The sequence below is a fragment of the Chiloscyllium punctatum genome, chromosome 7 (genome assembly GCF_047496795.1).
Source record: "Chiloscyllium punctatum isolate Juve2018m chromosome 7, sChiPun1.3, whole genome shotgun sequence".
NCBI classification, from domain to species: domain Eukaryota; kingdom Metazoa; phylum Chordata; class Chondrichthyes; order Orectolobiformes; family Hemiscylliidae; genus Chiloscyllium; species Chiloscyllium punctatum.
In genome coordinates, this window is record NC_092745.1 from 31395657 (window position 1) to 31467745 (window position 72089).

Genomic DNA, 72089 nt, shown 5'->3' on the forward strand with positions numbered 1-72089 from the left:
GAGTATAGATAGAGAAACAACACACTGAACTGTGAGTACAGACACAGAAACAACAGAAATGAACTGAGAGTACAGACAGAGAAACAACACACTGAACGGAGAGTAACGATCAAGGAACAATGCACTGAACTGAGAGTACAGACAGAGAAACAACACACTGAATTGCGAGTACAGATAGAGAAACAAGAAACTGAACTGACAGAAATGAGAGAGAACTAACACATTGAACTGTGAGTACAGATAGAGAAACAACACACTGAACTTTGATTACAGATAGAGAAACAAAACATTGAATTGAGAGTACAACTCGAGAAAGACAACACCAACCTGTGTGAACAGATACAGAAACAACACACTGAACTGCGAGTACAGACACAGAAACAACACACTTAACTGAGAGTACAGATAGAGAAACAACACACTGAACTGAGAGTACAGATAGAGAAACAACACACTGAATTGTGATTACAGATAGAGAAACAAAACATTGAACTGAGAGTAAGTACAGAGACACAACACACTGAACTGGGAGTACAGATGCTGAAGCAAAACACTGAACTAAGTAAACAGATAGACTGAGAGATCTGATAGAAAAAACAATACACTGAATTGAGATTACAGATCGAGAAACACCTCACTGAATTGTGAGGATAGAGAATCAACACACTGAACTGTGAGTAGGGATAGACAAACAAAACACCGAACTGCGAGTGCAGCTCGAGAAAGAACACACCCAACTGTGAGAACAGATACAGGAACAACAGACTGAACTGGGAGTACAGATGCAGAAGCAACACACTGAACTGTGATTACGGATAGAGAAACAACACACTGAACTGTGATTACAGATAGAGAAACAAAACACTGAACCTAGAGTACTGATACAGAAACGAAACACACTGATTTACGAGTATAGATAGAGAAACAACACACTGAACTGTGATTACAGATTGAGAAACAAGACACTGAACCTGGAGTCCTGATACAGAAACAACACACTGAATTGAGAGTACAGATAGAGAAACAACACACTGAACTGTGAGTACAGACACAGAAACACCACACTGAACTGAGAGTACAGACAGAGAAACAACACATTGAACTGAGAGTAACGATCAAGAAACAATGCACTGAACAGTGAGTACAGAGAGAGAAACAACACACTGAACTGCGAGTACAGACTGAGAAACAACACACTGAACTGTGTGTACAGACAGAGAAACAACACACTGAACTGCGAGTACAGACTGAGAAACAACACACTGAACTGTGTGTACAGACAGAGAAACAACACACTTTACTGTGAGTACAGACACAGAAACAACACACTGAACTGAGAGTACAGACAGAGAAACAACACATTGAACAGAGAGTAACGATCAAGAAACAATGCACTGAACTGTGAGTACAGATAGAGAAACAACACACTGAACTGCGAGTACAGACTGAGAAACAACACACTGAACTGTGTGTACAGACAGAGAAACAACTCACTGAACTGAGAGTACAGACAGAGAAACAACACACTGAATTGCGAGTACAGATAGAGAAACAACAAAGTGAACAGTCAGTAATGAGAGAGAACTAACACATTGGACTGTGAGTACAGATAGAGAAACAACACACTGAAGTTTGATTACAGAGAGAGAAACAAAACATTGAATTGAGAGTACAGCTCGAGAAAGACAACACCAACCTGTGTGATCAGATACAGAAACAACACACTGAACTGCGAGTACAGACACAGAAACAACACACTGAACTGAGAGTACAGATAGAGAAACAACACACTGAATTGTGTTAACAGATAGAGAAACAAAACATTGAACTGTGAGTATGTACAGAGAAACAACACACTGAACTGGGAGTACAGATGCTGAAGCAAAACACTGAACTGAGTAAACAGATAGACTGAGAGATCTGATAGAAAAACAGCACACTGAATTGAGATTACAGATCGAAAAACACCTCACTGAATTGTGAGGATAGAGAAACAACACACTGAACTGTGAGTAGAGATAGACAAACAAAACACCGAACTGCGAGTACAGCTAGAGAAAGAACACACCCAACTGTGAGAACAGATACAGGAACAACAGACTGAACTGGGAGTACAGATGCAGAAGCAACACACTGAAGTGTGATTGCGGATAGAGAAACAACACACTGAACTGTGATTACAGATAGAGAAACAAAACACTGAACCTTGAGTACTGATACAGAAACAACACACTGAATTGCGAGTATAGATAGAGAAACAACACACTAAACTGTGAGTACAGACACAGAAACAAGACACTGAACTGAGAGTACAGATCGAGAAACACCTCACTGAATTGCAAACACAGGTAGAGAAACAAAACACTGTACTGCGAGTACAGATAGAGAAACAACACACTGAACTGTGAGGAGGGATAGACAAACAGAACACCGAACTGCGAGTACAGATAGAGAAAGAACATACCCAACTGTGAGAACAGATACAGGAACAACAGACTGAACTGGAATACAGATGCAGAAGCAACACACTGAACTGTGATTGCGGATAGAGAAACAACACACTGAACTGTGATTACAGATAGAGAAACAAAACACTGAACCTAGATTACTGATACAGAAACGAAATATACTGATATACGAGTATAGATAGTGAAACAACACACTGAACTCTGATTACAGATTGAGAAACAAAACACTGAACCTAGAGTCCTGATACAGAAACAACACACTGAATTGAGAGTATAGATGGAGAAACAACACACTGAACTGTGAGTACAGACACAGAAACAAAACACTGAACTGATAGTACAGACAGAGAAACAACACATTGAACTGAGAGTAACAATGCACTGAACTGTGAGTACAGATAGAGAAACAACACACTGAACTGCGAGTACAGACTGAGAAGCAACACACTGAACTGTGTGTACAGTCAGAGAAACAACACACTGAACTGAGAGTAACGATGAAGAAACAATGCACTGAACTGTGAGTACAGATAGAGAAACAACACACTGAACTGCGAGTACAGACTGAGAAACAACACACTGAACTGTGTGTACAGACAGAGAAACAACACACTGAACTGAGAGTACAGACAGAGAAACAACACACTGAATTGCGAGTACAGATAGAGAAACAGCAAACGGAACTGACAGTAATGAGAGAGAACTAACACATTGAACTGTGAGTGCAGATAGAGAAACAACACACTGAACTTGGATTACAGATTGGGAAACAAAACATTGAATTGAGAGTACAGCTCGAGAGAGAAAACACCAACCTGTGTGAACAGATACAGAAACAACACACTGAACTGTGAGTACAGACACAGAAACAACACACTGAACTGAGAATACAGATAGAGAAACAACACACTGAACTGAGAGTACAGAGGGAGAAACAACACACTGAATTGTGATTACAGATAGAGAAACAAAACATTGAACTGAGAGTAAGGACAGAGAAACAACACACTGAACTGGGAGTACAGATGCTGAAGCAAAACACTGAACTGAGTAAACAGATAGACTGTGAGATCTGATAGAAAAACAACACACTGAATTGAGATTAAAGATCAAGAAACACCTCACTGAATTGTGAGGATAGAGAAACAACACACTGAAGTGTGAGTAGAGATAGACAAACAAATCACGGAACCGCGAGTACAGCTAGAGAAAGAACACACCCAACTGTGAGAAGAGATACAGGAACAACAGACTGAACTGGGAGTACAGATGCAGAAGCAACACACTGAACTGTGATTACGGATAGAGAAACAACACACTAAACTGTGATTACAGATAGAGAAACAAAACACTGAACCTAGAGTACTGATACACAAACAACACACTGAATTGCGAGTATAGATAGAGAAACAACACACTGAACTGTGAGTACAGACACAGAAACAAGACACTGAACTGAGAGTACAGACAGAGATACAACACACTGAATTGCAAAAACAGGTAGAGAAACAAAACACCGAAATGCGAGTACAGCTAGATAAAGAACACACCCAACAGTGAGAACAGATACAGGAACAACAGACTGAACTGGGAGTACTGATGCAGAAGCAACACACTGAACTGTGATTACAGATAGAGAAACAAAACACTGAACCTAGAGTACTGATACGGAAACGAAACACACTGATTTACGAGTATAGATAGAGAAACAACACACTGAACTGTGATTACAGATTGAGAAACAAAACACTGAACCTAGAGTCCTGATACAAAAACAACACACTGAACTGAGAGTACAGACAGAGAAACAACACACTGAATTGCGAGTACAGATAGAGAAACAACAAACTGAACAGACAGTAATGAGAGAGAACTAACACATTGAACTGTGAGTACAGATAGAGAAACAAGACACTGAACTTTGATTGCAGATAGAGAAACAAAACATTGAATTGAGAGTACAGCTCGAGAAAGACAACACCATACTGTGTGATCAGATACAGAAACAACACACTGAACTGCGAGTACAGACACAGAAACAACACACTGAACTGAGAGTACAGATAGAGAAACAACACACTGAATTGGGATTACAGATAGAGAAACAAAACATTGAACTGTGAGTATGTACAGACAAACAACACACTGAACTGGGAGTACAGATGCTGAAGCAAAACACTGAACTGAGTAAACAGATAGACTGAGAGATCTGATAGAAAAACAACACACTGAATTGAGATTACAGATCGAGAAACACCTCACTGAATTGTGAGGATAGAGAAACAATACACTGAACTGTGAGTAGAGATAGACAAACAAAACACCGAACTGCGAGTACAGCGAGAGAAAGAACACACCCAACTGTGAGAAGAGATACAGGAACAACAGACTGAACTGGGAGTACAGATGCAGAAGCAACACACTGAACTGCGATTACAGATAGAGAAACAAAACACTGATCCTAGAGTACTGATACAGAAACAACACACTGAATTGCGAGTATCGATAGAGAAACAACACACTGAACTGTGATTACGGATAGAGAAACAACACACTGAACTGTGATTACAGATAGAGAAACAAAACACTGAACCTAGAGTACTGATACAGAAACGAAACACACTGATTTACGAGTATAGATAGAGAAACAACACACTGAACTGTGATTACAGATTGAGAAACAAGACACTGAACCTGGAGTCCTGATACAGAAACAACACACTGAATTGAGAGTACAGATAGAGAAACAACACACTGAACTGTGAGTACAGACACAGAAACAACACACTGAACTGAGAGTACAGACAGAGAAACAACACATTGAACTGAGAGTAACGATCAAGAAACAATGCACTGAACAGTGAGTACAGAGAGAGAAACAACACACTGAACTGCGAGTACAGACTGAGAAACAACACACTGAACTGTGTGTACAGACAGAGAAACAACACACTGAACTGCGAGTACAGACTGAGAAACAACACACTGAACTGTGTGTACAGACAGAGAAACAACACACTTTACTGTGAGTACAGACACAGAAACAACACACTGAACTGAGAGTACAGACAGAGAAACAACACATTGAACAGAGAGTAACGATCAAGAAACAATGCACTGAACTGTGAGTACAGATAGAGAAACAACACACTGAACTGCGAGTACAGACTGAGAAACAACACACTGAACTGTGTGTACAGACAGAGAAACAACTCACTGAACTGAGAGTACAGACAGAGAAACAACACACTGAATTGCGAGTACAGATAGAGAAACAACAAAGTGAACAGTCAGTAATGAGAGAGAACTAACACATTGGACTGTGAGTACAGATAGAGAAACAACACACTGAAGTTTGATTACAGAGAGAGAAACAAAACATTGAATTGAGAGTACAGCTCGAGAAAGACAACACCAACCTGTGTGATCAGATACAGAAACAACACACTGAACTGCGAGTACAGACACAGAAACAACACACTGAACTGAGAGTACAGATAGAGAAACAACACACTGAATTGTGTTAACAGATAGAGAAACAAAACATTGAACTGTGAGTATGTACAGAGAAACAACACACTGAACTGGGAGTACAGATGCTGAAGCAAAACACTGAACTGAGTAAACAGATAGACTGAGAGATCTGATAGAAAAACAGCACACTGAATTGAGATTACAGATCGAAAAACACCTCACTGAATTGTGAGGATAGAGAAACAACACACTGAACTGTGAGTAGAGATAGACAAACAAAACACCGAACTGCGAGTACAGCTAGAGAAAGAACACACCCAACTGTGAGAACAGATACAGGAACAACAGACTGAACTGGGAGTACAGATGCAGAAGCAACACACTGAAGTGTGATTGCGGATAGAGAAACAACACACTGAACTGTGATTACAGATAGAGAAACAAAACACTGAACCTTGAGTACTGATACAGAAACAACACACTGAATTGCGAGTATAGATAGAGAAACAACACACTAAACTGTGAGTACAGACACAGAAACAAGACACTGAACTGAGAGTACAGATCGAGAAACACCTCACTGAATTGCAAACACAGGTAGAGAAACAAAACACTGTACTGCGAGTACAGATAGAGAAACAACACACTGAACTGTGAGGAGGGATAGACAAACAGAACACCGAACTGCGAGTACAGATAGAGAAAGAACATACCCAACTGTGAGAACAGATACAGGAACAACAGACTGAACTGGAATACAGATGCAGAAGCAACACACTGAACTGTGATTGCGGATAGAGAAACAACACACTGAACTGTGATTACAGATAGAGAAACAAAACACTGAACCTAGATTACTGATACAGAAACGAAATATACTGATATACGAGTATAGATAGTGAAACAACACACTGAACTCTGATTACAGATTGAGAAACAAAACACTGAACCTAGAGTCCTGATACAGAAACAACACACTGAATTGAGAGTATAGATGGAGAAACAACACACTGAACTGTGAGTACAGACACAGAAACAAAACACTGAACTGATAGTACAGACAGAGAAACAACACATTGAACTGAGAGTAACAATGCACTGAACTGTGAGTACAGATAGAGAAACAACACACTGAACTGCGAGTACAGACTGAGAAGCAACACACTGAACTGTGTGTACAGTCAGAGAAACAACACACTGAACTGAGAGTAACGATGAAGAAACAATGCACTGAACTGTGAGTACAGATAGAGAAACAACACACTGAACTGCGAGTACAGACTGAGAAACAACACACTGAACTGTGTGTACAGACAGAGAAACAACACACTGAACTGAGAGTACAGACAGAGAAACAACACACTGAATTGCGAGTACAGATAGAGAAACAGCAAACGGAACTGACAGTAATGAGAGAGAACTAACACATTGAACTGTGAGTGCAGATAGAGAAACAACACACTGAACTTGGATTACAGATTGGGAAACAAAACATTGAATTGAGAGTACAGCTCGAGAGAGAAAACACCAACCTGTGTGAACAGATACAGAAACAACACACTGAACTGTGAGTACAGACACAGAAACAACACACTGAACTGAGAATACAGATAGAGAAACAACACACTGAACTGAGAGTACAGAGGGAGAAACAACACACTGAATTGTGATTACAGATAGAGAAACAAAACATTGAACTGAGAGTAAGGACAGAGAAACAACACACTGAACTGGGAGTACAGATGCTGAAGCAAAACACTGAACTGAGTAAACAGATAGACTGTGAGATCTGATAGAAAAACAACACACTGAATTGAGATTAAAGATCAAGAAACACCTCACTGAATTGTGAGGATAGAGAAACAACACACTGAAGTGTGAGTAGAGATAGACAAACAAATCACGGAACCGCGAGTACAGCTAGAGAAAGAACACACCCAACTGTGAGAAGAGATACAGGAACAACAGACTGAACTGGGAGTACAGATGCAGAAGCAACACACTGAACTGTGATTACGGATAGAGAAACAACACACTAAACTGTGATTACAGATAGAGAAACAAAACACTGAACCTAGAGTACTGATACACAAACAACACACTGAATTGCGAGTATAGATAGAGAAACAACACACTGAACTGTGAGTACAGACACAGAAACAAGACACTGAACTGAGAGTACAGACAGAGATACAACACACTGAATTGCAAAAACAGGTAGAGAAACAAAACACCGAAATGCGAGTACAGCTAGATAAAGAACACACCCAACAGTGAGAACAGATACAGGAACAACAGACTGAACTGGGAGTACTGATGCAGAAGCAACACACTGAACTGTGATTACAGATAGAGAAACAAAACACTGAACCTAGAGTACTGATACGGAAACGAAACACACTGATTTACGAGTATAGATAGAGAAACAACACACTGAACTGTGATTACAGATTGAGAAACAAAACACTGAACCTAGAGTCCTGATACAAAAACAACACACTGAACTGAGAGTACAGACAGAGAAACAACACACTGAATTGCGAGTACAGATAGAGAAACAACAAACTGAACAGACAGTAATGAGAGAGAACTAACACATTGAACTGTGAGTACAGATAGAGAAACAAGACACTGAACTTTGATTGCAGATAGAGAAACAAAACATTGAATTGAGAGTACAGCTCGAGAAAGACAACACCATACTGTGTGATCAGATACAGAAACAACACACTGAACTGCGAGTACAGACACAGAAACAACACACTGAACTGAGAGTACAGATAGAGAAACAACACACTGAATTGGGATTACAGATAGAGAAACAAAACATTGAACTGTGAGTATGTACAGACAAACAACACACTGAACTGGGAGTACAGATGCTGAAGCAAAACACTGAACTGAGTAAACAGATAGACTGAGAGATCTGATAGAAAAACAACACACTGAATTGAGATTACAGATCGAGAAACACCTCACTGAATTGTGAGGATAGAGAAACAATACACTGAACTGTGAGTAGAGATAGACAAACAAAACACCGAACTGCGAGTACAGCGAGAGAAAGAACACACCCAACTGTGAGAAGAGATACAGGAACAACAGACTGAACTGGGAGTACAGATGCAGAAGCAACACACTGAACTGCGATTACAGATAGAGAAACAAAACACTGATCCTAGAGTACTGATACAGAAACAACACACTGAATTGCGAGTATCGATAGAGAAACAACACACTGAACCGTGAGTACAGACACAGAAACAAGACACTGAACTGAGAGTACAGACAGAGAAACAACACACTGAATTGCAAACACAGGTAGAGAAACAAAACACTGTACTGCGAGTACAGATAGAGAAACAACACACTGAACTGTGAGTAGAGATAGACAAACAAAACACCGAAATGCGAGTACAGCTAGAGAAAGAACACACCCAACTGTGAGAACAGATACAGGAACAACAGACTGAACTGGGAGTACTGATGCAGAAGCAACACACTGAACTGTGATTACAGATAGAGAAACAAAACACTGAACCGAGAGTACTGATACAGAAACGAAACACACTGATTTACGAGTATAGATAGAGAAACAACACACTGAACTGTGATTACAGATTGAGAAACAAAACACTGAACCTAGAGTCCTGATACAGAAACAACACACTGAATTGAGAGTATAGATAGAGAAACAACACATTGAACAGAGAGTAACGATCAAGAAACAATGCACTGAACTGTGAGTACAGATAGAGAAACAACACACTGAACTGCGAGTACAGACTGAGAAACAACACACTGAACTGTGTGTACAGACAGAGAAACAACACACTGAACTGTGAGTACAGACACAGAAACAACACACTGAACTGAGAGTACAGACAGAGAAACAACACATTGAACAGAGAGTAACGATCAAGAAACAATGCACTGAACTGTGAGTACAGATAGAGAAACAACACACTGAACTGCGAGTACAGACTGAGAAACAACACACTGAACTGTGTGTACAGACAGAGAAACAACACACTGAACTGAGAGTACAGACAGAGAAACAACACACTGAATTGCGAGTACAGATAGAGAAACAACAAAGTGAACAGTCAGTAATGAGAGAGAACTAACACATTGAACTGTGAGTACAGATAGAGAAACAACACACTGAAGTTTGATTACAGAGAGAGAAACAAAACATTGAATTGAGAGTACAGCTCGAGAAAGACAACACCAACCTGTGTGATCAGATACAGAAACAACACACTGAACTGCGAGTACAGACACAGAAACAACACACTGAACTGAGAGTACAGATAGAGAAACAACACACTGAATTGTGTTAACAGATAGAGAAACAAAACATTGAACTGTGAGTATGTACAGAGAAACAACACACTGAACTGGGAGTACAGATGCTGAAGCAAAACACTGAACTGAGTAAACAGATAGACTGGGAGATCTGATAGAAAAACAACACACTGAATTGAGATTACAGATCGAGAAACACCTCACTGAATTGTGAGGATAGAGAAACAACACACTGAACTGTGAGTAGAGATAGACAAACAAAACACCGAACTGCGAGTACAGCTAGAGAAAGAACACACCCAACTGTGAGAACAGATACAGGAACAACAGACTGAACTGGGAGTACAGATGCAGAAGCAACACACTGAAGTGTGATTGCGGATAGAGAAACAACATACTGACCTGTGATTACAGATTGAGAAACAAAACACTGAACCTAGAGTCCTGAAACAGAAACAACACACTGAATTGAGAGTATAGATAGAGAAACAACACACTGAACTGTGAGTACAGACACAGAAACAACAGAAATGAACTGAGAGTACAGACAGAGAAACAACACACTGAACGGAGAGTAACGATCAAGGAACAATGCACTGAACTGAGAGTACAGACAGAGAAACAACACACTGAATTGCGAGTACAGATAGAGAAAGAAGAAACTGAACTGACAGTAATGAGAGAGAACTAACACATTGAACTGTGAGTACAGATAGAGAAACAACACACTGAACTTTGATTACAGATAGAGAAACAAAACATTGAATTGAGAGTACAACTCGTGAAAGACAACACCAACCTGTGTGAACAGATACAGAAACAACACACTGAACTGCGAGTACAGACACAGAAACAACACACTTAACTGAGAGTACAGATAGAGAAACAACACACTGAACAGAGAGTACAGATAGAGAAACAACACACTGAATTGTGATTACAGATAGAGAAACAAAACATTGAACTGAGAGTAAGTACAGAGACACAACACACTGAACTGGGAGTACAGATGCTGAAGCAAAACACTGAACTAAGTAAACAGATAGACTGAGAGATCTGATAGAAAAAACAATACACTGAATTGAGATTACAGATCGAGAAACACCTCACTGAATTGTGAGGATAGAGAATCAACACACTGAACTGTGAGTAGGGATAGACAAACAAAACACCGAACTGCGAGTGCAGCTCGAGAAAGAACACACCCAACTGTGAGAACAGATACAGGAACAACAGACTGAACTGGGAGTACAGATGCAGAAGCAACACACTGAACTGTGATTACGGATAGAGAAACAACACATTGAACTGTGATTACAGATAGAGAAACAAAACACTGAACCTAGAGTACTGATACAGAAACGAAACACACTGATTTACGAGTATAGATAGAGAAACAACACACTGAACTGTGATTACAGATTGAGAAACAAGACACTGAACCTGGAGTCCTGATACAGAAACAACACACTGAATTGAGAGTACAGATAGAGAAACAACACACTGAACTGTGAGTACAGACACAGAAACAACACACTGAACTGAGAGTACAGACAGAGAAACAACACATTGAACTGAGAGTAACGATCAAGAAACAATGCACTGAACAGTGAGTACAGAGAGAGAAACAACACACTGAACTGCGAGTACAGACTGAGAAACAACACACTGAACTGTGTGTACAGACAGAGAAACAACACACTGAACTGCGAGTACAGACTGAGAAACAACACACTGAACTGTGTGTACAGACAGAGAAACAACACACTTTACTGTGAGTACAGACACAGAAACAACACACTGAACTGAGAGTACAGACAGAGAAACAACACATTGAACAGAGAGTAACGATCAAGAAACAATGCACTGAACTGTGAGTACAGATAGAGAAACAACACACTGAACTGCGAGTACAGACTGAGAAACAACACACTGAACTGTGTGTACAGACAGAGAAACAACACACTGAACTGAGAGTACAGACAGAGAAACAACACACTGAATTGCGAGTACAGATAGAGAAACAACAAAGTGAACAGTCAGTAATGAGAGAGAACTAACACATTGGACTGTGAGTACAGATAGAGAAACAACACACTGAAGTTTGATTACAGAGAGAGAAACAAAACATTGAATTGAGAGTACAGCTCGAGAAAGACAACACCAACCTGTGTGATCAGATACAGAAACAACACACTGAACTGCGAGTACAGACACAGAAACAACACACTGAACTGAGAGTACAGATAGAGAAACAACACACTGAATTGTGTTAACAGATAGAGAAACAAAACATTGAACTGTGAGTATGTACAGAGAAACAACACACTGAACTGGGAGTACAGATGCTGAAGCAAAACACTGAACTGAGTAAACAGATAGACTGAGAGATCTGATAGAAAAACAGCACACTGAATTGAGATTACAGATCGAGAAACACCTCACTGAATTGTGAGGATAGAGAAACAACACACTGAACTGTGAGTAGAGATAGACAAACAAAACACCGAACTGCGAGTACAGCTAGAGAAAGAACACACCCAACTGTGAGAACAGATACAGGAACAACAGACTGAACTGGGAGTACAGATGCAGAAGCAACACACTGAAGTGTGATTGCGGATAGAGAAACAACACACTGAACTGTGATTACAGATAGAGAAACAAAACACTGAACCTTGAGTACTGATACAGAAACAACACACTGAATTGCGAGTATAGATAGAGAAACAACACACTAAACTGTGAGTACAGACACAGAAACAAGACACTGAACTGAGAGTACAGATCGAGAAACACCTCACTGAATTGCAAACACAGGTAGAGAAACAAAACACTGTACTGCGAGTACAGATAGAGAAACAACACACTGAACTGTGAGGAGGGATAGACAAACAGAACACCGAACTGCGAGTACAGATAGAGAAAGAACATACCCAACTGTGAGAACAGATACAGGAACAACAGACTGAACTGGAATACAGATGCAGAAGCAACACACTGAACTGTGATTGCGGATAGAGAAACAACACACTGAACTGTGATTACAGATAGAGAAACAAAACACTGAACCTAGATAACTGATACAGAACGAAATATACTGATTTACGAGTATAGATAGTGAAACAACACACTGAACTCTGATTACAGATTGAGAAACAAAACACTGAACCTAGAGTCCTGATACAGAAACAACACACTGAATTGAGAGTATAGATGGAGAAACAACACACTGAACTGTGAGTACAGACACAGAAACAAAACACTGAACTGAGAGTACAGACAGAGAAACAACACATTGAACTGAGAGTAACAATGCACTGAACTGTGAGTACAGATAGAGAAACAACACACTGAACTGCGAGTACAGACTGAGAAGCAACACACTGAACTGTGTGTACAGTCAGAGAAACAACACACTGAACTGAGAGGAACGATGAAGAAACAATGCACTGAACTGTGAGTACAGATAGAGAAACAACACACTGAACTGCGAGTACAGACTGAGAAACAACACACTGAACTGTGTGTACAGACAGAGAAACAACACACTGAACTGAGAGTACAGACAGAGAAACAACACACTGAATTGCGAGTACAGATAGAGAAACAACAAACGGAACTGACAGTAATGAGAGAGAACTAACACATTGAACTGTGAGTGCAGATAGAGAAACAACACACTGAACTTGGATTACAGATTGGGAAACAAAACATTGAATTGAGAGTACAGCTCGAGAGAGAAAACACCAACCTGTGTGAACAGATACAGAAACAACACACTGAACTGCGAGTGCAGACACAGAAACAACACACTGAACTGAGAATACAGATAGAGAAACAACACACTGAACTGAGAGTACAGAGGGAGAAACAACACACTGAATTGTGATTACAGATAGAGAAACAAAACATTGAACTGAGAGTAAGGACAGAGAAACAACACACTGAACTGGGAGTACAGATGCTGAAGCAATACACTGAACTGAGTAAACAGATAGACTGTGAGATCTGATAGAAAAACAACACACTGAATTGAGATTAAAGATCAAGAAACACCTCACTGAATTGTGAGGATAGAGAAACAACACACTGAAGTGTGAGTAGAGATAGACAAACAAATCACGGAACCGCGAGTACAGCTAGAGAAAGAACACACCCAACTGTGAGAAGAGATACAGGAACAACAGACTGAACTGGGAGTACAGATGCAGAAGCAACACACTGAACTGTGATTACGGATAGAGAAACAACACACTAAACTGTGATTACAGATAGAGAAACAAAACACTGAACCTAGAGTACTGATACACAAACAACACACTGAATTGCGAGTATAGATAGAGAAACAGCACACTGAACTGTGAGTACAGACACAGAAACAAGACACTGAACTGAGAGTACAGACAGAGATACAACACACTGAATTGCAAAAACAGGTAGAGAAACAAAACACCGAAATGCGAGTACAGCTAGAGAAAGAACACACCCAACTGTGAGAACAGATACAGGAACAACAGACTGAACTGGGAGTACTGATGCAGAAGCAACACACTGAACTGTGATTACAGATAGAGAAACAAAACACTGAACCTAGAGTACTGATACGGAAACGAAACACACTGATTTACGAGTATAGATAGAGAAACAACACACTGAACTGTGATTACAGATTGAGAAACAAAACACTGAACCTAGAGTCCTGATACAAAAACAACACACTGAACTGAGAGTACAGACAGAGAAACAACACACTGAATTGCGAGTACAGATAGAGAAACAACAAACTGAACAGACAGTAATGAGAGAGAACTAACACATTGAACTGTGAGTACAGATAGAGAAACAAGACACTGAACTTTGATTGCAGATAGAGAAACAAAACATTGAATTGAGAGTACAGCTCGAGAAAGACAACACCAACCTGTGTGATCAGATACAGAAACAACACACTGAACTGCGAGTACAGACACAGAAACAACACACTGAACTGAGAGTTCAGATAGAGAAACAACACACTGAATTGGGATTACAGATAGAGAAACAAAACATTGAACTGTGAGTATGTACAGACAAACAACACACTGAACTGGGAGTACAGATGCTGAAGCAAAAAACTGAACTGAGTAAACAGATAGACTGAGAGATCTGATAGAAAAACAACACACTGAATTTAGATTACAGATCGAGAAACACCTCACTGAATTGTGAGGATAGAGAAACAATACACTGAACTGTGAGTAGAGATAGACAAACAAATCACCGAACTGCGAGTACAGCGAGAGAAAGAACACACCCAACTGTGAGAAGAGATACAGGAACAACAGACTGAACTGGGAGTACAGATGCAGAAGCAACACACTGAACTGTGATTACGGATAGAGAAACAACACACTGAAATGTGATTACAGATAGAGAAACAAAACACTGAACCTAGAGTACTGATACACAAACAACACACTGAATTGCGAGTATAGATAGAGAAACAACACACTGAACTGTGAGTATAGACACAGAAACAAGACACTGAACTGAGAGTACAGACAGAGATACAACACACTGAATTGCAAAAACAGGTAGAGAAACAAAACACTGTACTGCGAGTACAGATTGAGAAACAACACACTGAACTGTGAGTAGAGATAGACAAACAAAACACCGAAATGCGAGTACAGCTAGAGAAAGAACACACCCAACTGTGAGAACAGATACAGGAACAACAGACTGAACTGGGAGTACTGATGCAGAAGCAACACACTGAACTGTGATTACAGATAGAGAAACAAAACACTGAACCTAGAGTACTGATACGGAAACGAAACACACTGATTTACGAGTATAGATAGAGAAACAACACACTGAACTGTGATTACAAATTGAGAAACAAAACACTGAACCTAGAGTCCTGATAAAGAAACAACACACTGAACTGAGAGTACAGACAGAGAAACAACACACTGAATTGCGAGTACAGATAGAGAAACAACAAACTGAACTGACAGTAATGAGAGAGAACTAACACATTGAACTGTGAGTACAGAGAGAGAAACAAGACACTGAACTTTGATTACAGATAGAGAAACAAAACATTGAATTGAGAGTACAGCTCGAGAAAGACAACACCAACCTGTGTGATCAGATACAGAAACAACACACTGAACTGCGAGTACAGACACAGAAACAACACACTGAATTGTGTTAACAGATAGAGAAACAAAACATTGAACTGTGAGTATGTACAGACAAACAACAAACTGAACTGGGAGTACAGATGCTGAAGCAAAACACTGAACTGAGTAAACAGATAGACTGAGAGATCTGATAGAAAAACAACACACTGAATTGAGATTACAGATCGAGAAACACCTCACAGAATTGTGAGGATACAGAAACAACACACTGAACTGTGAGTAGAGATAGACAAACAAAACACCGAACTGCGAGTACAGCTAGAGAAAGAACACACCCAACTGTGAGAAGAGATACAGGAACAACAGACTGAACTGGGAGTAAACAGATGCAGAAGCAACACACTGAACTGTGATTACGGATAGAGAAACAACACACTGAACTGTGATTACGGATAGAGAAAAAAAACACTGAACCTTGAGTACTGATACACAAACAACACACTGAAATGCGAGTATCGATAGAGAAACAACACACTGAACTGTGAGTACAGACACAGAAACAAGACACTGAACTGAGAGTACAGACAGAGAAACAACACACTGAATTGCAAACACAGGTAGAGAAACAAAACACTGTACTGCGACTACAGATAGAGAAACAACACACTGAACTGAGTAGAGATAGACAAACAAAACACCGAAATGCGAGTAGAGCCAGAGAAAGAACACACCCAACTGTGAGAACAGATACAGGAACAACAGACTGAACTGGGAGTACTGATGCAGAAGCAACACACTGAACTGTGATTACTGATAGAGAAACAAAACACTGAACCTAGAGTACTGATACGGAAACGAAACACACTGATTTACGAGTATAGATAGAGAAACAACACACTGAACTGCGATTACAGATTGAGAAACAAAACACTGAACCTAGAGTCCTGATACAGAAACAACACACTGAATTCAGAGTATAGATAGAGAAACAACACACTGAACTGTGACTGCAGACACAGAAACAACACACTGAACTGAGAGTACAGATAGAGAAACAACACACTGAACTGAGAGTACAGATAGAGAAACAACACACTGAATTGGGATTACAGATAGAGAAACAAAACATTGAACTGTGAGTATGTACAGAGAAACAACACACTGAACTGGGAGTACAGATCGAGAAACACCTCACTGAATTGTGAGGATAGAGAAACAACACACTGAACTGTGAGTAGAGATAGACACACAAAACACCGAACTGGGAGTACAGCTAGAGAAAGAACACACCCAACTGTGAGAACAGATACAGGAACAACAGACTGAACTGGGAGTACAGATGCAGAAGCAACACACTGAACTGTGATTGCGGATAGAGAAACAACACACTGAACTGTGATTACAGATAGAGAAACAAAACACTGAACCTAGAGTACTGATACAGAAACAACACACTGAACTGAGAGTACAGACAGAGAAACAACACACTGAATTGCGAGTACAGATAGAGAAACAACAAACTGAACAGACAGTAATGAGAGAGAACTAACACATTGAACTGTGAGTACAGATAGAGAAACAAGACACTGAACTTTGATTGCAGATAGAGAAACAAAACATTGAATTGAGAGTACAGCTCGAGAAAGACAACACCAACCTGTGTGATCAGATACAGAAACAACACACTGAACTGCGAGTACAGACACAGAAACAACACACTGAACTGAGAGTACAGATAGAGAAACAACACACTGAATTGGGATTACAGATAGAGAAACAAAACATTGAACTGTGAGTATGTACAGAGAAACAACACACTGAACTGGGAGTACAGATGCTGAAGCAAAACACTGAACTGAGTAAACAGATAGACTGAGAGATCTGATAGAAAAACAACACACTGAATTGAGATTACAGATCGAGAAACACCTCACTGAATTGTGAGGATAGAGAAACAATACACTGAACTGTGAGTAGAGATAGACAAACAAAACACCGAACTGCGAGTACAGCGAGAGAAAGAACACACCCAACTGTGAGAAGAGATACAGGAACAACAGACTGAACTGGGAGTACAGATGCAGAAGCAACACACTGAACTGTGATTACAGATAGAGAAACAAAACACTGATCCTAGAGTACTGATACAGAAACAACACACTGAATTGCGAGTATCGATAGAGAAACAACACACTGAACCGTGAGTACAGACACAGAAACAAGACACTGAACTGAGAGTACAGACAGAGAAACAACACACTGAATTGCAAACACAGGTAGAGAAACAAAACACTTTACTGCGAGTACAGATAGAGAAACAACACACTGAACTGTGAGTAGAGATAGACAAACAAAACACCGAAATGCGAGTACAGCTAGAGAAAGAACACACCCAACTGTGAGAACAGATACAGGAACAACAGACTGAACTGGGAGTACTGATGCAGAAGCAACACACTGAACTGTGATTACAGATAGAGAAACAAAACACTGAACCTAGAGTACTGACACAGAAACGAAACACACTGATTTACGAGTATAGATAGAGAAACAACACACTGAACTGTGATTACAGATTGAGAAACAAAACACTGAACTGTGATTACAGACAGAGATACAACACACTGAATTGCAAAAACAGGTAGAGAAACAAAACACTGTACTGCGAGTACAGATAGAGAAACAACACACTGAACTGTGAGTAGAGATAGACAAACAAAACACCGAAATGCGAGTACAGCTAGAAAAAGAACACACCCAACTGTGAGAAGAGATACAGGAACAACAGACTGAACTGGGAGTACAGATGCAGAAGCAACACACTGAACTGTGATTACGGATAGAGAAACAACACACTGAACTGTGATTACAGATAGAGAAACAAAACACTGAACCTAGAGTACTGATACAGAAACGAAACACACTGATTTACGAGTATAGATAGAGAAACAACACACTGAACTGTGATTACAGATTGAGAAACAAGACACTGAACCTGGAGTCCTGATACAGAAACAACACACTGAATTGAGAGTACAGATAGAGAAACAACACACTGAACTGTGAGTACAGACACAGAAACAACACACTGAACTGAGAGTACAGACAGAGAAACAACACATTGAACTGAGAGTAACGATCAAGAAACAATGCACTGAACAGTGAGTACAGAGAGAGAAACAACACACTGAACTGCGAGTACAGACTGAGAAACAACACACTGAACTGTGTGTACAGACAGAGAAACAACACACTGAACTGCGAGTACAGACTGAGAAACAACACACTGAACTGTGTGTACAGACAGAGAAACAACACACTTTACTGTGAGTACAGACACAGAAACAACACACTGAACTGAGAGTACAGACAGAGAAACAACACATTGAACAGAGAGTAACGATCAAGAAACAATGCACTGAACTGTGAGTACAGATAGAGAAACAACACACTGAACTGCGAGTACAGACTGAGAAACAACACACTGAACTGTGTGTACAGACAGAGAAACAACACACTGAACTGAGAGTACAGACAGAGAAACAACACACTGAATTGCGAGTACAGATAGAGAAACAACAAAGTGAACAGTCAGTAATGAGAGAGAACTAACACATTGGACTGTGAGTACAGATAGAGAAACAACACACTGAAGTTTGATTACAGAGAGAGAAACAAAACATTGAATTGAGAGTACAGCTCGAGAAAGACAACACCAACCTGTGTGATCAGATACAGAAACAACACACTGAACTGCGAGTACAGACACAGAAACAACACACTGAACTGAGAGTACAGATAGAGAAACAACACACTGAATTGTGTTAACAGATAGAGAAACAAAACATTGAACTGTGAGTATGTACAGAGAAACAACACACTGAACTGGGAGTACAGATGCTGAAGCAAAACACTGAACTGAGTAAACAGATAGACTGAGAGATCTGATAGAAAAACAGCACACTGAATTGAGATTACAGATCGAGAAACACCTCACTGAATTGTGAGGATAGAGAAACAACACACTGAACTGTGAGTAGAGATAGACAAACAAAACACCGAACTGCGAGTACAGCTAGAGAAAGAACACACCCAACTGTGAGAACAGATACAGGAACAACAGACTGAACTGGGAGTACAGATGCAGAAGCAACACACTGAAGTGTGATTGCGGATAGAGAAACAACACACTGAACTGTGATTACAGATAGAGAAACAAAACACTGAACCTTGAGTACTGATACAGAAACAACACACTGAATTGCGAGTATAGATAGAGAAACAACACACTAAACTGTGAGTACAGACACAGAAACAAGACACTGAACTGAGAGTACAGATCGAGAAACACCTCACTGAATTGCAAACACAGGTAGAGAAACAAAACACTGTACTGCGAGTACAGATAGAGAAACAACACACTGAACTGTGAGGAGGGATAGACAAACAGAACACCGAACTGCGAGTACAGATAGAGAAAGAACATACCCAACTGTGAGAACAGATACAGGAACAACAGACTGAACTGGAATACAGATGCAGAAGCAACACACTGAACTGTGATTGCGGATAGAGAAACAACACACTGAACTGTGATTACAGATAGAGAAACAAAACACTGAACCTAGATTACTGATACAGAAACGAAATATACTGATATACGAGTATAGATAGTGAAACAACACACTGAACTCTGATTACAGATTGAGAAACAAAACACTGAACCTAGAGTCCTGATACAGAAACAACACACTGAATTGAGAGTATAGATGGAGAAACAACACACTGAACTGTGAGTACAGACACAGAAACAAAACACTGAACTGATAGTACAGACAGAGAAACAACACATTGAACTGAGAGTAACAATGCACTGAACTGTGAGTACAGATAGAGAAACAACACACTGAACTGCGAGTACAGACTGAGAAGCAACACACTGAACTGTGTGTACAGTCAGAGAAACAACACACTGAACTGAGCGTAACGATGAAGAAACAATGCACTGAACTGTGAGTACAGATAGAGAAACAACACACTGAACTGCGAGTACAGACTGAGAAACAACACACTGAACTGTGTGTACAGACAGAGAAACAACACACTGAACTGAGAGTACAGACAGAGAAACAACACACTGAATTGCGAGTACAGATAGAGAAACAGCAAACGGAACTGACAGTAATGAGAGAGAACTAACACATTGAACTGTGAGTGCAGATAGAGAAACAACACACTGAACTTGGATTACAGATTGGGAAACAAAACATTGAATTGAGAGTACAGCTCGAGAGAGAAAACACCAACCTGTGTGAACAGATACAGAAACAACACACTGAACTGTGAGTACAGACACAGAAACAACACACTGAACTGAGAATACAGATAGAGAAACAACACACTGAACTGAGAGTACAGAGGGAGAAACAACACACTGAATTGTGATTACAGATAGAGAAACAAAACATTGAACTGAGAGTAAGGACAGAGAAACAACACACGGAACTGGGAGTACAGATGCTGAAGCAAAACACTGAACTGAGTAAACAGATAGACTGTGAGATCTGATAGAAAAACAACACACTGAATTGAGATTAAAGATCAAGAAACACCTCACTGAATTGTGAGGATAGAGAAACAACACACTGAAGTGTGAGTAGAGATAGACAAACAAATCACGGAACCGCGAGTACAGCTAGAGAAAGAACACACCCAACTGTGTGAAGAGATACAGGAACAACAGACTGAACTGGGAGTACAGATGCAGAAGCAACACACTGAACTGTGATTACGGATAGAGAAACAACACACTAAACTGTGATTACAGATAGAGAAACAAAACACTGAACCTAGAGTACTGATACACAAACAACACACTGAATTGCGAGTATAGATAGAGAAACAACACACTGAACTGTGAGTACAGACACAGAAACAAGACACTGAACTGAGAGTACAGACAGAGATACAAACACACTGAATTGCAAAAACAGGTAGAGAAACAAAACACCGAAATGCGAGTACAGCTAGAGAAAGAACACACCCAACTGTGAGAACAGATACAGGAACAACAGACTGAACTGGGAGTACTGATGCAGAAGCAACACATTGAACTGTGATTACAGATAGAGAAACAAAACACTGAACCTAGAGTACTGATACGGAAACGAAACACACTGATTTACGAGTATAGATAGAGAAACAACACACTGAACTGTGATTACAGATTGAGAAACAAAACACTGAACCTAGAGTCCTGATACAAAAACAACACACTGAACTGAGAGTACAGACAGAGAAACAACACACTGAATTGCGAGTACAGATAGAGAAACAACAAACTGAACAGACAGTAATGAGAGAGAACTAACACATTGAACTGTGAGTACAGATAGAGAAACAAGACACTGAACTTTGATTGCAGATAGAGAAACAAAACATTGAATTGAGAGTACAGCTCGAGAAAGACAACACCAACCTGTGTGATCAGATACAGAAACAACACACTGAACTGCGAGTACAGACACAGAAACAACACACTGAACTGAGAGTACAGATAGAGAAACAAAACATTGAACTGTGAGTATGTACAGACAAACAACACACTGAACTGGGAGTACAGATGCTGAAGCAAAACACTGAACTGAGTAAACAGATAGACTGAGAGATCTGATAGAAAAACAACACACTGAATTGAGATTACAGATCGAGAAACACCTCACTGAATTGTGAGGATAGAGAAACAATACACTGAACTGTGAGTAGAGATAGACAAACAAAACACCGAACTGCGAGTACAGCGAGAGAAAGAACACACCCAACTGTGAGAAGAGATACAGGAACAACAGACTGAACTGGGAGTACAGATGCAGAAGCAACACACTGAACTGTGATTACAGATAGAGAAACAAAACACTGATCCTAGAGTACTGATACAGAAACAACACACTGAATTGCGAGTATCGATAGAGAAACAACACACTGAACCGTGAGTACAGACACAGAAACAAGACACTGAACTGAGAGTACAGACAGAGAAACAACACACTGAATTGCAAACACAGGTAGAGAAACAAAACACTGTACTGCGAGTACAGATAGAGAAACAACACACTGAACTGTGAGTAGAGATAGACAAACAAAACACCGAAATGCGAGTACAGCTAGAGAAAGAACACACCCAACTGTGAGAACAGATACAGGAACAACAGACTGAACTGGGAGTACTGATGCAGAAGCAACACACTGAACTGTGATTACAGATAGAGAAACAAAACACTGAACCTAGAGTACTGATACAGAAACGAAACACACTGATTTACGAGTATAGATAGAGAAACAACACACTGAACTGTGATTACAGATTGAGAAACAAAACACTGAACCTAGAGTCCTGATACAGAAACAACACACTGAATTGAGAGTATAGATAGAGAAACAACACATTGAACAGAGAGTAACGATCAAGAAACAATGCACTGAACTGTGAGTACAGACTGAGAAACAACACACTGAACTGCGAGTACAGACACAGAAACAACACACTGAACTGAGAGTACAGACAGAGAAACAACACATTGAACAGAGAGTAACGATCAAGAAACAATGCACTGAACTGTGAGTACAGATAGAGAAACAACACACTGAACTGCGAGTACAGACTGAGAAACAACACACTGAACTGTGTGTACAGACAGAGAAACAACACACTGAACTGAGAGTACAGACAGAGAAACAACACACTGAATTGCGAGTACAGATAGAGAAACAACAAAGTGAACAGTCAGTAATGAGAGAGAACTAACACATTGAACTGTGAGTACAGATAGAGAAACAACACACTGAAGTTTGATTACAGAGAGAGAAACAAAACATTGAATTGAGAGTACAGCTCGAGAAAGACAACACCAACCTGTGTGATCAGATACAGAAACAACACACTGAACTGCGAGTACAGACACAGAAACAACACACTGAACTGAGAGTACAGATAGAGAAACAACACACTGAATTGTGTTAACAGATAGAGAAACAAAACATTGAACTGTGAGTATGTACAGAGAAACAACACACTGAACTGGGAGTACAGATGCTGAAGCAAAACACTGAACTGAGTAAACAGATAGACTGAGAGATCTGATAGAAAAACAACACACTGAATTGAGATTACAGATCGAGAAACACCTCACTGAATTGTGAGGATAGAGAAACAACACACTGAACTGTGAGTAGAGATAGACAAACAAAACACCGAACTGCGAGTACAGCTAGAGAAAGAACACACCCAACTGTGAGAACAGATACAGGAACAACAGACTGAACTGGGAGTACAGATGCAGAAGCAACACACTGAAGTGTGATTGCGGATAGAGAAACAACACACTGACCTGTGATTACAGATTGAGAAACAAAACACTGAACCTAGAGTCCTGAAACAGAAACAACACACTGAATTGAGAGTATAGATAGAGAAACAACACACTGAACTGTGAGTACAGACACAGAAACAACAGAAATGAACTGAGAGTACAGACAGAGAAACAACACACTGAACGGAGAGTAACGATCAAGGAACAATGCACTGAACTGAGAGTACAGACAGAGAAACAACACACTGAATTGCGAGTACAGATAGAGAAACAAGAAACTGAACTGACAGTAATGAGAGAGAACTAACACATTGAACTGTGAGTACAGATAGAGAAACAACACACTGAACTTTGATTACAGATAGAGAAACAAAACATTGAATTGAGAGTACAACTCGAGAAAGACAACACCAACCTGTGTGAACAGATACAGAAACAACACACTGAACTGCGAGCACAGACACAGAAACAACACACTTAACTGAGAGTACAGATAGAGAAACAACACACTGAACAGAGAGTACAGATAGAGAAACAACACACTGAATTGTGATTACAGATAGAGAAACAAAACATTGAACTGAGAGTAAGTACAGAGACACAACACACTGAACTGGGAGTACAGATGCTGAAGCAAAACACTGAACTAAGTAAACAGATAGACTGAGAGATCTGATAGAAAAAACAATACACTGAATTGAGATTACAGATCGAGAAACACCTCACTGAATTGTGAGGATAGAGAATCAACACACTGAACTGTGAGTAGGGATAGACAAACAAAACACCGAACTGCGAGTACAGCTAGAGAAAGAACACACCCAACTGTGAGAACAGATACAGGAACAACAGACTGAACTGGGAGTACAGATGCAGAAGCAACACACTGAACTGAGAGTACAGACAGAGAAACAACACATTGAACAGAGAGTAACGATCAAGAAACAATGCACTGAACTGTGAGTACAGATAGAGAAACAACACACTGAACTGCGAGTACAGACTGAGAAACAACACACTGAACTGTGTGTACAGACAGAGAAACAACACACTGAACTGAGAGTACAGACAGAGAAACAACACACTGAATTGCGAGTACAGATAGAGAAACAACAAAGTGAACAGTCAGTAATGAGAGAGAACTAACACATTGGACTGTGAGTACAGATAGAGAAACAACACACTGAAGTTTGATTACAGAGAGAGAAACAAAACATTGAATTGAGAGTACAGCTCGAGAAAGACAACACCAACCTGTGTGATCAGATACAGAAACAACACACTGAACTGCGAGTACAGACACAGAAACAACACACTGAACTGAGAGTACAGATAGAGAAACAACACACTGAATTGTGTTAACAGATAGAGAAACAAAACATTGAACTGTGAGTATGTACAGAGAAACAACACACTGAACTGGGAGTACAGATGCTGAAGCAAAACACTGAACTGAGTAAACAGATAGACTGAGAGATCTGATAGAAAAACAGCACACTGAATTGAGATTACAGATCGAGAAACACCTCACTGAATTGTGAGGATAGAGAAACAACACACTGAACTGTGAGTAGAGATAGACAAACAAAACACCGAACTGCGAGTACAGCTAGAGAAAGAACACACCCAACTGTGAGAACAGATACAGGAACAACAGACTGAACTGGGAGTACAGATGCAGAAGCAACACACTGAAGTGTGATTGCGGATAGAGAAACAACACACTGAACTGTGATTACAGATAGAGAAACAAAACACTGAACCTTGAGTACTGATACAGAAACAACACACTGAATTGCGAGTATAGATAGAGAAACAACACACTAAACTGTGAGTACAGACACAGAAACAAGACACTGAACTGAGAGTACAGATCGAGAAACACCTCACTGAATTGCAAACACAGGTAGAGAAACAAAACACTGTACTGCGAGTACAGATAGAGAAACAACACACTGAACTGTGAGGAGGGATAGACAAACAGAACACCGAACTGCGAGTACAGATAGAGAAAGAACATACCCAACTGTGAGAACAGATACAGGAACAACAGACTGAACTGGAATACAGATGCAGAAGCAACACACTGAACTGTGATTGCGGATAGAGAAACAACACACTGAACTGTGATTACAGATAGAGAAACAAAACACTGAACCTAGATAACTGATACAGAACGAAATATACTGATTTACGAGTATAGATAGTGAAACAACACACTGAACTCTGATTACAGATTGAGAAACAAAACACTGAACCTAGAGTCCTGATACAGAAACAACACACTGAATTGAGAGTATAGATGGAGAAACAACACACTGAACTGTGAGTACAGACACAGAAACAAAACACTGAACTGAGAGTACAGACAGAGAAACAACACATTGAACTGAGAGTAACAATGCACTGAACTGTGAGTACAGATAGAGAAACAACACACTGAACTGCGAGTACAGACTGAGAAGCAACACACTGAACTGTGTGTACAGTCAGAGAAACAACACACTGAACTGAGAGGAACGATGAAGAAACAATGCACTGAACTGTGAGTACAGATAGAGAAACAACACACTGAACTGCGAGTACAGACTGAGAAACAACACACTGAACTGTGTGTACAGACAGAGAAACAACACACTGAACTGAGAGTACAGACAGAGAAACAACACACTGAATTGCGAGTACAGATAGAGAAACAACAAACGGAACTGACAGTAATGAGAGAGAACTAACACATTGAACTGTGAGTGCAGATAGAGAAACAACACACTGAACTTGGATTACAGATTGGGAAACAAAACATTGAATTGAGAGTACAGCTCGAGAGAGAAAACACCAACCTGTGTGAACAGATACAGAAACAACACACTGAACTGCGAGTACAGACACAGAAACAACACACTGAACTGAGAATACAGATAGAGAAACAACACACTGAACTGAGAGTACAGAGGGAGAAACAACACACTGAATTGTGATTACAGATAGAGAAACAAAACATTGAACTGAGAGTAAGGACAGAGAAACAACACACTGAACTGGGAGTACAGATGCTGAAGCAATACACTGAACTGAGTAAACAGATAGACTGTGAGATCTGATAGAAAAACAACACACTGAATTGAGATTAAAGATCAAGAAACACCTCACTGAATTGTGAGGATAGAGAAACAACACACTGAAGTGTGAGTAGAGATAGACAAACAAATCACGGAACCGCGAGTACAGCTAGAGAAAGAACACACCCAACTGTGAGAAGAGATACAGGAACAACAGACTGAACTGGGAGTACAGATGCAGAAGCAACACACTGAACTGTGATTACGGATAGAGAAACAACACACTAAACTGTGATTACAGATAGAGAAACAAAACACTGAACCTAGAGTACTGATACACAAACAACACACTGAATTGCGAGTATAGATAGAGAAACAGCACACTGAACTGTGAGTACAGACACAGAAACAAGACACTGAACTGAGAGTACAGACAGAGATACAACACACTGAATTGCAAAAACAGGTAGAGAAACAAAACACCGAAATGCGAGTACAGCTAGAGAAAGAACACACCCAACTGTGAGAACAGATACAGGAACAACAGACTGAACTGGGAGTACTGATGCAGAAGCAACACACTGAACTGTGATTACAGATAGAGAAACAAAACACTGAACCTAGAGTACTGATACGGAAACGAAACACACTGATTTACGAGTATAGATAGAGAAACAACACACTGAACTGTGATTACAGATTGAGAAACAAAACACTGAACCTAGAGTCCTGATACAAAAACAACACACTGAACTGAGAGTACAGACAGAGAAACAACACACTGAATTGCGAGTACAGATAGAGAAACAACAAACTGAACAGACAGTAATGAGAGAGAACTAACACATTGAACTGTGAGTACAGATAGAGAAACAAGACACTGAACTTTGATTGCAGATAGAGAAACAAAACATTGAATTGAGAGTACAGCTCGAGAAAGACAACACCAACCTGTGTGATCAGATACAGAAACAACACACTGAACTGCGAGTACAGACACAGAAACAACACACTGAACTGAGAGTACAGATAGAGAAACAACACACTGAATTGGGATTACAGATAGAGAAACAAAACATTGAACTGTGAGTATGTACAGACAAACAACACACTGAACTGGGAGTACAGATGCTGAAGCAAAACACTGAACTGAGTAAACAGATAGACTGAGAGATCTGATAGAAAAACAACACACTGAATTGAGATTACAGATCGAGAAACACCTCACTGAATTGTGAGGATAGAGAAACAATACACTGAACTGTGAGTAGAGATAGACAAACAAATCACCGAACTGCGAGTACAGCGAGAGAAAGAACACACCCAACTGTGAGAAGAGATACAGGAACAACAGACTGAACTGGGAGTACAGATGCAGAAGCAACACACTGAACTGTGATTACAGATAGAGAAACAAAACACTGATCCTAGAGTACTGATACAGAAACAACACACTGAATTGCGAGTATCGATAGAGAAACAACACACTGAACCGTGAGTACAGACACAGAAACAAGACACTGAACTGAGAGTACAGACAGAGAAACAACACACTGAATTGCAAACGCAGGTAGAGAAACAAAACACTGTACTGCGAGTACAGATAGAGAAACAACACACTGAACTGTGAGTAGAGATAGACAAACAAAACACCGAAATGCGAGTACAGCTAGAGAAAGAACACACCCAACTGTGAGAACAGATACAGGAACAACAGACTGAACTGGGAGTACTGATGCAGAAGCAACACACTGAACTGTGATTACAGATAGAGAAACAAAACACTGAACCTAGAGTACTGATACAGAAACGAAACACACTGATTTACGAGTATAGATAGAGAAACAACACACTGAACTGTGATTACAAATTGAGAAACAAAACACTGAACCTAGAGTCCTGATACAGAAACAACACACTGAATTGAGAGTATAGATAGAGAAACAACACATTGAACAGAGAGTAACGATCAAGAAACAATGCACTGAACTGTGAGTACAGATAGAGAAACAACACACTGAACTGCGAGTACAGACTGAGAAACAACACACTGAACTGTGTGTACAGACAGAGAAACAACACACTGAACTGTGAGTACAGACACAGAAACAACACACTGAACTGAGAGTACAGACAGAGAAACAACACATTGAACAGAGAGTAACGATCAAGAAACAATGCACTGAACTGTGAGTACAGATAGAGAAACAACACACTGAACTGCGAGTACAGACTGAGAAACAACACACTGAACTGTGTGTACAGACAGAGAAACAACACACTGAACTGAGAGTACAGACAGAGAAACAACACACTGAATTGCGAGTACAGATAGAGAAACAACAAAGTGAACAGTCAGTAATGAGAGAGAACTAACACATTGGACTGTGAGTACAGATAGAGAAACAACACACTGAAGTTTGATTACAGAGAGAGAAACAAAACATTGAATTGAGAGTACAGCTCGAGAAAGACAACACCAACCTGTGTGATCAGATACAGAAACAACACACTGAACTGCGAGTACAGACACAGAAACAACACACTGAACTGAGAGTACAGATAGAGAAACAACACACTGAATTGTGTTAACAGATAGAGAAACAAAACATTGAACTGTGAGTATGTACAGAGAAACAACACACTGAACTGGGAGTACAGATGCTGAAGCAAAACACTGAACTGAGTAAACAGATAGACTGAGAGATCTGATAGAAAAACAACACACTGAATTGAGATTACAGATCGAGAAACACCTCACTGAATTGTGAGGATAGAGAAACAACACACTGAACTGTGAGTAGAGATAGACAAACAAAACACCGAACTGCGAGTACAGCTAGAGAAAGAACACACCCAACTGTGAGAACAGATACAGGAACAACAGACTGAACTGGGAGTACAGATGCAGAAGCAACACACTGAAGTGTGATTGCGGATAGAGAAACAACACACTGAACTGTGATTACAGATAGAGAAACAAAACACTGAACCTAGAGTACTGATACAGAAACAACACACTGAATTGCGAGTATAGATAGAGAAACAACACACTAAACTGTGAGTACAGACACAGAAACAAGACACTGAACTGAGAGTACAGATCGAGAAACACCTCACTGAATTGCAAACACATGTAGAGAAACAAAACACTGTACTGCGAGTACAGATTGAGAAACAAAACACTGAACCTAGAGCCCTGATACAGAAACAACACAGTGAATTGAGAGTATAGATTGAGAAACAACACACTGAACTGCGAGTACAGACTGAGAAACAACACACTGAACTGTGTGTACAGACAGAGAAACAACACACTGAACTGAGAGTACAGACAGAGAAACAACACACTGAATTGCGAGTACAGATAGAGAAACAACAAAGTGAACTGTCAGTAATGAGAGAGAACTAACACATTGGACTGTGAGTACAGGTAGAGAAACAAAACACTGAACCTAGAGTACTGCTACAGAAACAACAGACTGAATTGCGAGTATAGATAGAGAAACAACACACTGAACTGTGAGTACAGACACAGAAACAACACACTGAACTGAGAGTACAGATCGAGAAACACCTCACTGAATTGCAAACACAGGTAGAGAAACAAAACACTGTACTGCGAGTACAGATAGAGAAAGAACACACCCAACTGTGAGAACAGATACAGAAACAATACACTGAACTGGGAGTACAGATGCAGAAGCAACACACTGAAGTGTGATTGCGGATAGAGAAACAACACACTGACCTGTGATTACAGATTGAGAAACAAAACACTGAACCTAGAGTCCTGAAACAGAAACAACACACTGAATTGAGAGTATAGATAGAGAAACAACACACTGAACTGTGAGTACAGACACAGAAACAACAGAAATGAACTGAGAGTACAGACAGAGAAACAACACACTGAACGGAGAGTAACGATCAAGGAACAATGCACTGAACTGAGAGTACAGACAGAGAAACAACACACTGAATTGCGAGTACAGATAGAGAAACAAGAAACTGAACTGACAGTAATGAGAGAGAACTAACACATTGAACTGTGAGTACAGATAGAGAAACAACACACTGAACTTTGATTACAGATAGAGAAACAAATCATTGAATTGAGAGTACAACTCGAGAAAGACAACACCAACCTGTGTGAACAGATACAGAAACAACACACTGAACTGCGAGCACAGACACAGAAACAACACACTTAACTGAGAGTACAGATAGAGAAACAACACACTGAACAGAGAGTACAGATAGAGAAACAACACACTGAATTGTGATTACAGATAGAGAAACAAAACATTGAACTGAGAGTAAGTACAGAGACACAACACACTGAACTGGGAGTACAGATGCTGAAGCAAAACACTGAACTGAGTAAACAGATAGACTGAGAGATCTGATAGAAAAAACAATACACTGAATTGAGATTACAGATCGAGAAACACCTCACTGAATTGTGAGGATAGAGAATCAACACACTGAACTGTGAGTAGGGATAGACAAACAAAACACCGAACTGCGAGTGCAGCTCGAGAAAGAACACACCCAACTGTGAGAACAGATACAGGAACAACAGACTGAACTGGGAGTACAGATGCAGAAGCAACACACTGAACTGTGATTACGGATAGAGAAACAACACACTGAACTGTGATTACAGATAGAGAAACAAAACACTGAACCTAGAGTACTGATACAGAAACGAAACACACTGATTTACGAGTATAGATAGAGAAACAACACACTGAACTGTGATTACAGATTGAGAAACAAGACACTGAACCTGGAGTCCTGATACAGAAACAACACACTGAATTGAGAGTACAGATAGAGAAACAACACACTGAACTGTGAGTACAGACACAGAAACAACACACTGAACTGAGAGTACAGACAGAGAAACAACACATTGAACTGAGAGTAACGATCAAGAAACAATGCACTGAACAGTGAGTACAGAGAGAGAAACAACACACTGAACTGCGAGTACAGACTGAGAAACAACACACTGAACTGTGTGTACAGACAGAGAAACAACACACTGAACTGCGAGTACAGACTGAGAAACAACACACTGAACTGTGTGTACAGACAGAGAAACAACACACTTTACTGTGAGTACAGACACAGAAACAACACACTGAACTGAGAGTACAGACAGAGAAACAACACATTGAACAGAGAGTAACGATCAAGAAACAATGCACTGAACTGTGAGTACAGATAGAGAAACAACACACTGAACTGCGAGTACAGACTGAGAAACAACACACTGAACTGTGTGTACAGACAGAGAAACAACACACTGAACTGAGAGTACAGACAGAGAAACAACACACTGAATTGCGAGTACAGATAGAGAAACAACAAAGTGAACAGTCAGTAATGAGAGAGAACTAACAGATTGGACTGTGAGTACAGATAGAGAAACAACACACTGAAGTTTGATTACAGAGAGAGAAACAAAACATTGAATTGAGAGTACAGCTCGAGAAAGACAACACCAACCTGTGTGATCAGATACAGAAACAACACACTGAACTGCGAGTACAGACACAGAAACAACACACTGAACTGAGAGTACAGATAGAGAAACAACACACTGAATTGTGTTAACAGATAGAGAAACAAAACATTGAACTGTGAGTATGTACAGAGAAACAACACACTGAACTGGGAGTACAGATGCTGAAGCAAAACACTGAACTGAGTAAACAGATAGACTGAGAGATCTGATAGAAAAACAGCACACTGAATTGAGATTACAGATCGAGAAACACCTCACTGAATTGTGAGGATAGAGAAACAACACACTGAACTGTGAGTAGAGATAGACAAACAAAACACCGAACTGCGAGTACAGCTAGAGAAAGAACACACCCAACTGTGAGAACAGATACAGGAACAACAGACTGAACTGGGAGTACAGATGCAGAAGCAACACACTGAAGTGTGATTGCGGATAGAGAAACAACACACTGAACTGTGATTACAGATAGAGAAACAAAACACTGAACCTTGAGTACTGATACAGAAACAACACACTGAATTGCGAGTATAGATAGAGAAACAACACACTAAACTGTGAGTACAGACACAGAAACAAGACACTGAACTGAGAGTACAGATCGAGAAACACCTCACTGAATTGCAAACACAGGTAGAGAAACAAAACACTGTACTGCGAGTACAGATAGAGAAACAACACACTGAACTGTGAGGAGGGATAGACAAACAGAACACCGAACTGCGAGTACAGATAGAGAAAGAACATACCCAACTGTGAGAACAGATACAGGAACAACAGACTGAACTGGAATACAGATGCAGAAGCAACACACTGAACTGTGATTGCGGATAGAGAAACAACACACTGAACTGTGATTACAGATAGAGAAACAAAACACTGAACCTAGATAACTGATACAGAACGAAATATACTGATTTACGAGTATAGATAGTGAAACAACACACTGAACTCTGATTACAGATTGAGAAACAAAACACTGAACCTAGAGTCCTGATACAGAAACAACACACTGAATTGAGAGTATAGATGGAGAAACAACACACTGAACTGTGAGTACAGACACAGAAACAAAACACTGAACTGAGAGTACAGACAGAGAAACAACACATTGAACTGAGAGTAACAATGCACTGAACTGTGAGTACAGATAGAGAAACAACACACTGAACTGCGAGTACAGACTGAGAAGCAACACACTGAACTGTGTGTACAGTCAGAGAAACAACACACTGAACTGAGAGGAACGATGAAGAAACAATGCACTGAACTGTGAGTACAGATAGAGAAACAACACACTGAACTGCGAGTACAGACTGAGAAACAACACACTGAACTGTGTGTACAGACAGAGAAACAACACATTGAACTGAGAGTACAGACAGAGAAACAACACACTGAATTGCGAGTACAGATAGAGAAACAACAAACGGAACTGACAGTAATGAGAGAGAACTAACACATTGAACTGTGAGTGCAGATAGAGAAACAACACACTGAACTTGGATTACAGATTGGGAAACAAAACATTGAATTGAGAGTACAGCTCGAGAGAGAAAACACCAACCTGTGTGAACAGATACAGAAACAACACACTGAACTGCGAGTACAGACACAGAAACAACACACTGAACTGAGAATACAGATAGAGAAACAACACACTGAACTGAGAGTACAGAGGGAGAAACAACACACTGAATTGTGATTACAGATAGAGAAACAAAACATTGAACTGAGAGTAAGGACAGAGAAACAACACACTGAACTGGGAGTACAGATGCTGAAGCAATACACTGAACTGAGTAAACAGATAGACTGTGAGATCTGATAGAAAAACAACACACTGAATTGAGATTAAAGATCAAGAAACACCTCACTGAATTGTGAGGATAGAGAAACAACACACTGAAGTGTGAGTAGAGATAGACAAACAAATCACGGAACCGCGAGTACAGCTAGAGAAAGAACACACCCAACTGTGAGAAGAGATACAGGAACAACAGACTGAACTGGGAGTACTGATGCAGAAGCAACACACTGAACTGTGATTACGGATAGAGAAACAACACACTAAACTGTGATTACAGATAGAGAAACAAAACACTGAACCTAGAGTACTGATACACAAACAACACACTGAATTGCGAGTATAGATAGAGAAACAGCACACTGAACTGTGAGTACAGACACAGAAACAAGACACTGAACTGAGAGTACAGACAGAGATACAACACACTGAATTGCAAAAACAGGTAGAGAAACAAAACACCGAAATGCGAGTACAGCTAGAGAAAGAACACACCCAAATGTGAGAACAGATACAGGAACAACAGACTGAACTGGGAGTACTGATGCAGAAGCAACACACTGAACTGTGATTACAGATAGAGAAACAAAACACTGAACCTAGAGTACTGATACGGAAACGAAACACACTGATTTACGAGTATAGATAGAGAAACAACACACTGAACTGTGATTACAGATTGAGAAACAAAACACTGAACCTAGAGTCCTGATACAAAAACAACACACTGAACTGAGAGTACAGACAGAGAAACAACACACTGAATTGCGAGTACAGATAGAGAAACAACAAACTGAACAGACAGTAATGAGAGAGAACTAACACATTGAACTGTGAGTACAGATAGAGAAACAAGACACTGAACTTTGATTGCAGATAGAGAAACAAAACATTGAATTGAGAGTACAGCTCGAGAAAGACAACACCAACCTGTGTGATCAGATACAGAAACAACACACTGAACTGCGAGTACAGACACAGAAACAACACACTGAACTGAGAGTACAGATAGAGAAACAACACACTGAATTGGGATTACAGATAGAGAAACAAAACATTGAACTGTGAGTATGTACAGACAAACAACACACTGAACTGGGAGTACAGATGCTGAAGCAAAACACTGAACTGAGTAAACAGATAGACTGAGAGATCTGATAGAAAAACAACACACTGAATTTAGATTACAGATCGAGAAACACCTCACTGAATTGTGAGGATAGAGAAACAATACACTGAACTGTGAGTAGAGATAGACAAACAAATCACCGAACTGCGAGTACAGCGAGAGAAAGAACACACCCAACTGTGAGAAGAGATACAGGAACAACAGACTGAACTGGGAGTACAGATGCAGAAGCAACACACTGAACTGTGATTACAGATAGAGAAACAAAACACTGATCCTAGAGTACTGATACAGAAACAACACACTGAATTGCGAGTATCGATAGAGAAACAACACACTGAACCGTGAGTACAGACACAGAAACAAGACACTGAACTGAGAGTACAGACAGAGAAACAACACACTGAATTGCAAACGCAGGTAGAGAAACAAAACACTGTACTGCGAGTACAGATAGAGAAACAACACACTGAACTGTGAGTAGAGATAGACAAACAAAACACCGAAATGCGAGTACAGCTAGAGAAAGAACACACCCAACTGTGAGAACAGATACAGGAACAACAGACTGAACTGGGAGTACTGATGCAGAAGCAACACACTGAACTGTGATTACAGATAGAGAAACAAAACACTGAACCTAGAGTACTGATACAGAAACGAAACACACTGATTTACGAGTATAGATAGAGAAACAACACACTGAACTGTGATTACAAATTGAGAAACAAAACACTGAACCTAGAGTCCTGATACAGAAACAACACACTGAATTGAGAGTATAGATAGAGAAACAACACATTGAACAGAGAGTAACGATCAAGAAACAATGCACTGAACTGTGAGTACAGATAGAGAAACAACACACTGAGCTGCGAGTACAGACTGAGAAACAACACACTGAACTGTGTGTACAGACAGAGAAACAACACACTGAACTGTGAGTACAGACACAGAAACAACACACTGAACTGAGAGTACAGACAGAGAAACAACACATTGAACAGAGAGTAACGATCAAGAAACAATGCACTGAACTGGGAGTACAGATAGAGAAACAACACACTGAACTGCGAGTACAGACTGAGAAACAACACACTGAACTGTGTGTACAGACAGAGAAACAACACACTGAACTGAGAGTACAGACAGAGAAACAACACACTGAATTGCGAGTACAGATAGAGAAACAACAAAGTGAACAGTCAGTAATGAGAGAGAACTAACACATTGGACTGTGAGTACAGATAGAGAAACAACACACTGAAGTTTGATTACAGAGAGAGAAACAAAACATTGAATTGAGAGTACAGCTCGAGAAAGACAACACCAACCTGTGTGATCAGATACAGAAACAACACACTGAACTGCGAGTACAGACACAGAAACAACACACTGAACTGAGAGTACAGATAGAGAAACAACACACTGAATTGTGTTAACAGATAGAGAAACAAAACATTGAACTGTGAGTATGTACAGAGAAACAACACACTGAACTGGGAGTACAGATGCTGAAGCAAAACACTGAACTGAGTAAACAGATAGACTGAGAGATCTGATAGAAAAACAACACACTGAATTGAGATTACAGATCGAGAAACACCTCACTGAATTGTGAGGATAGAGAAACAACACACTGAACTGTGAGTAGAGATAGACAAACAAAACACCGAACTGCGAGTACAGCTAGAGAAAGAACACACCCAACTGTGAGAACAGATACAGGAACAACAGACTGAACTGGGAGTACAGATGCAGAAGCAACACACTGAAGTGTGATTGCGGATAGAGAAACAACACACTGAACTGTGATTACAGATAGAGAAACAAAACACTGAACCTAGAGTACTGATACAGAAACAACACACTGAATTGCGAGTATAGATAGAGAAACAACACACTAAACTGTGAGTACAGACACAGAAACAAGACACTGAACTGAGAGTACAGATCGAGAAACACCTCACTGAATTGCAAACACATGTAGAGAAACAAAACACTGTACTGCGAGTACAGATTGAGAAACAAAACACTGAACCTAGAGCCCTGATACAGAAACAACACAGTGAATTGAGAGTATAGATTGAGAAACAACACACTGAACTGCGAGTACAGACTGAGAAACAACACACTGAACTGTGTGTACAGACAGAGAAACAACACACTGAACTGAGAGTACAGACAGAGAAACAACACACTGAATTGCGAGTACAGATAGAGAAACAACAAAGTGAACTGTCAGTAATGAGAGAGAACTAACACATTGGACTGTGAGTACAGGTAGAGAAACAAAACACTGAACCTAGAGTACTGCTACAGAAACAACAGACTGAATTGCGAGTATAGATAGAGAAACAACACACTGAACTGTGAGTACAGACACAGAAACAACACACTGAACTGAGAGTACAGATCGAGAAACACCTCACTGAATTACAAACACAGGTAGAGAAACAAAACACTGTACTGCGAGTACAGATAGAGAAAGAACACACCCAACTGTGAGAACAGATACAGAAACAATACACTGAACTGGGAGTACAGATGCAGAAGCAACACACTGAACTGCGATTACGGATAGAGAAACAACAAACTGAACTGCGATTACAGATTGAGAAACAAAACACTGAACCTAGAGTCCTGATACAGAAACAACACACTGAATTGAGAGTATAGATAGAGAAACAACACACTGAACTGTGACTGCAGACACAGAAACAACACACTGAACTGAGAGTACAGATAGAGAAACAACACACTGAACTGAGAGTACAGATAGAGAAACAACACACTGAATTGTGATTACCGATAGAGAAACAAAACATTGAACTGAGAGTAAGTACAGAGAAACAACACACTGAACTGGGAGTACAGATGCTGAAGCAAAACACTGAACTGAGTAAACAGATAGACTGAGAGATCTGATAGAAAAACAATACACTGAATTGAGATTACAGATCGAGAAACACCTCACTGAATTGTGAGGAGAGAGAAACAACACACTGAACTGTGAGTAGAGATAGACAAACAAAACACCGAACTGCGAGTACAGCTAGAGAAAGAACACACCCAACTGTGAGAAGAGATACAGGAACAACAGACTGAACTGGGAGTACAGATGCAGAAGCAACACACTGAACTGTGATTACGGATAGAGAAACAACACACTGAACTGTGATTACAGATAGAGAAAAAAGACACTGAACTGTGATTACAGACAGAGATACAACACACTGAATTGCAAAAACAGGTAGAGAAACAAAACACTGTACTGCGAGTACAGATAGAGAAACAACACACTGAACTGTGAGTAGAGATAGACAAACAAAACACCGAAATGCGAGTACAGCTAGAGAAAGAACACACCCAACTGTGAGAACAGATACAGGAACAACAGACTGAACTGGGAGTACTGATGCAGAAGCAACACACTGAACTGTGATTACAGATAGAGAAACAAAACACTGAACCTAGAGTACTGATACAGAAACGAAACACACTGATTTACGAGTATAGATAGAGAAACAACACACTGAACTGTGATTACAGATTGAGAAACAAAACACTGAACCTAGAGTCCTGATACAGAAACAACACACTGAATTGAGAGTATAGATAGAGAAACAACACACTGAACTGTGAGTACAGACACAGAAACAACACACTGAACTGAGAGTACAGACAGAGAAACAACACATTGAACTGAGAGTAACGATCAAGAAACAATGCACTGAACAGTGAGTACAGATAGAGAAACAACACACTGAACTGCGAGTACAGACTGAGAAACAACACACTGAACCGTGTGTACAGACAGAGAAACAACACACTGAACTGAGAGTACAGACAGAGAAACAACACACTGAATTGCGAGTACAGACAGAGAAACAACTAACTGAACTGACAGTAATGAGAGAGAACTAACACATTGAACTGTGAGTACAGATAGAGAAACAACACACTGAACCTTGATTACAGATAGAGAAACAAAACATTGAACTGAGAGTACAGCTCGAGAAAGAAAACACCAACCTGTGTGAACAGATAGAGAAACAAAACACTGAACGGCGAATACAGACACAGAAACAACACACTGAACTGAGAGTACAGATAGAGAAACAACACACTGAATTGTGATTACAGATAGAGAAACAAAACATTAAACTGAGAGTACAGACAGAGAAACAACACACTGAACTGTGTGTACAGACAGAGAAACAACACACTGAACTGAGATTACAGACAGAGAAACAACACACTGAATTGCGAGTACAGATAGAGAAACAACAAACTGAACTGACAGTAATGAGAGAGAACTAACACATTGTACTGTGAGTACAGATAGAGAAACAACACACTGAACTTTGATTACAGATAGAGAAACAAAACATTGAATTGAGAGTGCAGCTCGAGAAAGACAACACCAACCTGTGTGAACAGATACAGAATCAACACACTGAACTGCGAGTACAGACACAGAAACAACACACTGAACTGAGAGTACAGATAGAGAAACAACACACTGAATTGTGTTAACAGATAGAGAAACAAAACATTGAACTGTGAATAAGTACAGAGAAACAACATACTGAACTGGGAGTACAGATTCTGAAGCAAAACACTGAACTGAGTAAACAGATAGACTGAGAGATCTGATAGAAACACAACACACTGAATTGAGATTACAGATCGAGAAACACCTCACTGAATTGTGAAGATAGAGAAACAACACACTGAACTGCGAGTACAGACACAGAAACAACACACTGAACTGACAGTACAGATCGAGAAACACCTCACTGAATTGCAAACACAGACAGAGAAACAACGCACTGTACTGCATGTACAGCTAGAGAAAGAACACACCCAACTGTGAGAACAGATACAGAAACAATGCACTGAACTGGGAGTACAGATGCAGAAGCAACACACTGCACTGTGATTACGGATAGAGAAACAACACACTCAACTGTGATTACAGATTGAGAAACAAAACACTGAACCTAGAGTCCTGATACAGAAATAACACACTGAATTGAGAGTACAGTTAGAGAAACAACACACTGAATTGAGATTACAGATCGAGAAACACCTCACTGAATTGTGAGGATAGAGAAACAACACACTGAACTGTGAGTAGAGATAGACTAACAAAACACCGAACTGTGAGTACAGCTAGAGAAAGAACACACCCAACTGTGAGAACAGATACAGGAACAACAGACTGAACTGGGAGTACAGATGCAGAAGCAACACACTGAACTGTGATTGCGGATAGAGAAACAACACACTGAACTGTGATTACTGATTGAGAAACAAAACACTGAACCTAGTGTATTGATACAGAAACAACACACTGAATTGCGAGTATAGATAGAGAAACAACACACTGAACTGTGAGTACAGACACAGAAACAACACACTGAACTGAGAGTACAGACAGAGATACAACACACTGAATTGCAAAAACAGGTAGAGAAACAAAACACTGTACTGCGAGTACAGATAGAGAAACAACACACTGAACTGAGAGTACAGACAGAGAAACAACACATTGAACTGAGAGTAACGATCAAGAAACAATGCACTGAACTGTGAGTACAGATAGAGAAAGAACACACTGAACTGCGAGTAAAGACTGAGAAACAACACACTGAACTGTGTGTACAGACAGAGAAACAACACACTGAACTGAGAGTACAGACAGAGAAACAACACACTGAATTGCGAGTACAGATAGAGAAACAACAAACTGAACTGATAGTAATGAGAGAGAACTAACACATTGAACTGTGAGTACAGATAGAGAAACAACACACTGAACTTTGATTACAGATAGAGAAACAAAACATTGAACTGAGAGTACACCTCGAGAAAGAAAACACCAACCTGTGTGAACAGATAGAGAAACAACACACTGAACTGCGAGTACAGACACAGAAACAACACACTGAACTGAGAGTACAGATACAGAATCAACAAACTGAACTGACAGTAATGAGAGAGAACTAACACATTGAACTGTGAGTACAGATAGAGAAACAACACACTGAACTTTGATTACAGATAGAGAAACAAAACATTGAATTGAGAGTACAGCTCGAGAAAGACAACACCAACCTGTGTGATCAGATACAGAAACAACACACTGAACTGCGAGTACAGACACAGAAACAACACACTGAACTGAGAGTACAGATAGAGAAACAACACACTGAATTGTGTTAACAGATAGAGAAACAAAACATTGAACTGTGAGTATGTACAGAGAAACAACACACTGAACTGGGAGTACAGATGCTGAAGCAAAACACTGAACTGAGTAAACAGATAGACTGAGAGATCTGATAGAAAAAACAATACACTGAATTGAGATTACAGATCGAGAAACACCTCACTGAATTGTGAGGATACAGAAACAATACACTGAACTGTGAGAAGAGATAGACAAACAAAACACCGAACTGCGAGTACAGCTAGAGAAAGAACACACCCAACTGTGAGAACAGATACAGGAACAACAGACTGAACTGGGAGTACAGATGCAGAAGCAACACATGAACTGTGATTACGGATAGAGAAACAACACACTGAACTGTGATTACAGATAGAGAAACAAAACACTGAACCTAGAGTACTGATACACAAACAACAAACTGAATTGCGAGTATCGATAGAGAAACAACACACTGAACTGTGAGTACAGACACAGAAACAAGACACTGAACTGAGAGTACAGACAGAGAAACAACACACTGAATGGCAAACACAGGTAGAGAAACAAAACACTGTACTGCGAGTACAGATAGAGAAACAACACACTGAACTGTGAGTAGAGATAGACAAACAAAACACCGAAATGCGAGTACAGCTAGGGAAAGAACACACCCAACTCTGAGAACAGATACAGGAATAACAGACTGAACTGGGAGTACTGATGCAGAAGCAACACACTGAACTGTGATTACAGATAGAGAAACAAAACACTGAACCTAGAGTACTGATACAGAAACGAAACACACTGATTTACGAGTATAGATAGAGAAACAACACACTGAACTGTGAATACAGACACAGCAACAACACACTGAACTGAGAGTACAGACAGAGAAACAACACATTGAACAGAGAGTAACGATCAAGAAACAATGCACTGAACTGTGAGTACAGATACAGAAACAACACACTGAACTGCGAGTACAGACACAGAAACAACACACTGAACTGAGAATACAGATAGAGAAACAACGCACTGAACTGAGAGTACAGATAGAGAAACAACACACTGAATTGTGATTACAGATAGAGAAACAAAACATTGAACTGAGAGTAAGTACAGAGAAACAACACACTGAACTGGGAGTACAGATGCTGAAGCAAAACACTGAACTGAGTAAACAGATAGACTGTGAGATCTGATAGAAAAACAACACACTGAATTGAGATTACAGATCAAGAAACACCTCACTGAATTGTGAGGATAGAGAAACAACACACTGAACTGTGAGTAGAGATAGACAAACAAATCACGGAACCGCGAGTACAGCAAGAGAAAGAACACACCCAACTGTGAGAAGAGATACAGGAACAACAGACTGAACTGGGAGTACAGATGAAGAAGCAACACACTGAACTGTGATTACGGATAGAGAAACAACACACTGAAATGTGATTACAGATAGAGAAACAAAACACTGAACCTAGAGTACTGATACACAAACAACACACTGAATTGCGAGTATAGATAGAGAAACAACACACTGAACTGTGAGTACAGACACAGAAACAAGACACTGAACTGAGAGTACAGACAGAGATACAACACACTGAATTGCAAAAACAGGTAGAGAAACAAAACACTGTACTGCGAGTACAGATAGAGAAACAACACACTGAACTGTGAGTAGAGATAGACAAACAAAACGCCGAAATGCGAGTACAGCTAGAGAAAGAACACACCCAACTGTGAGAACAGATACAGGAACAACAGACTGAACTGGGAGTACTGATGCAGAAGCAACACACTGAACTGTGATTACAGATAGAGAAACAAAACACTGAACCTAGAGTACTGATACGGAAACGAAACACACTGATTTACGAGTATAGATAGAGAAACAACACACTGAACTGTGATTACAAATTGAGAAACAAAACACTGAACCTAGAGTCCTGATAAAGAAACAACACACTGAACTGAGAGTACAGACAGAGAAACAACACACTGAATTGCGAGTACAGATAGAGAAACAACAAACTGAACTGACAGTAATGAGAGAGAACTAACACATTGAACTGTGAGTACAGATAGAGAAACAAGACACTGAACTTTGATTACAGATAGAGAAACAAAACATTGAATTGAGAGTACAGCTCGAGAAAGACAACACCGACCTGTGTGATCAGATACAGAAACAACACACTGAACTGCGAGTACAGACACAGAAACAACACACTGAATTGTGTTAACAGATAGAGAAACAAAACATTGAACTGTGAGTATGTACAGACAAACAACAAACTGAACTGGGAGTACAGATGCTGAAGCAAAACACTGAACTGAGTAAACAGATAGACTGAGAGATCTGATAGAAAAACAACACACTGAATTGAGATTACAGATCGAGAAACACCTCACAGAATTGTGAGGATAAAGAAACAACACACTGAACTGTGAGTAGAGATAGACAAACAAAACACCGAACTGCGAGTACAGCTAGAGAAAGAACACACCCAACTGTGAGAAGAGATACAGGAACAACAGACTGAACTGGGAGTAAACAGATGCAGAAGCAACACACTGAACTGTGATTACGGATAGAGAAACAACACACTGAACTGTGATTACGGATAGAGAAAAAAAACACTGAACCTTGAGTACTGATACACAAACAACACACTGAATTGCGAGTATCGACAGAGAAACAACACACTGAACTGTGAGTACAGACACAGAAACAAGACACTGAACTGAGAGTACAGACAGAGAAACAACACACTGAATTGCAAACACAGGTAGAGAAACAAAACACTGTACTGCGACTACAGATAGAGAAACAACACACTGAACTGAGTAGAGATAGACAAACAAAACACCGAAATGCGAGTAGAGCCAGAGAAAGAACACACCCAACTGTGAGAACAGATACAGGAACAACAGACTGAACTGGGAGTACTGATGCAGAAGCAACACACTGAACTGTGATTACAGATAGAGAAACAAAACACTGAACCTAGAGTACTGATACGGAAACGAAACACACTGATTTACGAGTATAGATAGAGAAACAACACACTGAACTGCGATTACAGATTGAGAAACAAAACACTGAACCTAGAGTCCTGATACAGAAACAACACACTGAATTCAGAGTATAGATAGAGAAACAACACACTGAACTGTGACTGCAGACACAGAAACAACACACTGAACTGAGAGTACAGATAGAGAAACAACACACTGAACTGAGAGTACAGATAGAGAAACAACACACTGAATTGGGATTACAGATAGAGAAACAAAACATTGAACTGTGAGTATGTACAGAGAAACAACACACTGAACTGGGAGTACAGATGCTGAAGCAAAACACTGAACTGAGTAAACAGATAGACTGAGAGATCTGATAGAAAAACAACACACTGAATTGAGATTACAGATCGAGAAACACCTCACTGAATTGTGAGGATAGAGAAACAACACACTGAACTGTGAGTAGAGATAGACAAACAAAACACCGAACTGCGAGTACAGCTAGAGAAAGAACACACCCAACTGTGAGAACAGATACAGGAACAACAGACTGAACTGGGAGTACAGATGCAGAAGCAACACACTGAACTGTGATTGCGGATAGAGAAACAACACACTGAACTGTGATTACAGATAGAGAAACAAAACACTGAACCTAGAGTACTGATACAGAAACAACACACTGAACTGAGAGTACAGACAGAGAAACAACACACTGAATTGCGAGTACAGATAGAGAAACAACAAACTGAACAGACAGTAATGAGATAGAACTAACACATTGAACTGTGAGTACAGATAGAGAAACAAGACACTGAACTTTGATTGCAGATAGAGAAACAAAACATTGAATTGAGAGTACAGCTCGAGAAAGACAACACCAACCTGTGTGATCAGATACAGAAACAACACACTGAACTGCGAGTACAGACACAGAAACAACACACTGAACTGAGAGTACAGATAGAGAAACAACACACTGAATTGGGATTACAGATAGAGAAACAAAACATTGAACTGTGAGTATGTACAGAGAAACAACACACTGAACTGGGAGTACAGATGCTGAAGCAAAACACTGAACTGAGTAAACAGATAGACTGAGAGATCTGATAGAAAAACAACACACTGAATTGAGATTACAGATCGAGAAACACCTCACTGAATTGTGAGGATAGAGAAACAATACACTGAACTGTGAGTAGAGATAGACAAACAAAACACCGAACTGCGAGTACAGCGAGAGAAAGAACACACCCAACTGTGAGAAGAGATACAGGAACAACAGACTGAACTGGGAGTACAGATGCAGAAGCAACACACTGAACTGTGATTACAGATAGAGAAACAAAACACTGATCCTAGAGTACTGATACAGAAACAACACACTGAATTGCGAGTATCGATAGAGAAACAACACACTGAACCGTGAGTACAGACACAGAAACAAGACACTGAACTGAGAGTACAGACAGAGAAACAACACACTGAATTGCAAACACAGGTAGAGAAACAAAACACTTTACTGCGAGTACAGATAGAGAAACAACACACTGAACTGTGAGTAGAGATAGACAAACAAAACACCGAAATGCGAGTACAGCTAGAGAAAGAACACACCCAACTGTGAGAACAGATACAGGAACAACAGACTGAACTGGGAGTACTGATGCAGAAGCAACACACTGAACTGTGATTACAGATAGAGAAACAAAACACTGAACCTAGAGTACTGATACAGAAACGAAACACACTGATTTACGAGTATAGATAGAGAAACAACACACTGAACTGTGATTACAGATTGAGAAACAAAACACTGAACTGTGATTACAGACAGAGATACAACACACTGAATTGCAAAAACAGGTAGAGAAACAAAACACTGTACTGCGAGTACAGATAGAGAAACAACACACTGAACTGTGAGTAGAGATAGACAAACAAAACACCGAAATGCGAGTACAGCTAGAGAAAGAACACACCCAACTGTGAGAAGAGATACAGGAACAACAGACTGAACTGGGAGAACAGATGCAGAAGCAACACACTGAACTGTGATTACGGATAGAGAAACAACACACTGAACTGTGATTACAGATAGAGAAACAAGACACTGAACTGTGATTACAGACAGAGATACAACACACTGAATTGCAAAAACAGGTAGAGAAACAAAACACTGTACTGCGAGTACAGATAGAGAAACAACACACTGAACTGTGAGTAGAGATAGACAAACAAAACACCGAAATGCGAGTACAGCTAGAGAAAGAACACACCCAACTGTGAGAACAGATACAGGAACAACAGACTGAACTGGGAGTACTGATGCAGAAGCAACACACTGAACTGTGATTACAGATAGAGAAACAAAACACTGAACCTAGAGTACTGATACAGAAACGAAACACACTGATTTACGAGTATAGATAGAGAAACAACACACTGAACTGTGATTACAGATTGAGAAACAAAACACTGAACCTAGAGTCCTGATACAGAAACAACACACTGAATTGAGAGTATAGATAGAGAAACAACACACTGAACTGTGAGTACAGACACAGAAACAACACACTGAACTGAGAGTACAGACAGAGAAACAACACATTGAACTGAGAGTAACGATCAAGAAACAATGCACTGAACAGTGAGTACAGATAGAGAAACAACACACTGAACTGCGAGTACAGACTGAGAAACAACACACTGAACCGTGTGTACAGACAGAGAAACAACACACTGAACTGAGAGTACAGACAGAGAAACAACACACTGAATTGCGAGTACAGACAGAGAAACAACAAACTGAACTGACAGTAATGAGAGAGAACTAACACATTGAACTGTGAGTACAGATAGAGAAACAACACACTGAATTGTGATTAGAGATAGAGAAACAAAACATTAAACTGAGAGTACAGAAAGAGAAACAACACACTGAACTGTGTGTACAGACAGAGAAACAACACACTGAACTGAGATTACAGACAGAGAAACAACACACTGAATTGCGAGTACAGATAGAGAAACAACAAACTGAACTGACAGTAATGAGAGAGAACTAACACATTGAACTGTGAGTACAGATAGAGAAACAACACACTGAACTTTGATTACAGATAGAGAAACAAAACATTGAATTGAGAGTACAGCTCGAGAAAGACAACACCAACCTGTGTGAACAGATACAGAATCAACACACTGAACTGCGAGTACAGACACAGAAACAACACACTGAACTGAGAGTACAGATAGAGAAACAACACACTGAATTGTGTTAACAGATAGAGAAACAAAACATTGAACTGTGAATAAGTACAGAGAAACAACACACTGAACTGGGAGTACAGATTCTGAAGCAAAACACTGAACTGAGTAAACAGATAGACTGAGAGATCTGATAGAAACACAACACACTGAATTGAGATTACAGATCGAGAAACACCTCACTGAATTGTGAAGATAGAGAAACAACACACTGAACTGCGAGTACAGACACAGACACAACACACTGAACTGACAGTACAGATCGAGAAACACTTCACTGAATTGCAAACACAGACAGAGAAACAACGCACTGTACTGCATGTACAGCTAGAGAAAGAACACACCCAACTGTGAGAACAGATACAGAAACAATGCACTGAACTGGGAGTACAGATGCAGAAGCAACACACTGCACTGTGATTACGGATAGAGAAACAACACACTCAACTGTGATTACAGATTGAGAAACAAAACACTGAACCTAGAGTCCTGATACAGAAATAACACACTGTATTGAGAGTATAGATAGAGAAACAACACACTGAATTGAGATTACAGATCGAGAAACACCTCACTGAATTGTGAGGATAGAGAAACAACACACTGAACTGTGAGTAGAGATAGACTAACAAAACACCGAACTGTGAGTACAGCTAGAGAAAGAACACACCCAACTGTGAGAACAGATACAGGAACAACAGACTGAACTGGGAGTACAGATGCAGAAGCAACACACTGAACTGCGATTGCGGTTGGAGAAACAACACACTGAACTGTGATTACAGATAGAGAAACAAAACACTGAACCTAGAGTATTGATACAGAAACAACACACTGAATTGCGAGTATAGATAGAGAAACAACACACTGAACTGTGAGTACAGACACAGAAACAACACACTGAACTGAGAGTGCAGACAGAGATACAACACACTGAATTGCAAAAACAGGTAGAGAAACAAAACACTGTACTGCGAGTACAGATAGAGAAACAACACACTGAACTGAGAGTACAGACAGAGAAACAACACATTGAACTGAGAGTAACGATCAAGAAACAATGCACTGAACTGTGAGTACAGATAGAGAAAGAACACACTGAACTGCGACTAAAGACTGAGAAACAACACACTGAACTGTGTGTACAGACAGAGAAACAACACACTGAACTGAGAGTACAGACAGAGAAACAACACACTGAATTGCGAGTACAGATAGAGACACAACAAACTGAACTGATAGTAATGAGAGAGAACTAACACATTGAACTGTGAGTACAGATAGAGAAACAACACACTGAACTTTGATTACAGATAGAGAAACAAAACATTGAACTGAGAGTACACCTCGAGAAAGAAAACACCAACCTGTGTGAACAGATAGAGAAACAACACACTGAACTGCGAGTACAGACACAGAAACAACACACTGAACTGAGAGTACAGATACAGAATCAACAAACTGAACTGACAGTAATGAGAGAGAACTAACACATTGAACTGTGAGTACAGATAGAGAAACAACACACTGAACTTTGATTACAGATAGAGAAACAAAACATTGAATTGAGAGTACAGCTCGAGAAAGACAACACCAACCTGTGTGATCAGATACAGAAACAACACACTGAACTGCGAGTACAGACACAGAAACAACACACTGAACTGAGAGTACAGATAGAGAAACAACACACTGAATTGTGTTAACAGATAGAGAAACAAAACATTGAACTGTGAGTATGTACAGAGAAACAACACAATGAACTGGGAGTACAGATGCTGAAGCAAAACACTGAACTGAGTAAACAGATAGACTGAGAGATCTGATAGAAAAACAACACACTGAATTTAGATTACAGATCGAGAAACACCTCACTGAATTGTGAGGATACAGAAACAATACACTGAACTGTGAGAAGAGATAGACAAACAAAACACCGAACTGCGAGTACAGCTAGAGAAAGAACACACCCAACTGTGAGAACAGATACAGGAACAACAGACTGAACTGGGAGTACAGATGCAGAAGCAACACATGAACTGTGATTACGGATAGAGAAACAACACACTGAACTGTGATTACAGATAGAGAAACAAAACACTGAACCTAGAGTACTGATACACAAACAACAAACTGAATTGCGAGTATCGATAGAGAAACAACACACTGAACTGTGAGTACAGACACAGAAACAAGACACTGAACTGAGAGTACAGACAGAGAAACAACACACTGAATTGCAAACACAGGTAGAGAAACAAAACACTGTACTGCGAGTACAGATAGAGAAACAACACACTGAACTGTGAGTAGAGATAGACAAACAAAACACCGAAATGCGAGTACAGCTAGGGAAAGAACACACCCAACTGTGAGAACAGATACAGGAATAATAGACTGAACTGGGAGTACTGATGCAGAAGCAACACACTGAACTGTGATTACAGATAGAGAAACAAAACACTGAACCTAGAGTACTGATACAGAAACGAAACACACTGATTTACGAGTATAGATAGAGAAACAACACACTGAACTGTGATTACAGATTGAGAAACAAAACACTGAACCTAGAGTCCTGATACAGAAACAACACACTGAATTGAGAGTATAGATAGAGAAACAACACACTGAACTGTGAATACAGACACAGAAACAACACACTGAACTGAGAGTACAGACAGAGAAACAACACATTGAACAGAGAGTAACGATCAAGAAACAATGCACTGAACTGTGAGTACAGATACAAAAACAACACACTGAAATGCGAGTACAGACACAGAAACAACACACTGAACTGAGAATACAGATAGAGAAACAACACACTGAACTGAGAGTACAGATAGAGAAACAACACACTGAATTGTGATTACAGATAGAGAAACAAAACATTGAACTGAGAGTAAGTACAGAGAAACAACACACTGAACTGGGAGTACAGATGCTGAAGCAAAACACTGAACTGAGTAAACAGATAGACTGTGAGATCTGATAGAAAAACAACACACTGAATTGAGATTACAGATCAAGAAACACCTCACTGAATTGTGAGGATAGAGAAACAACACACTGAACTGTGAGTAGAGATAGACAAACAAATCACGGAACCGCGAGTACAGCAAGAGAAAGAACACACCCAACTGTGAGAAGAGATACAGGAACAACAGACTGAACTGGGAGTACAGATGCTGAAGCAACACACTGAACTGTGATTACGGATAGAGAAACAACACACTGAACTGTGATTACAGATAGAGAAACAAAACACTGAACCTAGAGTACTGATACAGAAACGAAACACACTGATTTACGAGTATAGATAGAGAAACAACACACTGAACTGTGATTACAGATTGAGAAACAAGACACTGAACCTGGAGTCCTGATACAGAAACAACACACTGAATTGAGAGTACAGATAGAGAAACAACACACTGAACTGTGAGTACAGACACAGAAACAACACACTGAACTGAGAGTACAGACAGAGAAACAACACATTGAACTGAGAGTAACGATCAAGAAACAATGCACTGAACAGTGAGTACAGAGAGAGAAACAACACACTGAACTGCGAGTACAGACTGAGAAACAACACACTGAACTGTGTGTACAGACAGAGAAACAACACACTGAACTGCGAGTACAGACTGAGAAACAACACACTGAACTGTGTGTACAGACAGAGAAACAACACACTTTACTGTGAGTACAGACACAGAAACAACACACTGAACTGAGAGTACAGACAGAGAAACAACACATTGAACAGAGAGTAACGATCAAGAAACAATGCACTGAACTGTGAGTACAGATAGAGAAACAACACACTGAACTGCGAGTACAGACTGAGAAACAACACACTGAACTGTGTGTACAGACAGAGAAACAACACACTGAACTGAGAGTACAGACAGAGAAACAACACACTGAATTGCGAGTACAGATAGAGAAACAACAAAGTGAACAGTCAGTAATGAGAGAGAACTAACAGATTGGACTGTGAGTACAGATAGAGAAACAACACACTGAAGTTTGATTACAGAGAGAGAAACAAAACATTGAATTGAGAGTACAGCTCGAGAAAGACAACACCAACCTGTGTGATCAGATACAGAAACAACACACTGAACTGCGAGTACAGACACAGAAACAACACACTGAACTGAGAGTACAGATAGAGAAACAACACACTGAATTGTGTTAACAGATAGAGAAACAAAACATTGAACTGTGAGTATGTACAGAGAAACAACACACTGAACTGGGAGTACAGATGCTGAAGCAAAACACTGAACTGAGTAAACAGATAGACTGAGAGATCTGATAGAAAAACAGCACACTGAATTGAGATTACAGATCGAGAAACACCTCACTGAATTGTGAGGATAGAGAAACAACACACTGAACTGTGAGTAGAGATAGACAAACAAAACACCGAACTGCGAGTACAGCTAGAGAAAGAACACACCCAACTGTGAGAACAGATACAGGAACAACAGACTGAACTGGGAGTACAGATGCAGAAGCAACACACTGAAGTGTGATTGCGGATAGAGAAACAACACACTGAACTGTGATTACAGATAGAGAAACAAAACACTGAACCTTGAGTACTGATACAGAAACAACACACTGAATTGCGAGTATAGATAGAGAAACAACACACTAAACTGTGAGTACAGACACAGAAACAAGACACTGAACTGAGAGTACAGATCGAGAAACACCTCACTGAATTGCAAACACAGGTAGAGAAACAAAACACTGTACTGCGAGTACAGATAGAGAAACAACACACTGAACTGTGAGGAGGGATAGACAAACAGAACACCGAACTGCGAGTACAGATAGAGAAAGAACATACCCAACTGTGAGAACAGATACAGGAACAACAGACTGAACTGGAATACAGATGCAGAAGCAACACACTGAACTGTGATTGCGGATAGAGAAACAACACACTGAACTGTGATTACAGATAGAGAAACAAAACACTGAACCTAGATAACTGATACAGAACGAAATATACTGATTTACGAGTATAGATAGTGAAACAACACACTGAACTCTGATTACAGATTGAGAAACAAAACACTGAACCTAGAGTCCTGATACAGAAACAACACACTGATTTGAGAGTATAGATGGAGAAACAACACACTGAACTGTGAGTACAGACACAGAAACAAAACACTGAACTGAGAGTACAGACAGAGAAACAACACATTGAACTGAGAGTAACAATGCACTGAACTGTGAGTACAGATAGAGAAACAACACACTGAACTGCGAGTACAGACTGAGAAGCAACACACTGAACTGTGTGTACAGTCAGAGAAACAACACACTGAACTGAGAGGAACGATGAAGAAACAATGCACTGAACTGTGAGTACAGATAGAGAAACAACACACTGAACTGCGAGTACAGACTGAGAAACAACACACTGAACTGTGTGTACAGACAGAGAAACAACACACTGAACTGAGAGTACAGACAGAGAAACAACACACTGAATTGCGAGTACAGATAGAGAAACAACAAACGGAACTGACAGTAATGAGAGAGAACTAACACATTGAACTGTGAGTGCAGATAGAGAAACAACACACTGAACTTGGATTACAGATTGGGAAACAAAACATTGAATTGAGAGTACAGCTCGAGAGAGAAAACACCAACCTGTGTGAACAGATACAGAAACAACACACTGAACTGCGAGTACAGACACAGAAACAACACACTGAACTGAGAATACAGATAGAGAAACAACACACTGAACTGAGAGTACAGAGGGAGAAACAACACACTGAATTGTGATTACAGATAGAGAAACAAAACATTGAACTGAGAGTAAGGACAGAGAAACAACACACTGAACTGGGAGTACAGATGCTGAAGCAATACACTGAACTGAGTAAACAGATAGACTGTGAGATCTGATAGAAAAACAACACACTGAATTGAGATTAAAGATCAAGAAACACCTCACTGAATTGTGAGGATAGAGAAACAACACACTGAAGTGTGAGTAGAGATAGACAAACAAATCACGGAACCGCGAGTACAGCTAGAGAAAGAACACACCCAACTGTGAGAAGAGATACAGGAACAACAGACTGAACTGGGAGTACAGATGCAGAAGCAACACACTGAACTGTGATTACGGATAGAGAAACAACACACTAAACTGTGATTACAGATAGAGAAACAAAACACTGAACCTAGAGTACTGATACACAAACAACACACTGAATTGCGAGTATAGATAGAGAAACAGCACACTGAACTGTGAGTACAGACACAGAAACAAGACACTGAACTGAGAGTACAGACAGAGATACAACACACTGAATTGCAAAAACAGGTAGAGAAACAAAACACCGAAATGCGAGTACAGCTAGAGAAAGAACACACCCAACTGTGAGAACAGATACAGGAACAACAGACTGAACTGGGAGTACTGATGCAGAAGCAACACACTGAACTGTGATTACAGATAGAGAAACAAAACACTGAACCTAGAGTACTGATACGGAAACGAAACACACTGATTTACGAGTATAGATAGAGAAACAACACACTGAACTGTGATTACAGATTGAGAAACAAAACACTGAACCTAGAGTCCTGATACAAAAACAACACACTGAACTGAGAGTACAGACAGAGAAACAACACACTGAATTGCGAGTACAGATAGAGAAACAACAAACTGAACAGACAGTAATGAGAGAGAACTAACACATTGAACTGTGAGTACAGATAGAGAAACAAGACACTGAACTTTGATTGCAGATAGAGAAACAAAACATTGAATTGAGAGTACAGCTCGAGAAAGACAACACCAACCTGTGTGATCAGATACAGAAACAACACACTGAACTGCGAGTACAGACACAGAAACAACACACTGAACTGAGAGTACAGATAGAGAAACAACACACTGAATTGGGATTACAGATAGAGAAACAAAACATTGAACTGTGAGTATGTACAGACAAACAACACACTGAACTGGGAGTACAGATGCTGAAGCAAAACACTGAACTGAGTAAACAGATAGACTGAGAGATCTGATAGAAAAACAACACACTGAATTTAGATTACAGATCGAGAAACACCTCACTGAATTGTGAGGATAGAGAAACAATACACTGAACTGTGAGTAGAGATAGACAAACAAATCACCGAACTGCGAGTACAGCGAGAGAAAGAACACACCCAACTGTGAGAAGAGATACAGGAACAACAGACTGAACTGGGAGTACAGATGCAGAAGCAACACACTGAACTGTGATTACAGATAGAGAAACAAAACACTGATCCTAGAGTACTGATACAGAAACAACACACTGAATTGCGAGTATCGATAGAGAAACAACACACTGAACCGTGAGTACAGACACAGAAACAAGACACTGAACTGAGAGTACAGACAGAGAAACAACACACTGAATTGCAAACGCAGGTAGAGAAACAAAACACTGTACTGCGAGTACAGATAGAGAAACAACACACTGAACTGTGAGTAGAGATAGACAAACAAAACACCGAAATGCGAGTACAGCTAGAGAAAGAACACACCCAACTGTGAGAACAGATACAGGAACAACAGACTGAACTGGGAGTACTGATGCAGAAGCAACACACTGAACTGTGATTACAGATAGAGAAACAAAACACTGAACCTAGAGTACTGATACAGAAACGAAACACACTGATTTACGAGTATAGATAGAGAAACAACACACTGAACTGTGATTACAAATTGAGAAACAAAACACTGAACCTAGAGTCCTGATACAGAAACAACACACTGAATTGAGAGTATAGATAGAGAAACAACACATTGAACAGAGAGTAACGATCAAGAAACAATGCACTGAACTGTGAGTACAGATAGAGAAACAACACACTGAACTGCGAGTACAGACTGAGAAACAACACACTGAACTGTGTGTACAGACAGAGAAACAACACACTGAACTGTGAGTACAGACACAGAAACAACACACTGAACTGAGAGTACAGACAGAGAAACAACACATTGAACAGAGAGTAACGATCAAGAAACAATGCACTGAACTGGGAGTACAGATAGAGAAACAACACACTGAACTGCGAGTACAGACTGAGAAACAACACACTGAACTGTGTGTACAGACAGAGAAACAACACACTGAACTGAGAGTACAGACAGAGAAACAACACACTGAATTGCGAGTACAGATAGAGAAACAACAAAGTGAACAGTCAGTAATGAGAGAGAACTAACACATTGGACTGTGAGTACAGATAGAGAAACAACACACTGAAGTTTGATTACAGAGAGAGAAACAAAACATTGAATTGAGAGTACAGCTCGAGAAAGACAACACCAACCTGTGTGATCAGATACAGAAACAACACACTGAACTGCGAGTACAGACACAGAAACAACACACTGAACTGAGAGTACAGATAGAGAAACAACACACTGAATTGTGTTAACAGATAGAGAAACAAAACATTGAACTGTGAGTATGTACAGAGAAACAACACACTGAACTGGGAGTACAGATGCTGAAGCAAAACACTGAACTGAGTAAACAGATAGACTGAGAGATCTGATAGAAAAACAACACACTGAATTGAGATTACAGATCGAGAAACACCTCACTGAATTGTGAGGATAGAGAAACAACACACTGAACTGTGAGTAGAGATAGACAAACAAAACACCGAACTGCGAGTACAGCTAGAGAAAGAACACACCCAACTGTGAGAACAGATACAGGAACAACAGACTGAACTGGGAGTACAGATGCAGAAGCAACACACTGAAGTGTGATTGCGGATAGAGAAACAACACACTGAACTGTGATTACAGATAGAGAAACAAAACACTGAACCTAGAGTACTGATACAGAAACAACACACTGAATTGCGAGTATAGATAGAGAAACAACACACTAAACTGTGAGTACAGACACAGAAACAAGACACTGAACTGAGAGTACAGATCGAGAAACACCTCACTGAATTGCAAACACATGTAGAGAAACAAAACACTGTACTGCGAGTACAGATTGAGAAACAAAACACTGAACCTAGAGCCCTGATACAGAAACAACACAGTGAATTGAGAGTATAGATTGAGAAACAACACACTGAACTGCGAGTACAGACTGAGAAACAACACACTGAACTGTGTGTACAGACAGAGAAACAACACACTGAACTGAGAGTACAGACAGAGAAACAACACACTGAATTGCGAGTACAGATAGAGAAACAACAAAGTGAACTGTCAGTAATGAGAGAGAACTAACACATTGGACTGTGAGTACAGGTAGAGAAACAAAACACTGAACCTAGAGTACTGCTACAGAAACAACAGACTGAATTGCGAGTATAGATAGAGAAACAACACACTGAACTGTGAGTACAGACACAGAAACAACACACTGAACTGAGAGTACAGATCGAGAAACACCTCACTGAATTGCAAACACAGGTAGAGAAACAAAACACTGTACTGCGAGTACAGATAGAGAAAGAACACACCCAACTGTGAGAACAGATACAGAAACAATACACTGAACTGGGAGTACAGATGCAGAAGCAACACACTGAACTGCGATTACGGATAGAGAAACAACAAACTGAACTGCGATTACAGATTGAGAAACAAAACACTGAACCTAGAGTCCTGATACAGAAACAACACACTGAATTGAGAGTATAGATAGAGAAACAACACACTGAACTGTGACTGCAGACACAGAAACAACACACTGAACTGAGAGTACAGATAGAGAAACAACACACTGAACTGAGAGTACAGATAGAGAAACAACACACTGAATTGTGATTACCGATAGAGAAACAAAACATTGAACTGAGAGTAAGTACAGAGAAACAACACACTGAACTGGGAGTACAGATGCTGAAGCAAAACACTGAACTGAGTAAACAGATAGACTGAGAGATCTGATAGAAAAACAACACACTGAATTGAGATTACAGATCGAGAAACACCTCACTGAATTGTGAGGAGAGAGAAACAACACACTGAACTGTGAGTAGAGATAGACAAACAAAACACCGAACTGCGAGTACAGCTAGAGAAAGAACACACCCAACTGTGAGAAGAGATACAGGAACAACAGACTGAACTGGGAGTACAGATGCAGAAGCAACACACTGAACTGTGATTACGGATAGAGAAACAACACACTGAACTGTGATTACAGATAGAGAAAAAAGACACTGAACTGTGATTACAGACAGAGATACAACACACTGAATTGCAAAAACAGGTAGAGAAACAAAACACTGTACTGCGAGTACAGATAGAGAAACAACACACTGAACTGTGAGTAGAGATAGACAAACAAAACACCGAAATGCGAGTACAGCTAGAGAAAGAACACACCCAACTGTGAGAACAGATACAGGAACAACAGACTGAACTGGGAGTACTGATGCAGAAGCAACACACTGAACTGTGATTACAGATAGAGAAACAAAACACTGAACCTAGAGTACTGATACAGAAACGAAACACACTGATTTACGAGTATAGATAGAGAAACAACACACTGAACTGTGATTACAGATTGAGAAACAAAACACTGAACCTAGAGTCCTGATACAGAAACAACACACTGAATTGAGAGTATAGATAGAGAAACAACACACTGAACTGTGAGTACAGACACAGAAACAACACACTGAACTGAGAGTACAGACAGAGAAACAACACATTGAACTGAGAGTAACGATCAAGAAACAATGCACTGAACAGTGAGTACAGATAGAGAAACAACACACTGAACTGCGAGTACAGACTGAGAAACAACACACTGAACCGTGTGTACAGACAGAGAAACAACACACTGAACTGAGAGTACAGACAGAGAAACAACACACTGAATTGCGAGTACAGACAGAGAAACAACTAACTGAACTGACAGTAATGAGAGAGAACTAACACATTGAACTGTGAGTACAGATAGAGAAACAACACACTGAACCTTGATTACAGATAGAGAAACAAAACATTGAACTGAGAGTACAGCTCGAGAAAGAAAACACCAACCTGTGTGAACAGATAGAGAAACAAAACACTGAACGGCGAATACAGACACAGAAACAACACACTGAACTGAGAGTACAGATAGAGAAACAACACACTGAATTGTGATTACAGATAGAGAAACAAAACATTAAACTGAGAGTACAGACAGAGAAACAACACACTGAACTGTGTGTACAGACAGAGAAACAACACACTGAACTGAGATTACAGACAGAGAAACAACACACTGAATTGCGAGTACAGATAGAGAAACAACAAACTGAACTGACAGTAATGAGAGAGAACTAACACATTGTACTGTGAGTACAGATAGAGAAACAACACACTGAACTTTGATTACAGATAGAGAAACAAAACATTGAATTGAGAGTGCAGCTCGAGAAAGACAACACCAACCTGTGTGAACAGATACAGAATCAACACACTGAACTGCGAGTACAGACACAGAAACAACACACTGAACTGAGAGTACAGATAGAGAAACAACACACTGAATTGTGTTAACAGATAGAGAAACAAAACATTGAACTGTGAATAAGTACAGAGAAACAACATACTGAACTGGGAGTACAGATTCTGAAGCAAAACACTGAACTGAGTAAACAGATAGACTGAGAGATCTGATAGAAACACAACACACTGAATTGAGATTACAGATCGAGAAACACCTCACTGAATTGTGAAGATAAAGAAACAACACACTGAACTGCGAGTACAGACACAGAAACAACACACTGAACTGACAGTACAGATCGAGAAACACCTCACTGAATTGCAAACACAGACAGAGAAACAACGCACTGTACTGCATGTACAGCTAGAGAAAGAACACACCCAACTGTGAGAACAGATACAGAAACAATGCACTGAACTGGGAGTACAGATGCAGAAGCAACACACTGCACTGTGATTACGGATAGAGAAACAACACACTCAACTGTGATTACAGATTGAGAAACAAAACACTGAACCTAGAGTCCTGATACAGAAATAACACACTGAATTGAGAGTACAGTTAGAGAAACAACACACTGAATTGAGATTACAGATCGAGAAACACCTCACTGAATTGTGAGGATAGAGAAACAACACACTGAACTGTGAGTAGAGATAGACTAACAAAACACCGAACTGTGAGTACAGCTAGAGAAAGAACACACCCAACTGTGAGAACAGATACAGGAACAACAGACTGAACTGGGAGTACAGATGCAGAAGCAACACACTGAACTGTGATTGCGGATAGAGAAACAACACACTGAACTGTGATTACTGATTGAGAAACAAAACACTGAACCTAGTGTATTGATACAGAAACAACACACTGAATTGCGAGTATAGATAGAGAAACAACACACTGAACTGTGAGTACAGACACAGAAACAACACACTGAACTGAGAGTACAGACAGAGATACAACACACTGAATTGCAAAAACAGGTAGAGAAACAAAACACTGTACTGCGAGTACAGATAGAGAAACAACACACTGAACTGAGAGTACAGACAGAGAAACAACACATTGAACTGAGAGTAACGATCAAGAAACAATGCACTGAACTGTGAGTACAGATAGAGAAAGAACACACTGAACTGCGAGTAAAGACTGAGAAACAACACACTGAACTGTGTGTACAGACAGAGAAACAACACACTGAACTGAGAGTACAGACAGAGAAACAACACACTGAATTGCGAGTACAGATAGAGAAACAACAAACTGAACTGATAGTAATGAGAGAGAACTAACACATTGAACTGTGAGTACAGATAGAGAAACAACACACTGAACTTTGATTACAGATAGAGAAACAAAACATTGAACTGAGAGTACACCTCGAGAAAGAAAACACCAACCTGTGTGAACAGATAGAGAAACAACACACTGAACTGCGAGTACAGACACAGAAACAACACACTGAACTGAGAGTACAGATACAGAATCAACAAACTGAACTGACAGTAATGAGAGAGAACTAACACATTGAACTGTGAGTACAGATAGAGAAACAACACACTGAACTTTGATTACAGATAGAGAAACAAAACATTGAATTGAGAGTACAGCTCGAGAAAGACAACACCAACCTGTGTGATCAGATACAGAAACAACACACTGAACTGCGAGTACAGACACAGAAACAACACACTGAACTGAGAGTACAGATAGAGAAACAACACACTGAATTGTGTTAACAGATAGAGAAACAAAACATTGAACTGTGAGTATGTACAGAGAAACAACACACTGAACTGGGAGTACAGATGCTGAAGCAAAACACTGAACTGAGTAAACAGATAGACTGAGAGATCTGATAGAAAAAACAATACACTGAATTGAGATTACAGATCGAGAAACACCTCACTGAATTGTGAGGATACAGAAACAATACACTGAACTGTGAGAAGAGATAGACAAACAAAACACCGAACTGCGAGTACAGCTAGAGAAAGAAAACACCCAACTGTGAGAACAGATACAGGAACAACAGACTGAACTGGGAGTACAGATGCAGAAGCAACACATGAACTGTGATTACGGATAGAGAAACAACACACTGAACTGTGATTACAGATAGAGAAACAAAACACTGAACCTAGAGTACTGATACACAAACAACAAACTGAATTGCGAGTATCGATAGAGAAACAACACACTGAACTGTGAGTACAGACACAGAAACAAGACACTGAACTGAGAGTACAGACAGAGAAACAACACACTGAATGGCAAACACAGGTAGAGAAACAAAACACTGTACTGCGAGTACAGATAGAGAAACAACACACTGAACTGTGAGTAGAGATAGACAAACAAAACACCGAAATGCGAGTACAGCTAGGGAAAGAACACACCCAACTCTGAGAACAGATACAGGAATAACAGACTGAACTGGGAGTACTGATGCAGAAGCAACACACTGAACTGTGATTACAGATAGAGAAACAAAACACTGAACCTAGAGTACTGATACAGAAACGAAACACACTGATTTACGAGTATAGATAGAGAAACAACACACTGAACTGTGAATACAGACACAGCAACAACACACTGAACTGAGAGTACAGACAGAGAAACAACACATTGAACAGAGAGTAACGATCAAGAAACAATGCACTGAACTGTGAGTACAGATACAGAAACAACACACTGAACTGCGAGTACAGACACAGAAACAACACACTGAACTGAGAATACAGATAGAGAAACAACGCACTGAACTGAGAGTACAGATAGAGAAACAACACACTGAATTGTGATTACAGATAGAGAAACAAAACATTGAACTGAGAGTAAGTACAGAGAAACAACACACTGAACTGGGAGTACAGATGCTGAAGCAAAACACTGAACTGAGTAAACAGATAGACTGTGAGATCTGATAGAAAAACAACACACTGAATTGAGATTACAGATCAAGAAACACCTCACTGAATTGTGAGGATAGAGAAACAACACACTGAACTGTGAGTAGAGATAGACAAACAAATCACGGAACCGCGAGTACAGCAAGAGAAAGAACACACCCAACTGTGAGAAGAGATACAGGAACAACAGACTGAACTGGGAGTACAGATGCAGAAGCAACACACTGAACTGTGATTACGGATAGAGAAACAACACACTGAAATGTGATTACAGATAGAGAAACAAAACACTGAACCTAGAGTACTGATACACAAACAACACACTGAATTGCGAGTATAGATAGAGAAACAACACACTGAACTGTGAGTACAGACACAGAAACAAGACACTGAACTGAGAGTACAGACAGAGATACAACACACTGAATTGCAAAAACAGGTAGAGAAACAAAACACTGTACTGCGAGTACAGATAGAGAAACAACACACTGAACTGTGAGTAGAGATAGACAAACAAAACACCGAAATGCGAGTACAGCTAGAGAAAGAACACACCCAACTGTGAGAACAGATACAGGAACAACAGACTGAACTGGGAGTACTGATGCAGAAGCAACACACTGAACTGTGATTACAGATAGAGAAACAAAACACTGAACCTAGAGTACTGATATGGAAACGAAACACACTGATTTACGAGTATAGATAGAGAAACAACACACTGAACTGTGATTACAAATTGAGAAACAAAACACTGAACCTAGAGTCCTGATAAAGAAACAACACACTGAACTGAGAGTACAGACAGAGAAACAACACACTGAATTGCGAGTACAGATAGAGAAACAACAAACTGAACTGACAGTAATGAGAGAGAACTAACACATTGAACTGTGAGTACAGATAGAGAAACAAGACACTGAACTTTGATTACAGATAGAGAAACAAAACATTGAATTGAGAGTACAGCTCGAGAAAGACAACACCAACCTGTGTGATCAGATACAGAAACAACACACTGAACTGCGAGTACAGACACAGAAACAACACACTGAATTGTGTTAACAGATAGAGAAACAAAACATTGAACTGTGAGTATGTACAGACAAACAACAAACTGAACTGGGAGTACAGATGCTGAAGGAAAACACTGAACTGAGTAAACAGATAGACTGAGAGATCTGATAGAAAAACAACACACTGAATTGAGATTACAGATCGAGAAACACCTCACAGAATTGTGAGGATACAGAAACAACACACTGAACTGTGAGTAGAGATAGACAAACAAAACACCGAACTGCGAGTACAGCTAGAGAAAGAACACACCCAACTGTGAGAAGAGATACAGGAACAACAGACTGAACTGGGAGTAAACAGATGCAGAAGCAACACACTGAACTGTGATTACGGATAGAGAAACAACACACTGAACTGTGATTACGGATAGAGAAAAAAAACACTGAACCTTGAGTACTGATACACAAACAACACACTGAATTGCGAGTATCGACAGAGAAACAACACACTGAACTGTGAGTACAGACACAGAAACAAGACACTGAACTGAGAGTACAGACAGAGAAACAACACACTGAATTGCAAACACAGGTAGAGAAACAAAACACTGTACTGCGACTACAGATAGAGAAACAACACACTGAACTGAGTAGAGATAGACAAACAAAACACCGAAATGCGAGTAGAGCCAGAGAAAGAACACACCCAACTGTGAGAACAGATACAGGAACAACAGACTGAACTGGGAGTACTGATGCAGAAGCAACACACTGAACTGTGATTACAGATAGAGAAACAAAACACTGAACCTAGAGTACTGATACGGAAACGAAACACACTGATTTACGAGTATAGATAGAGAAACAACACACTGAACTGCGATTACAGATTGAGAAACAAAACACTGAACCTAGAGTCCTGATACAGAAACAACACACTGAATTCAGAGTATAGATAGAGAAACAACACACTGAACTGTGACTGCAGACACAGAAACAACACACTGAACTGAGAGTACAGATAGAGAAACAACACACTGAACTGAGAGTACAGATAGAGAAACAACACACTGAATTGGGATTACAGATAGAGAAACAAAACATTGAACTGTGAGTATGTACAGAGAAACAACACACTGAACTGGGAGTACAGATGCTGAAGCAAAACACTGAACTGAGTAAACAGATAGACTGAGAGATCTGATAGAAAAACAACACACTGAATTGAGATTACAGATCGAGAAACACCTCACTGAATTGTGAGGATAGAGAAACAACACACTGAACTGTGAGTAGAGATAGACAAACAAAACACCGAACTGCGAGTACAGCTAGAGAAAGAACACACCCAACTGTGAGAACAGATACAGGAACAACAGACTGAACTGGGAGTACAGATGCAGAAGCAACACACTGAACTGTGATTGCGGATAGAGAAACAACACACTGAACTGTGATTACAGATAGAGAAACAAAACACTGAACCTAGAGTACTGATACAGAAACAACACACTGAACTGAGAGTACAGACAGAGAAACAACACACTGAATTGCGAGTACAGATAGAGAAACAACAAACTGAACAGACAGTAATGAGATAGAACTAACACATTGAACTGTGAGTACAGATAGAGAAACAAGACACTGAACTTTGATTGCAGATAGAGAAACAAAACATTGAATTGAGAGTACAGCTCGAGAAAGACAACACCAACCTGTGTGATCAGATACAGAAACAACACACTGAACTGCGAGTACAGACACAGAAACAACACACTGAACTGAGAGTACAGATAGAGAAACAACACACTGAATTGGGATTACAGATAGAGAAACAAAACATTGAACTGTGAGTATGTACAGAGAAACAACACACTGAACTGGGAGTACAGATGCTGAAGCAAAACACTGAACTGAGTAAACAGATAGACTGAGAGATCTGATAGAAAAACAACACACTGAATTGAGATTACAGATCGAGAAACACCTCACTGAATTGTGAGGATAGAGAAACAATACACTGAACTGTGAGTAGAGATAGACAAACAAAACACCGAACTGCGAGTACAGCGAGAGAAAGAACACACCCAACTGTGAGAAGAGATACAGGAACAACAGACTGAACTGGGAGTACAGATGCAGAAGCAACACACTGAACTGTGATTACAGATAGAGAAACAAAACACTGATCCTAGAGTACTGATACAGAAACAACACACTGAATTGCGAGTATCGATAGAGAAACAACACACTGAACCGTGAGTACAGACACAGAAACAAGACACTGAACTGAGAGTACAGACAGAGAAACAACACACTGAATTGCAAACACAGGTAGAGAAACAAAACACTTTACTGCGAGTACAGATAGAGAAACAACACACTGAACTGTGAGTAGTGATAGACAAACAAAACACCGAAATGCGAGTACAGCTAGAGAAAGAACACACCCAACTGTGAGAACAGATACAGGAACAACAGACTGAACTGGGAGTACTGATGCAGAAGCAACACACTGAACTGTGATTACAGATAGAGAAACAAAACACTGAACCTAGAGTACTGATACAGAAACGAAACACACTGATTTACGAGTATAGATAGAGAAACAACACACTGAACTGTGATTACAGATTGAGAAACAAAACACTGAACTGTGATTACAGACAGAGATACAACACACTGAATTGCAAAAACAGGTAGAGAAACAAAACACTGTACTGCGAGTACAGATAGAGAAACAACACACTGAACTGTGAGTAGAGATAGACAAACAAAACACCGAAATGCGAGTACAGCTAGAGAAAGAACACACCCAACTGTGAGAAGAGATACAGGAACAACAGACTGAACTGGGAGAACAGATGCAGAAGCAACACACTGAACTGTGATTACGGATAGAGAAACAACACACTGAACTGTGATTACAGATAGAGAAACAAGACACTGAACTGTGATTACAGACAGAGATACAACACACTGAATTGCAAAAACAGGTAGAGAAACAAAACACTGTACTGCGAGTACAGATAGAGAAACAACACACTGAACTGTGAGTAGAGATAGACAAACAAAACACCGAAATGCGAGTACAGCTAGAGAAAGAACACACCCAACTGTGAGAACAGATACAGGAACAACAGACTGAACTGGGAGTACTGATGCAGAAGCAACACACTGAACTGTGATTACAGATAGAGAAACAAAACACTGAACCTAGAGTACTGATACAGAAACGAAACACACTGATTTACGAGTATAGATAGAGAAACAACACACTGAACTGTGATTACAGATTGAGAAACAAAACACTGAACCTAGAGTCCTGATACAGAAACAACACACTGAATTGAGAGTACAGATAGAGAAACAACACACTGAACTGTGAGTACAGACACAGAAACAACACACTGAACTGAGAGTACAGACAGAGAAACAACACATTGAACTGTGATTACAGATAGAGAAACAAAACACTGAACCTAGAGTACTGATACAGAAACGAAACACACTGATTTACGAGTATAGATAGAGAAACAACACACTGAACTGTGATTACAGATTGAGAAACAAGACACTGAACCTGGAGTCCTGATACAGAAACAACACACTGAATTGAGAGTATAGATAGAGAAACAACACACTGAACTGTGAGTACAGACACAGAAACAACACACTGAACTGAGAGTACAGACAGAGAAACAACACATTGAACTGAGAGTAACGATCAAGAAACAATGCACTGAACAGTGAGTACAGATAGAGAAACAACACACTGAACTGCGAGTACAGACTGAGAAACAACACACTGAACCGTGTGTACAGACAGAGAAACAACACACTGAACTGAGAGTACAGACAGAGAAACAACACACTGAATTGCGAGTCCAGACAGAGAAACAACAAACTGAACTGACAGTAATGAGAGAGAACTAACACATTGAACTGTGAGTACAGATAGAGAAACAACACACTGAATTGTGATTAGAGATAGAGAAACAAAACATTAAACTGAGAGTACAGAAAGAGAAACAACACACAGAACTGTGTGTACAGACAGAGAAACAACACACTGAACTGAGATTACAGACAGAGAAACAACACACTGAATTGCGAGTACAGATAGAGAAACAACAAACTGAACTGACAGTAATGAGAGAGAACTAACACATTGAACTGTGAGTACAGATAGAGAAACAACACACTGAACTTTGATTACAGATAGAGAAACAAAACATTGAATTGAGAGTACAGCTCGAGAAAGACAACACCAACCTGTGTGAACAGATACAGAATCAACACACTGAACTGCGAGTACAGACACAGAAACAACACACTGAACTGAGAGTACAGATAGAGAAACAACACACTGAATTGTGTTAACAGATAGAGAAACAAAACATTGAACTGTGAATAAGTACAGAGAAACAACATACTGAACTGGGAGTACAGATTCTGAAGCAAAACACTGAACTGAGTAAACAGATAGACTGAGAGATCTGATAGAAACACAACACACTGAATTGAGATTACAGATCGAGAAACATCTCACTGAATTGTGAAGATAGAGAAACAACACACTGAACTGCGAGTACAGACACAGACACAACACACTGAACTGACAGTACAGATCGAGAAACACTTCACTGAATTGCAAACACAGACAGAGAAACAACGCACTGTACTGCATGTACAGCTAGAGAAAGAACACACCCAACTGTGAGAACAGATACAGAAACAATGCACTGAACTGGGAGTACAGATGCAGAAGCAACACACTGCACTGTGATTACGGATAGAGAAACAACACACTCAACTGTGATTACAGATTGAGAAACAAAACACTGAACCTAGAGTCCTGATACAGAAATAACACACTGTATTGAGAGTATAGATAGAGAAACAACACACTGAATTGAGATTACAGATCGAGAAACACCTCACTGAATTGTGAGGATAGAGAAACAACACACTGAACTGTGAGTAGAGATAGACTAACAAAACACCGAACTGTGAGTACAGCTAGAGAAAGAACACACCCAACTGTGAGAACAGATACAGGAACAACAGACTGAACTGGGAGTACAGATGCAGAAGCAACACACTGAACTGTGATTGCGGTTGGAGAAACAACACACTGAACTGTGATTACAGATAGAGAAACAAAACACTGAACCTAGAGTATTGATACAGAAACAACACACTGAATTGCGAGTATAGATAGAGAAACAACACACTGAACTGTGAGTACAGACACAGAAACAACACACTGAACTGAGAGTGCAGACAGAGATACAACACACTGAATTGCAAAAACAGGTAGAGAAACAAAACACTGTACTGCGAGTACAGATAGAGAAACAACACACTGAACTGAGAGTACAGACAGAGAAACAACACATTGAACTGAGAGTAACGATCAAGAAACAATGCACTGAACTGTGAGTACAGATAGAGAAAGAACACACTGAACTGCGACTAAAGACTGAGAAACAACACACTGAACTGTGTGTACAGACAGAGAAACAACACACTGAACTGAGAGTACAGACAGAGAAACAACACACTGAATTGCGAGTACAGATAGAGACACAACAAACTGAACTGATAGTAATGAGAGAGAACTAACACATTGAACTGTGAGTACAGATAGAGAAACAACACACTGAACTGTGATTACAGATAGAGAAACAAAACATTGAACTGAGAGTACACCTCGAGAAAGAAAACACCAACCTGTGTGAACAGATAGAGAAACAACACACTGAACTGCGAGTACAGACACAGAAACAACACACTGAACTGAGAGTACAGATACAGAATCAACAAACTAAACTGACAGTAATGAGAGAGAACTAACACATTGAACTGTGAGTACAGATAGAGAAACAACACACTGAACTTTGATTACAGATAGAGAAACAAAACATTGAATTGAGAGTACAGCTCGAGAAAGACAACACCAACCTGTGTGATCAGATACAGAAACAACACACTGAACTGCGAGTACAGACACAGAAACAACACACTGAACTGAGAGTACAGATAGAGAAACAACACACTGAATTGTGTTAACAGATAGAGAAACAAAACATTGAACTGTGTGTATGTACAGAGAAACAACACAATGAACTGGGAGTACAGATGCTGAAGCAAAACACTGAACTGAGTAAACAGATAGACTGAGAGATCTGATAGAAAAACAACACACTGAATTTAGATTACAGATCGAGAAACACCTCACTGAATTGTGAGGATACAGAAACAATACACTGAACTGTGAGAAGAGATAGACAAACAAAACACCGAACTGCGAGTACAGCTAGAGAAAGAACACACCCAACTGTGAGAACAGATACAGGAACAACAGACTGAACTGGGAGTACAGATGCAGAAGCAACACATGAACTGTGATTACGGATAGAGAAACAACACACTGAACTGTGATTACAGATAGAGAAACAAAACACTGAACCTAGAGTACTGATACACAAACAACAAACTGAATTGCGAGTATCGATAGAGAAACAACACACTGAACTGTGAGTACAGACACAGAAACAAGACACTGAACTGAGAGTACAGACAGAGAAACAACACACTGAATTGCAAACACAGGTAGAGAAACAAAACACTGTACTGCGAGTACAGAAAGAGAAACAACACACTGAACTGTGAGTAGAGATAGACAAACAAAACACCGAAATGCGAGTACAGCTAGGGAAAGAACACACCCAACTGTGAGAACAGATACAGGAATAATAGACTGAACTGGGAGTACTGATGCAGAAGCAACACACTGAACTGTGATTACAGATAGAGAAACAAAACACTGAACCTAGAGTACTGATACAGAAACGAAACACACTGATTTACGAGTATAGATAGAGAAACAACACACTGAACTGTGATTACAGATTGAGAAACAAAACACTGAACCTAGAGTCCTGATACAGAAACAACACACTGAATTGAGAGTATAGATAGAGAAACAACACACTGAACTGTGAATACAGACACAGAAACAACACACTGAACTGAGAGTACAGACAGAGAAACAACACATTGAACAGAGAGTAACGATCAAGAAACAATGCACTGAACTGTGAGTACAGATACAGAAACAACACACTGAAATGCGAGTACAGACACAGAAACAACACACTGAACTGAGAATACAGATAGAGAAACAACACACTGAACTGAGAGTACAGATAGAGAAACAACACACTGAATTGTGATTACAGATAGAGAAACAAAACATTGAACTGAGAGTAAGTACAGAGAAACAACACACTGAACTGGGAGTAGAGATGCTGAAGCAAAACACTGAACTGAGTAAACAGATAGACTGTGAGATCTGATAGAAAAACAACACACTGAATTGAGATTACAGATCAAGAAACACCTCACTGAATTGTGAGGATAGAGAAACAACACACTGAACTGTGAGTAGAGATAGACAAACAAATCACGGAACCGCGAGTACAGCAAGAGAAAGAACACACCCAACTGTGAGAAGAGATACAGGAACAACAGACTGAACTGGGAGTACAGATGCTGAAGCAACACACTGAACTGTGATTACGGATAGAGAAACAACACACTGAAATGTGATTACAGATAGAGAAACAAAACACTGAACCTAGAGTACTGATACACAAACAACACACTGAATTGCGAGTATAGATAGAGAAACAACACACTGAACCGTGAGTACAGACACAGAAACAAGACACTGAACTGAGAGTACAGACAGAGATACAACACACTGAATTGCAAAAACAGGTAGAGAA